This window comes from Sturnira hondurensis, unplaced genomic scaffold (genome assembly GCF_014824575.4).
Source record: "Sturnira hondurensis isolate 20B ecotype Veracruz unplaced genomic scaffold, ASM1482457v3 Scaffold0021143, whole genome shotgun sequence".
In the NCBI taxonomy this organism is placed as follows: Eukaryota; Metazoa; Chordata; class Mammalia; order Chiroptera; family Phyllostomidae; genus Sturnira; species Sturnira hondurensis.
Window position 1 is genome coordinate 27,014,716 of NW_028093774.1, and position 72,089 is coordinate 27,086,804.

The 72,089-nt window shown below is 43.9% G+C and overlaps 1 long non-coding RNA gene across 1 annotated transcript; it reads left to right on the forward strand.

Moving 5' to 3' along the window:
- The first annotated feature begins 17,100 nt into the window (after positions 1–17,100).
- Positions 17,101–51,739, forward strand: LOC118976803 (uncharacterized). Its single transcript, XR_005064348.1, has 3 exons — positions 17,101–17,236; positions 43,798–44,071; positions 51,144–51,739. It is a non-coding gene; the product is annotated as an uncharacterized LOC118976803 (long non-coding RNA).
- Positions 51,740–72,089: the final 20,350 nt, after the last annotated feature.

Here is a 72,089-nt window from a genome sequence, read left to right on the forward strand (position 1 = left end):
TCACTTATCTATTGTTTGAATTTTTATGCATATTTATTACTTTTACTCAGAAAAATATTAAAGGTATTTCTTAGAAGTCTTATTAAACTAGGATAAGTTCTTAGGAGCATCAGGCTTATCTCCCCAAACCAGCATTACATAGGAATATTATGAAATGAAAATGTATATTACCGAAAGTTCTGAGAGCACTGCTAGAAATGTAATTGGCAATTTCCTGTGCCGTCTGGAGCTGAGAATAAAGGGCCGAATATCTTTATACAAAGTGTCTTTCAGTCAGATAGATGAATGAGAGAATTTGAGACCTGGGCCAGCCAAGGTGTAAGTAAATTGCTAGAGAATTCCTGAGCCTCACTCCGTCTCTGAACCTCATGCACCCTCTCCACATCCTTCAACTTGACCTCACCCCTACTTCTCTACCCCAGAACGGCACTGCCAGTGTGGTAAAAGTGTATATGGGCTCATTGGGTTTTCACCCAATTTCTTGGTGCTTTGGTTCCATGTGGCTGCTGTAACAAATTACTGCACACTTGGCAGCTTAAAACAGCAGAAAATTATTCTTTCAGTTTTGATGGCTATAAGTCAAGGTGTCAGCAGGGCGGGGCTTCCTCCGAAATCCCTGGGGAAGACTCTTTCCCTGTCTCTTCCAGACTCAGATGGACGAGTTTTTCCTTGTGCGGCTGCAGATCTCTAGTCTCTGCCTGTGATTTCACGTGGTCATTTCCTCTTCTTGGGGCTGTGTTTTCTCTTCTGCCTCTTATCAGGGTGCTTATCACTGGACTTAGGGCTTCAAAAGGGGAGGGTGCACTAAGGGCTTGGGAAGTATGACCTGGAGGAGCATAAGGTTCATCTCCTTATCTCAGTGCCCTTACTCATCTGCTAAGACACCCCCCATTTTTTTCAAATAAGGCAACATTCACTCTTTTGCCATATAAGGTAATATTCACAAGGATTAGGTTGTAGATATCCCTTTTTTTAGGGTGTCATTCAACCTACTACACTGGTCATTTAAAAAGGAAAACTGAAATAAAATAAATGAAAAGGAAAGCTGGTCATTGGTCATTTTTTTAAAAAATTGAAAGTTTCATTGATTTTACTTTTTCCTGAGTGAAATGTCCCTTGGTTGAAACGTCTGCCAGTATTAAAATATCACTTATCTGACTCTAGAGCTCACCTCTGTGACCTCGAGTGCCACTCATCGACTTCGGCTGTTTTGTGTGAGCTTTGGCTAGGACAAAACTTACACAACTAAATGTGAAGTTTGGAAGCTCCTACTTCCTATCTAACAACTTCTTTTGTCTCTGAGGAAACAGAGACCCCCATCGTTGGGAAGAACATGGCCGTGGAGTCCAAACAGCTGCCCACCTGGGCCACCTTCACCAACGACCTTCACAACGACCCCTCCTGGGACTGCACTGGCATCGCCTGATGTCATTATTCTTTAGTTTCTTCCTTGATAAGGAGATGGTAATATTTCTGCCTCTAACTCATTAGAATTGTTATGAGTATAACGTTCTCTTGATGATAATATGATGATTTTTCAACATAATATTTGAAATTGCCTCTGAAATGTGTTTATGCCTCTACATTCATTAAAAGGGAACAAGAAAAGCAGGTAATTATGAACTCCGAGGGGTCCTAAGTAGGAGGAACTTACCGTGTTATAACCTGCAGCTACCTAGGGAGCGACTGTGAATGCACACAAATTATAATTTATAACTTTCAGAAAGGGAAGTGAGGAGGTAGCTATGAATAATAAGCCCAGTTTAGAGCAGACTTGGAAGATTCACAAGTTTAAAGAGTCCAGGCAGGTAATATAAACAAATAAAGCCAGGTAAGGGTAAGAAAAATAGCAACAGACGCGTAATGGAAAATGGCAGCTGAATGAAAATTGGGCTGCAATAGTAGGGAGCTGTGTGGATTGCAGGGAGCTGGGGACTGGGCAGCAGCGTTCGATTCACCTAAGGGAAACTGCTGCTCTTCAAAATAGAACCAGAGACGTTGAAATAAAGGACAAACTGACAGTAACCAGAGGGGAGGGGATAATGGGAAGAAAGACGGGGAAGGTCATCAAGGAACCTGTGTAAAGGACACATCGGGGTAGGATCGGGGTAGCCAAAGTGGGGTAGGATCAAGGGTGGGAGGTAGGGATGGGGGAGCAGGGGAGATTGGTGGGGGGAAATGGAGACAACTGTACTTCAATAACAATTTTTAAAATGCTGTAAAAAAGAAAAAGAAAAAGAAAAAACTGCTGCTCTTCAGTCGCCTGCTTGCTGATGACTGCCATTAAGATACAAACCCAGCAGGCTAGACCTTCCAAGGAAGAAATCTGGATTTTTACATGAAATATTCTTGTATCCCTAGGTGGTTAGGCCAGCCTATGCTGTGACAACAAACAGCCCTGAAATCCCAGCATCTTAACAAACATTTATTTCTCCCTCGTCGTGTCCTCTGGGAATCTAGACAGCTCTCCAGGGAACTTCCCTCCAGGCACCAACCCAGGGGCCCAGGCTCCACCATCTCAACACCAGGTCTCTATGTTCCCGGGGCCCAGTGTTACAGGCTGAATTATACCTCCCCCAAAAGACACATTGGAAGGTTAGTCCCCAGTGCCTGAGAATGTGACCTTATTAGGTATTTACAGAGGTCATAAATTAAAATGACCTCACCAGGTAGGCCCTGATCCAATACGACTGGTGTCCTAAAAAGGGAAAACTGGGGCCACAGAGGAAGACACAGAGGGAGAGGCTATGTGAAGAATTATGTTGCCGTGAGCCAAGGCGCTCCTGGAAGTGAGGAGAGAGGCCTGGAACTGGCCCTTCCCCAGCACCTGCAGAGGGAGCATGGCCTTGTCAACACCGTAATCTCCAGCTTCCAGCTTCCAGAACAGGGAGACAATAATTTCTGTAGTTTAAGCCACTCAGTTTGTGCTACTTTGTTACAGCAGCCTTAGGAAACGAGCAGCCTGAGAAACGCAGAGACTAGAGAACGCACATAGGAGCTTTTCCCTGCCTCGGCTTCAAAACTCGCTTCGTTTCTGCTCACAGACTGTTGACCAGAAGCAGCCCTGTAGCCCCACCAGTACCGAGGGGCTGCGAAGCATGACCCAGGAGAGGATAAGTGGATCTTTTTTTTAAAACTTTTTTAAGATTTTATTTATTTATTTTAGAGCGATGGGGAAGGGAGGGAGAAAGAAAGGGAGTGAAACATCAGTGTATGGTTGCCTCTAGCACACCCCATTCTGGGGATACAGCCTGCAACCCAGGCATGTGCCCTGACTGGGAATCAAACCAGCGATGCTTTGGTTCCCAGGCCTGCACTCAATCCACTGAGCTATACCAGCCAGGGCAGGATAAGTGGATCTTGATGAGCACTAGTAATATCTACTTTCTACTGCTGGCTTTAGAGTGTCGGTAGCTAATAGAGTTTGAAAGAAAAGAACACCAGACTGAACAAGCATTCATCAAGTGAGTTGAGCAAACCCTCCCTCGGTCTGGGCCTCACCAGTGGTTCCAGACGGGGCCTTGTCCTGAGGACAAGCCCGCAGGTGGTGGGAGTCTGTTTGTGGAGTAAGATTCCTGATTCTGAGGGAACGTGAACTTGCCCATGGGCAGGGGTAAGCACAGTTGGTACAGAGAAAGCGGTTGGTATCAAGTTGGAGGCCTGAGCTTGGGGAAAGGAACAGAAAACCTGAGACTTAGTGCAGCATGGGGCCTTGGAAAGGGGAAGATGCATGGACCAATGCCCACGAACAGTTTTTAGCTGGAGCTTTTCCCCCTATTCTACACTCCCCTATTCTCTTTTTCTTCCCCACTCTCCCTGGAAACCAGACCATCCACTTAGTCCATTTGAGCGAGAGGTGACATTGCTGTTGGTGATGACCCTGGGAAGCCACCCACCATTTATGTTATTATTTCTGGAAACATACCATCTAAATTTCAAACAGCCAGCTTAGAAAAATTATTTTTTAAAAACTGCTCATGGGTGTACATATACAAATTTACAGTCATGATTTATACTCAGTCTAGCAATAGCATTTTAAAATTATTTGTGTGCAATATACTTTACTCGTGTGCATATCATTTAAAAACAATATATCTAGATGCTTTCAACTGAATCTCTCTTCAACTATATATCATATTAACTTGGCTTATGGATCGCGCTCAAAATTATTCTTAAAGAACATGCTTGGTTGGTTTCACTGAGCTTTTTGAATATTCTAAAGAGCTAGAGAAAGAAATGAAACAAATTGTATGGCTCATGGGCCGTGGCACAAGCTAGAGAAATAAAATTGGGCTTCAGGCCAAATTCTAAAGGCAATTGGAGCTGCTTGTGTCAATTGGGCATAATTATTCCTTAGCTCCTGTTGACAGAAAGAAAAATTGGTTGTGATCTGCTTCCTGATGCTGGGGATTCAGGAAGAATATTTGGGCTCCAGATCATGGCAGATGGGTGCGCGTAGAAGCCACCGATTTGTCATTTGCAGGGAGCAGGGAATCCTCCAGTTTGAAGGAGTCCTTGTGAATTAGTTGCCTTGAGCAGTCTGTTCTGTGGCTGAAGGCAGCACCATGCTCTCAGTCAATGTTCACGGAATGAATAATGAATCTTACCCGGAGACCTTCCCTGCAAGAGTATCTGCCTTTTCTTTTCACCTGCCCACTGTCTGGCCCATTCTCCAGTGACCGTGGAAGAACAAGGTCTGCACAGAACAGAAGGCGCCACCCCTAGCTTTATTTATTCAGCAAACATTTATTGTACCTACTAGGCACTCGGGACTGTGCTGAATCCCAGATGTCTAGCTAATGACAGCCCAACCCGGAAAAAATGTGTTTGTCCTGAAAAGGGGGGAGATGTCTGAGTAGGCAAAGGCCTCCAGTGAAGCATGAGAGGTAACACGAGGACAAGGTGGAGAGAGGTGAGATCATGTTCATTTTCTCTTCTGACTTCAGGGGCCTGATTGGTCCGTGCAAAAGGTTCCTTTGCCATCCCTCCACCTGGACCCTGGATTGCATCCCCCCGTTTCCTTGGAATCTTTATACCATCAGTCTCCTACACTTGGCTATATTTTCAATCTATTATTTACTGGCATGTCCCCTCAGCATATAAGTATGTTCTAAGTCACAGGTGGCAAACACAAGGTCCATGGGCCGAATCCGGCCCTCCACCTTGTTTTATCTGGCCCAGCACCTTGTTTCTACCCAGCGGCAGTGCCGAGCTCTTGCTTAACTGTTCAGGAGTAATTACGTGTGTACAGTCCCACAATTACACTCAGCCCTTTGAAGGCAACAGCGTGACTGATGTGGCCCCCAGTGAAAATGAGTTTGACACCCCTGTTAAGTCATTTACCTGAACCAACTCAAGTCCATAATTTGCTTTTCAATCTCCTTTTAGTTCCTATTCTTTCCTTGTTATGTTTTTCATACAAACAAATTGTAAGAGTTGGTTTGCTCACCCCCTTCCTTACGCCCTCTTATCAGACACCCCCACCCCAGAGTGGCTTCCGCCTCTGGTGCTGTGATAGAACTGTTCTGGTGGCCGACACTGATGATGCCCGCATGCTACCCTACTGACCAGGCCTTTCCTGAGCCCCTCTGCTCCCCTGGCTTTTGTCACCCCAAATGCCCTTGATTTCTCAATTACTGCCCTGGTTCTTTTTCTCAGGCACCCTTGCAAGCAACTCTTATTCCACCCACTCTTTAAATGTTTGTTCCTGAGTTTGGATTTTGGCCATGTCTTCTTTTCACTCTACTTACTTTCCTCGGGTGAGTTCACTTACTCTCATGTTCTTACCCAGCCCCTATCCATGCTGGCAATTCCCGAATCTGTATTTCTAGCCTAGATTTCTTTCCTGAGCCAGACCTCGTACCTAGTACCTGTTTCATTTCTCCACTGATATGTCTCCCAGGGACCTCAAAACCAATGAAAAGGTGAACTCTTCACCTTTTGCCTACATATTGTTTTTCTTCCACCTCAGTGCATGGTATGATTATTTTTTACACAGCTGCCTAAGTCATACCACAGTTAACCAGCTACCTTGTCTCATCAATCATATCAACTTTTTATTTTTCAGATGCTTCCCCTTTACTTCATTCCTACTCCCACTAACTCAGTGCAGGCCTCATAATTCTTTGCTTGAATTGCTGCTCACCTCTCTACCACCACACTTGCCCACTGACATAGACTGAATTGTGTCATTTCTCCCCCCACCACCACACACACGCTCTAACGTATTCTGAAGCTCTAACCTCAATACATATGCTGAAGCTCTAACCTCAATACGGCTGCTTTGGAGATGGAACCTGTAAGTAAGTAATTGAGGTTAACTGAGGTCATAACCAGGGGTGCTGATCTGATAGGGCATGTCTTCATAAGAAGATGGAGACAGTAGGGATGTTCACACCGCAGAGAAGACACCATCAAAGGACACGGCAAGAAGGTGGCCATCTGCAAGTCAAGGAGAGAGATCCTCAGTACAAACCAGACCTGCTGCCACCTTGGCCTTGGACTTCCAACCACCAGAACTATGAGAAAATAAATTTCTGTTGTTTAAGCCACCCAGTCTCTGGTAAGTTCTTGTGGCAGCCCTCATAGGCTAATATAGCTGCTTAAGTGGCATCTTTCAAAAACAAATTTGATCATGTCGCCGTCCTGCTTAAATTTCTTCTTTGTGTAGATGGTCCTTCTACACTTGCCTCTTCCCCTCACTCAGTGCACTGGTCTTGCTAAATGACAAGAGTGTACCAGGCTCTCTCTGTACCTTTGCAAAGGTTCTTTCCTTGCCTGGGTCATCTTTTCTTGTCCAGACCATCCCCTTCCCTCATAATTTCTGTTTGCCTTTTTGTGACCTGACTCTTGCCTCTCCCTGGTCTGTAGGGTGTTGTTCCAGAGTTTCCACAGACCTAAACTGTCCCCTTCTCTAGACTAAACTCTTGAAGGACAGGACTGAGGTCTTATTTACCTTTCTGTTTTCAGCATCTGCATAACATTAGAGTGGGTATTCCAAAATGATTTTGAATGGATGGACAATCAGTAAAAGTCTTTACTCTCAGGCCTACAGAAGAAAATTTGACAAGTCATTGTGTTACCACAGTCTGGGAGTAGCCTCTTCGGGGGTCTGCTTTACATTATGATTTGTCGGACCTACTCATGCTAGCAGCCCAAAGACCAAGAAAAACATTGTTATTATTGTCACCATTGTTACAACAATAGCACTTTTCATTTATTGAGCCAATACTAAATACATAAAGTATGTTATGAGTATTAAAGGTCTCTGAGCCCAATTTCAAAGAGTGAGTGTGTGATTTTTGCCCACACCACCAACAATTCTCCAACACCAGCTCACTATCTTTCTGTTAAGCTTAATTCTGACACTATTCACCTAGAGATAGCGTGAAATTCCATAGGTTAAGGGCTCAGTCCCACAGAGACAGCCCTACTATACCTCAGATACCGAATGCAAGTATAATAGTCTCCCTTATCTGCAGGGGATATGTTCCAAGACCCCCCGTGGATACCTGGAACCAGGAATAGTTACACACTCTGTAAGTGTGTGTTAAGTGTCATTGAGTTGGCTCTGACACCCGGTGACTCCACAAATGCCCACAATATTCTATTCTCAGCAGCCCTGCTCAGCTCCTGTAGACACATGCCTATGGCCTCTTTTATGGAGTCAGTCCATCTCATAATTTGGTCTTCCTCTTTTCCTGCTGCCTTCTGTTTTCTTTTCAGCTTTACTGTCTTTCCAAAAACCCAGCCTTCTCATGGTGTGCCCAAAAGACAGCTTTAGATTTGTCATTTTCGCCTTTAGCAATGTTTTGGGCTTACTTTGCTCTGGGACTCATTCATCTGTCTGATAGTCCAGGGTATCCACAGAGCTCTCCTCCAACACCGTATTTTAAAGGGACCAGTGTTCTTTCCTATCAGCCTTCTTCACTATCTAACTCTTGCATCTAAACATAGTACTTGGGAACACAAGAGTGTGGATGGTCTTAGCCCTGGTCTCTACTGCACATCTTTGCTCTCGGTGATCTTTCCTAACTCTTCCAATACTGCCTTTCCAAGTCTCAGCCTTCTCTTGTTTCTTGGCCGCAGGGTCCATTCGAATTGACGACAGAGCTGAGGGAAGCAAAATCTTTAGTAATTTCCATGTCTTCCCTACTGATGTTAAAGTTGTGTATTACTTCTGTAGTCATGATTTTTGTCTTCTTGATATTCAAATGCCGTCCTGCTTTGGCCCTTTGCTTTTTTCAGTTTCATCAGAAGTTGTTTCAAATCACTGCTATTTCCTGCCAATAAGTTGACATCATCTGGCTATCTTAAGTTACTGATATTTCTTCCACCAATTTTCACTCCTCCTTCCTCTGAGTCTAGCCCAGTTTTTCATATATATTCTGCTTAGAGATTAAACGAATAGGGAGATACAATGCACTCTTATCTGACACCCTTGCCTAAAGGAAGCCTCCTGTCCACAATCCAGGTTTTGCATCAAAACATTCAGGTGCTGAGGCACTCCCATCTCTCTCAGAGCAACCCCAACCTTTTCATGGTCGACACAGACAAAGGCATTACCATAGTCTATGAAACATAGACTAACTTTCTTGGGAAATTCTTGGAGCACTTCAGAATCCAAAAAATGCTTGCAATTAGATCTCGAGTGCCTCTTCCTTTTCTGAATCCAGCCTGAACATGAGGCATTTCTTGCTCCGTATTAGGTAGAAATCTTTGCTGCGTCACCTTCAGCACCGCTTTGCTTGTGCAGGAAATGAGAGCCAAGGTGCTATAGTTACTGCTCTCCTTGTCTTTTTTTTAATAATCCTCCCCTGAGGACATTGTTTTTCCATTGTCTTTGGAGAGAGAGGAAGGGAAAGAGAGAAACATCGATATGTGAGAGAAGCAGCAGTTGGTTGCCTCCTGTACTTGTCCAGACTGGGGATTGAACCTGCAACCTTTTGGCTAAGGGAAAATGCTCTGACCAACTGGGTCTTCAAGAAAGGGCATTGTCAAGACTGGGATGTATATTAAACATTTCCAATCTGTAGGGCATTGTTCTGTGTTCCATATTTGTTGACATATTCTTGTTAAGAGAATGCCAGATTCTGTCTCAGGGCCTTGAACTAATTCTGTGAATACCTCCCCTGCCCCTGGGGGATGTACTTCTTCCCAGTACTCTCAGGGCAGCTTCCGCATGGCTGCCTAGAGTTGCAGGTCCTTCCTCACAGGAGTCTCCTTCAAAGGTGTCTGCCATCCTCTGTCTCTTCCGTATAGATTTTCAGTAGAGTGTTTCCACCTTCCTTTTATTTTCTCCTGATCAGATGATGTGCTTCTTTGTTGGTTGTTCAGCATTCTAGTTTGGGTTCAAATTTCTTTTTTATTTCTTGAATCTTCTGTAGAGATTTGTTGTTAAGATTTCTTCTGTCTTCTTACAGTGGCTATGGCAATGGCTCTACTTATCTCTTTGAGATAGTCTTTGAAAAACTGCATTCAGGATTCTAACTCTGTATTTGTTATCTCCCCCGCCCCCCGCCACTTGTTTTTTTTTTAAACAATTTTTAGTGTTTCTCTTGTCATCTACCCAATTTTTTCTCTTTTTTACTTCTGACATTGCCTTTCTGCATTCTTTTCTGATAATATTTCTAGTTTCAGTCCACAGATTTGATCTCAGTCAATTAAATTTAACATTGCAAATTTTTATGTGAAATTCTAATCCATTAGGAATGTGATTTATGTTATGTTTTGTCAATACTATTCTTTTAGTGCCCTTCCTCGGCTTTTCTGTAATGTTTGTGTAAACAGTCTGTAGTCGGTACCAATGCTCCTGATCTTGTTTTGGCAGAGAATACAACCACTTCTCCATCTTCTGCTTCCAACTGCTGTGTCACTTTGATTTCCCTGTTGGCCAGCTGGTGATGTCCATGTATGTAATCATCTGTTCAGATGTTTGAAGCATGTGTTTGTGGTGAACAAGCTATTGGCATCCAACTTGTTCTGAGAGTTGATCTCCTGCTTCATTGCTGACCCCTAGTCCAAATTTTCCAATGACATTTGATTCTGCTTTATTTCCTACTTTTGCTTTCCAATCATCTGTAACTTTCAGCATGACTTGTTTTGGTGTGTGATTAATTTCTTTGTGGATACTTGTGTAAAAACTTTCAATTTTATTTCTTCAGCTTTTGCAGTTGGAACATAGACTGAATAATGGTTATGTTAATAGGTTTCCCTGGAAGTCTGATTGATATTATTCCATCCGACTCTGCATTGTGCGCCTAAATGTCTGTGCTGCATCTTGCCTCAGTATATATTGTACTATGTTTTTTCCTATACATAAATACTCTTCTGGCTTCTCTTTGGAATATCTACATTGCCAGTAGCACTACTCTTGTGCTTTGGGGGCATTATTAAATACAATGAGGTTACTTGAACACAATCACAGTGATATTGCAATAGCAGATGTCATGCCCGAAACGGCTGCTAAGTGTCTGATGGGTAGTGAATGCCGTGTGCGTGCACTGGACCCAGGGAACATTCACGTCTTGGGTGAGACAGAGCAGGGAGGCATGAGGTTTCTTCACACTGTTCAGAATGATGTGTAATTTCAAACATATGAATTGTTTATTTCTGAAATTCTCCATTTCATATTTTTGGACCACAGTTGACCACAGAAAGGAGCATTGAGGGTAAGAGGGGCTGATGCTGTACAGTCCCATTTGCAGGAGGGCAAGGCTTCTGTCCAACTTGGCTACAGACCGGAGGTGCCAATGACTCTCTCCGCGGGTTTGATTAATTTGCTAGAGTAGCTCACAGAACTCAGGGAAATACTTACCTGTACAAGTGTATCGAAGGCTGTGATAAAGGTGAACAGCCGGATGAAGAGACGCAGAGGGAGAAGCACCTAGGGGCTGGGAGAGCCCTCAGCACAGGGGCCGCTGGCCCTCCGGAGTTGGGGAGTGTCACCCTCCCTGGGCGTGGACGTGTCCACCCACCTGGAAGTTCCCCTAAACTTGTGCTGTGGGAATCTGAATGGACGCTCCCTCACTAGGCCTGATCAATTATCAACCCCATTTCTAAACTCCTCTCCCGACTCTGGAGAAGTCGGGAGCAGAGCTGAAAACCCAAACTTCTAACTGTGAGTGGGTCCTTCTGGAGCCCCTCGGAGCCCACCCAGAGTGGCCTCATTGGAACAGAAGTGCTCCTACAGCTCTTATCACCTAGGACATCACAAGGGTTTCAGGAGCTCTGAGCCAGGAACTGGGGGTGGAAACCAGAAGGTGTTTTTTCTATCATCTCACGATTATACAGAAAACATCTTATTTAATTCTCACAAAGGAACATCTACACTGAAGTAACTTCTACACTGAAAAGCAGCTGAGGCTTAGGGAAGAAACGGAACACAAACTCAGCTAATATTCTATTTGCCACCCTGTATTTACCAGACTTCTTGCTGTTGCTTCTAGTCTAGATGGGACTGTACGACTGTTTCTGGCCTATGAGCTATGAGCAGAAGGGACCTGTGTGAATCCTGGGGTGAAGCATGATTCTCTAGCATCTGGTTTCATGCTGAGATAAAGCCTCGAAGACTCATTTTGAAATGGCAGAGTGTCTGTCAGCCTGGAGCCCTGAATGACTAGGAGGAGCAGAACCCAAGCTGGCCTGCAGTGGATATATAGTGTGACTGAGTAATAAAGGCTCTTTTTTTTAAATTTATTTAATTATTGTTCAAGTACAGTTTTCTGTCTTTTACACCCATCCCAGCCCCCACGCCCTGGCAGTGCTCCGCACCTCCCTCCCATTTCCCACCCCCGCTTTAGTTTTTGTCCATGTGTCCTTTATACTTGTTCCTGTGAATCCTTCCCCTTTTCCCCTGAAATTCTCTCCCCTCTCTCCTCTGGTCCCTGTCAGCCTGTTCTGTATTTCAGTGTCTTTGGTCATATTTTGCTTGCTTGTTTGTTTTGTTGTTTAGATTCCTGTTAAAGGTGAGATCATATGGTATTTGTCTTTCACCGCCTGGCTTATTTCACTTAGCATAATACTCTCCAGTTCCATCCATGATGTTGCAAAGGGTAGGAGCTCCTTCTTTCTTTCTGCAGCATAGAATTCCATTGTGTAAATGTACCATAGTTTTTTGATCCATTCATTTACTGAGGGGCACCTAGGTTGCTTCCAACTCTTGGCTATTGTAAATTGTGCTGCTATGAACATTGGGGTGCATAGATTCTTTGGGATTGGTGTTTTAGGGTTCTTAGGATACAATCCCAGCAGTGGAATTGTTGGGTCAAAAGGCATATTCATTTTTAGTTTTCTTAGAAAATCCCATACTGTTTTCCACAGTGGTTGTACCAGTCTGCAATCCCACCAACAGTGAACTAGGGTCCCCTTTTCCCCACAACCTCTCCAGCACTTGTTTGTTTCTTTGTTTATGATAGCCATTCTGACTGATGTAAAGTGGCATCTCATTGTGGTTTTAATTTGCATCTCTCTGATAGCTAGTGATATTGAGCATCTTTTCATGTGCCTCTGGATCCTCTGTATGTCCTCCTTGCAGAAGTGTCTGTTCAAGTCCTTTCCCCATTTTTAAATCGGGTTGCTTGTCTTCTTTGAGTGGAGTTGAGTGAGTTCTTTGTATATTTTGGAGATTAAACCTTTGTCTGAGGTGTCATTGGCAAATATGTTTTCCCAAACAGTTGGTTCTCTTTTTATCTTAATACTGTTTTCTTTAGCCATGCAGAAGCTTTTTATTTTTATGAGATCCCATTTGTTTACTCTTTCCTTTATATCCCTTGCTCTGGGGGACATATCAGTAAAAATGTTGCTGCATGAAATATTTGAGATTTTTCTGCCAGTGTTCTCCTCTAGGATTTTAATGGTGTCGCGGCTTATTTTTAAGTCTTTTATCCACCTTGAATTTATTTTGGTGTATGGTGTAAGTTGGTGCTCAAGTTTCTTTTTTTGCACGTAGCTGTCCAGTTCTCCCAACACCATTTGTTGAAGAGGCTCTTTTTACTCCATTTTATGTTACTGCCCCCTTTGTCGAATATTAGTTGCCCATAGAGACTTGGGTTTATTTCAGGGTTCTCTGTTCTGTTCCATTGGTCTATGTGCCTGTTTTTATGCCAAAAGCTTGTTGTTTTAAAGCAATGAGATTCTGAGGTTGTGACGTTAAAGACCTTTATCTGTCTCTGCCCGGGGAGCCCCGGGGCCTGCTCCAGCAGTCCCATCCGCGACATAAAGAGAACGTGCAAAGCAAAAGGGAGACCTCTTACTTCTCAACCATCCAATCATGTCTGCCAACACCGAGTAAGAATGTTGAATGCCAACTGCTCAACCAGATCTTATTGAATTACTAAGTGTATACGATGTAGCAGTTTCTGGAAGACCTTAAATATCTATGTTGAAAAGACAAAAAGAATGAAACTATAATCAGCAAAAATACATACAAATGCAGGCAGTAATTATGTGAGTACATCGTAGAGGCGTTATCAACCAAATTATATTAATTATGATAAATTAATGATATTAATCAGGAATATGGGGTGTAGACCTTGAACTGTCATGTCAAAGCTGGAAAGGTTTATTGAAGAGTTTTTTCATCTTAGCATTATTAACACTTTGGGCCAGATAATTCTGTGTTGAGGGGGCTGACCTGTGCATCATAGGACGTTTAGGATGTTAGCGGCTTTCCTGACCTCCACTTACTGGCTGCCAGTGGCGTCACCACCGGACTCCAACGTGGCAATCAACATTTCCCTAAGTCCCCTGGGGGGCAGAATGAGCCCTCAGTTGGGAACCACTGGCCTACCGAATGTATAATCAGATGAGGATAATCTTCTCTCACATACATATTTCTACTAGGAGCTAGACAAGAAGAGCTGGGGGGAAAGGCAGTTGTTTACATGGCAGGTTTAAGGGCCACTGGGAATGTGAGCCCAGGAACAGCAGCTCCCCGCCAGGTACCTTTCCTGGAGACCTCCTTGCCGTGTGTCAAAGCTCAGAGGCCTTGCTTTCCTTTTTAATGCCCCGTATCCTTGGGAAGCTTACACAGTAGGCTCTAAGGCATTGATACATCAGCAAAGGGAGGGTCTGAGAATAAATTGAACCCAGAGGCTGAAAAAAGTAGCAAGGCACTTCACACTGAAGCGGCAGCAGGACCCAGGTGCAGAGCTGGGAGCAGGCAGGGACGGGGGCTTTAGAATGGTGTTGGGGCAGGCTAGTCCAGGAGGAGGGCTGTGGTGCTTTCAGGGGAGGAAGGAGGGTGAGAGAGGACTTTGAAATGCGTAAGGCGCGAGTACAGAGCTGAGTCAGATGCAGACTTGGAGGAGCTCTGAGGATACTGGGCTCTGGGCTGAGGGCACCAAGAAAAGCCCACCCTGGCATGCGTACCGGGGCCTAATGACCTCTGTGACGGTGGCCTGATTCTGTGGTCTCATTTCACTGCTCTCCCTCCCATGCTTGGGGCTCAGCCACTGTGGCCTTCTTCCAGCTTTTGAGATGTGTGTTCCTGCATGTTTACATGCTGCTCTACCTGCCTGAATGCCCCTGCCTGCAATTCGTATCTAACCCCTCTTCCTAGTTAACTGTTATTCACGCTTCACAAAGCACTCAACTTGTTACTTCTTCTGAGATACTCCTGTTCTTTGTAACACATTTCTTAGCATCCTGTTCTGTGTAACTCATATCTTAGTTTATAATATGATTAATGGGATTTCTTTATTATTATATGCCTCCAAAACTTAAAGCTTTAATGATATCAGAAAGTATTAGTTTTGCTTATTATGGTCAGGCCTGGAATATAGTATATGCTCAATAAGTAATTTTTGGATGACTTCACGAAGGTCAGGATTTTCCTTTCTGATAATTGTGCCGGTTGTACAGGGTCAGGTGACACTGAAGGTCCCATGTGGTCAGTGGCAGATCCCTTTCTCAAGGGATCTGGACCATGAAAGTTAGCTCCAAATCCAGTTCCTTCTAGATAGGTCCTTGTTTTGGGGGTTGGCAAATATTAGAGAAGAAGTGCCAGGAGAAACCTCTGTGAGTTATTTTGTTATTGAGTCAGACTTCATGAGGATCAAGGCTGAGACACAATCAACAAAATTTGTTTTTGAACATGCTGACTATATGCCAAGCATTGTGCTAGGGACTGATGTTACCGTGTTTAACTAAATGGAAATGAAGTTTACAGACTAGATTTCTAAAATCATGTATCCATTCTAACAAGGAGAATATTCAGAAATAAAATAACCAAGGGAAACTCTGATTCAATGACAATTTAAACGAAAGTACTAAACTCAACAATAAAAACTCATCAAAAGGAAAGAAAGTTTTGTCTGAATACAGGCAGGAGAAGAAAGCTTTAAAACATTTCCATTATTTTATTTATTCACGAGTGGAGGTTATTTTTCCTGACAGGAATTAACAATAAAAATATCTTTCTTTAAACAGTTTTTTTTTCCTGTACAATCACACACACACACATACACACACACACACACACACACACACACATGTATGGGTGTCCATGTTATATAGGGANCAATAAAAACTCATCAAAAGGAAAGAAAGTTTTGTCTGAATACAGGCAGGAGAAGAAAGCTTTAAAACATTTCCATTATTTTATTTATTCACGAGTGGAGGTTATTTTTCCTGACAGGAATTAACAATAAAAATATCTTTCTTTAAACAGTTTTTTTTCCTGTACAATCACACACACACACACACACACACACACACACACACGTATGTGTGTCCATGGTATATAGGGAATGAGGTGGATTTTGTTCTTCTGTATCTGTGTCAGATGTGAGCACATTTCTACAAACCCTTCAGAATTCTGGTGATGGACCAAAATATTTGAAGTGGAACAATCTTGGAAATTCAAGGTCATAGAGTAGCCATGTTTACTTCTGAGCCCTTCTGGTTGTTCTGTGACTTCCTCCTCTCTCACATCTGTTCTCGTCTTAGATATGCATATATGAGAAACCTGGTTCTGATGCCCACTCTGGATGGCCTTACTCTGGATGGTCTCATACCAATCCTCTTATCCCCAGCTCCTTCTCATCTCCCTCCCTACCCAGATGACATGCTGGGGACTAGGACATTAAAGATCAGCCATAAGGCCTGCCTTGTGTGGTAGTCCAGGTTCAGCCAAAAGCAGATGTCAAGACAGGATTTTATTTTTAAAAATGTCAGAGGAAATAGGAGGAAGCTGAGAGTGTACGAGAGAGCCTGTAGATCAGAATGCAAGTCTGACTTCGAAGGAAGGGTAGAGGAAAGAACGGTTGAATAAAAGCATCCTAGACTGCTGAGCAGGCTACGGAAATTTCTAAGGAAAGTTTGGCAAGGCTCTGGGGAAATCCTTCAGCCAAAGTCACCCATCAAGTGAGTTCTGCTTTGATGTGGGACTGCCTTTTCTGTGCTTAGTGATTGCCTAGAAGCAGCTTGTGGGAAGAGTAGCCTTGGAGCCAGGGCAGCGCTGAATTTCTGTGGGCGGCAGGGCCAGCAGCAGCTTGAGGCTCTCGGTCAGTTACACTCCCTGCAGTTGGGAGAGCGTCAGGCCCATTCTCATGGCTGCCACAGCTTGTGATTTATTCAGAAGTTGGTCTGGAAAACATGCTTCCTCTATGCAACAGATGGGAATGTTTTCAAGATTCTGAGAAAACATTTGGTAGGACAGATCCTCATCTCAAATCACTGTAATTTTTTTTCCAGAATACTAACTGTCTTCTATGCAGATGAAGTCATAGAAGGAATGATATTTGAGGAACGGGGTGAATTTAGTTTTTTGTAACTGATGTTAGCAATTTTGTAAACCCAAAAATAGACACAAGGTCTGATGATGGGCCCACGCCTTTGAGTAGAAACAATACTAGAAAATCAAGGCCATAGTGTACTCATGTGTTTCTCTTAGCCCTTCCTGATTTTTCTCTTGCTTTTGTCCTCTTATCCCCTGAAACCTGTTTTCTCATTAGACTGAAAAAAAAAAAAACCTTTGGACCTAGCTCGACTCTTTCATTCTTCACTCCACCCTCTTTCTAGTACAGTACGTTAGAAAGCTACAAAAGCTGCGTGTCCCAGACTCAGAGATGCACATTTTGTTCTTCCAATTAGGTGTACTCAGGCTGAGATTGGGAAGAAAGGAGGCAGAGGCCATTTTACTACAGCTGCTGTTTCTGGCAAGCTGGGTTCACAACATGCAAGATTTGGAAGAGCGGGGTTGACTGAATCAGAATTCCTGGCTAGTCACCAGTGTGTGAGTATGAGGGGTAGTGGTGGCCATGGCCACAGCAGCAGACTCCTGATCTATGGCTTGTCATGGTGGAGTAGCCTTGAAATCAATATTTGAGCGGCAGCTCTCTGACTGATGTTTCTTCAGTCTTTCCAATGTCTTTTAAGCCTCCAGTGGCCCCCAATATTAAGCTCTCTGCTGGAATTACCTGGGGTAGTTTCTGTTTTCTACACTGAATTCTGATTGTGTAGTAACTAAATCTTCCCCCACAGGACGACTGTTTTTTTATTAACTCATTTGTGTGTTGGTTGGTTCAGTCAATAAGCATTCATGTATTCAGGTATTGAGTTGGCCTGGTGCTTAGCACTGTGCAAGGCACTGAGGATTCTCTTGTGAACCAGACACAGGTTCTGCCCTTAAAGAACTTAGAGTCAGAAGCCAGGCTTTGCAGTGGGGCTGGCAGGCAGTGTAGAGAATTATTAATGACTAAAATGTCCAGGGTAGAATGCCTAATATGGGAAAAAGAGACTAACACTCGTAAGACACCCACTATGTGTCAGATATTATGATGGGATTTTGTATACTTTATTATATTTAATCCTTACAATAATCCAGTGAAGCATTACTGCCATTTTGCAGATTTGCAAACTAAGCTTTTTGTCTTGACCAAAGATCTGATTCAGGACCTGCCTGACAGCAAAGTCTTGGAAAGCCTGACCCCATATTTCGGAAAGCAAACATGAATAGCTTTGGGCAACTGCCAGGTCCCCTGGGGAATTGCATGAAGGACAAGACCTTGTGCTTCATCATGTTCTCAGTGTCTCTGCAGCCCAGACTTGGTTGATCCATTCCACCTTATTTTTATTTTGATTTCCATTATTTTCCTTTCTTTCAGGTTTTCTTTAGCCTGCCCAACAAATGCCTTTCCTCTGACGTTCATTCTGCTTTTGATTTCCTTTCATCGCTTTTCTCTTTCCCTCACTCTGGGCCTCTTGCCTTCCTGCCTCCCCACCTCTATCTCTCTTTCAACTTCTTGAATTATAACTTCGCTGTGTCCTTTCTCTCTCTGGGCTCCCTCAGGCTGTCTGTCTCTCTGTGTCATTCATTCTCTGTCTGTTTCATTTCCCAAAGAGAGACCCTAGTTTATAACAGTTGGGCCTCTGGAGTCCTCGTTCCATGTTCAGGTTGAGGGGACAGATGATTTTACCTTCCCTATCGGTTCGCCCTTCTGATGGGATTGCTAAGGAATTCTTAGTTGCCTCATACTTAGTGACAACGCTCCTTTGTCAGTGTGCAAGAGTTTTGACTTCCCATCTTTGTCATCATTGAGTTCTGTTTGTGCTAACCGGTTGCTCATGCTCTCAGCAAAACTCAGCTTAGTGAAGCTGTTCTTTCTTCTTTCTCTGCCTAGCTCTGTAGGGACATAAGGGCTTAGCAAGTGTGCCAGCTGCATTAGTATGACATGGAACATGAAAATCCCTGACAGATTTTTCAAAAAATTATTATTAAACACTAATTTAAAAGAATATATGCACTCCTATGCTCATTGCAGCATTGTTTACAGTAGCCAAGGTTTGGAAGCAGCCCAAGTGTCCATCAGTAGATGAGTGGATAAGAAGCTGTGATACATTGACACAACAGAATACTGCTTATCTGCAAAAAGGAAGGAAATCTTACTCTTCAACAGCATGAATGGACCTAGAGAACATTATGCTAAGTGAAATCAGCCAGTCAGAGAAAGAAAAGTACCATATGATTTCACTCAAATGTCGAATCTAATAAACAAAATAAATGAATAACCAAAAATATAAACACACTGACAGCTGTCACAGAGGAGGGAGTTTGGGGGGCTGGGTGGAAAAGGTGAAGAGATTAAGCAACACACACACACACACACACACACACACAAAGTCATAGATACAGACAGAGGTAGAGTGATTACCAGAAATGCTAGAGGGAGGTAGAAGAGGAAATGGGGGTGGTAAATGGTGATGGAAGAAGGTTTGACTCGGGGTAGTGAACACACAATACGATATATAGATGGTGTATTATAGAATTGAACACTGGAAACGTATATAAATTTATTTAAAATGTCACCCCAATAAATTCAACGAAAAAATTACTATTGACCTGAGTACAAATTGAATGGGGAATGAAAGATTCTAAATTGATCTTGCTCCCAATTAATCTTCTCTTGTGCTATGATCACGAAGTAATTGCAGGTCCTTTTGCTGGAACCTCGTTTCTCTGCCGATGGGCAACAGGCCTGCTCGGGCACCTTCGGGAGGAGGAGTGATGGTTTTGAGGGTAAAAGGATTGTGTTTAAAAAGGTCACCCTTAGAAAAAGAAAGAAACCCCATCACACTTGTTTTGTTACGGTAATTTTAGCTCTGGAAAAGATCTACATTTTCTTTTGTTTACTTTGAACTAAAAGGGAAGAATCAGTGAAATTTTACTCTGTCAGTTTTACTCTTTATTTTTATTTTCATTGATTGTCAGACTTTATCCCAATACTCTGTTTCCCAAGACTAGCAGAATCATCGCCTTCCAAATTTCCAACTCTCCTTCCTGAATTTTCATCAGTAGAGATGCTGATTACTGTTTTGTATTTTGTGGTAAGCACCCTAATCTTTTCAAAGAATGCAATCATCATAATGGATTATATCACTCAAGATCTCATTTCTTCTCCATTTAGTAAAAACTGAAATGGGTGGAGTAGGTTATGTTTTTCTACATAAATTACCTTTTCTTGGCCCTTGGGTGAGAAGGGCCTTTCCCACCCCCATGTGGAATGGTTGCTGAAAGGTTAATAGGGTCCAAGACTGAACTAGTGAGCAAGCTATCCAGTTCAAAGACTCACTGTACTTTGTGATAGTGACTTGGAGTTCAGGCTTTGGAGCCACACTGTTTAAAAATTACCTATATACTGGAATCGGTCGAGGAGGACAATTGCGGTGGTAGTGTGGCTGAAACCAATGAGGTCTGTCTAGAAGGTACCCAGCCATGTAATGTGAAAAATAGGGACATTTATTGAAGAAGATGCAAGATACAAGAAGCATTGTACACAGGACAATGACACCTCAGTCTCCTTCAAAGTAGGCACTTTGGGTCCTCACATTGTTCTCCCAGTCACCATCAGCAGCCCCGTCCTATTTTTTTGAATCTCATTGCTAGTCTGAAATCTCTTCCTTTTCAAAAGTGATTTTAGTTTTTGGAAAAGCCAGAAGTTGCAGGGCACCAAATATGAGCTGTAGAGGGGCTGAGTCACCTGGGTGATTTGATGTTTTTCCAAAAAACTCTGTATGAGATGTGATGCATGAGCAGGCATATTATAGTGATGAAGCTGCCATTAACCAGTTGCCCATAACTGCAGCCTTCTGAATTATCCGAATAGTTTTTGTGGAGGATTATTCAAGTTTAATGCACAATTTGATGCACCTTTATTACTGTACTCACTCAGTCATTTTGAATGTGACAGCCACATAGTACACATGCTCACTCGACGGCATCAACCACCCCCACTGACTAGTGCAGTGAAGTCGTCATTGTTCACACATGTGCATTCTAGTCCACTCTCCTTGCCCTTCCGGTTACATCAATGTTGCACAAACCGTTCTGGTTTTATTAACAATAGCTGGACTTTCCCCACACTGACTGTACATTATGCAAGGACTCATTGAGTAACAGGTTAGAAAAGAGAAGTGTCTGGAGTAGGAAATGGGGGAGGCCGACCAAAGATAGTGCTTATTGCAGTGTGGAATTCCGCTTTTAACTTAGAACATAGGACATTAGATGTGACAGTAATCAGAAGAATCCTTTACTCTGTTTAGCACTTATGCTTAGTGCTTTATATGTATTTCTTGTTTATTTTAACCATTAGAACAGCTTCAGAGGTAGGCATAATTATCTGTATTTAACAGGTGAGAAAACTGAGGCTCAGAGACGTTAGGAATCTAATGAAGGTTAGGCAGCGAGTAAAGGCCCGAGCAGAATTCAAACCGAGGTGTCTCTGCCTCTAAAGGCCAGGTCCTGAGCACAGCACATGTATGTCTCAAACAGGAGACACGGTGAGCACACAACTACTTGGTTGGGCAGGAAAACAAACACCCTCTGTTTTAGGCACGGCTGTGTCTTTATACCTTCCCATTTGATGCAGTGAGAGACGGCATTACCTTTTATTTCTGTGCATTAGCAAGGTGAATACATCCCACTCATCTCAATTTACAGAGCAAATGCCGTGGCGTGGGTTCAATGGAAATTTTCTCCCTGGTGTTCCAATCTATTGCTGATGTGACAAGGACAGAATTGTCAGAGCAGCTCCTAATTAAATAGTTCAGAGCTTCATTAGGAAGATGTGGCTGGATGCAGGACTCACCAGGCAAGTGTTGGCATCACTGTTGACACTAATTGGTCCCTTGGCTAGCAGCCTCGGCACAACAGAGGGCCTGGACACCGAGGGGAGGGCAGGGCCATGAGACTTGCTGAAACTACATAGGCGGCAGACTCAGAGACCATCACCATGGGCTGGGAACGCGATTCCCGTAAGCACTAGGATTGAACTTGTCACTTTGGCTTCTCTCTTTCAAAGTCAGTGGCTTTCTAGACCCAGGGCCCTTCAATTGTGGTTGACACTCAGAGACCAAAGAAACACAATATAGTACAAAGTTTCCGGTGTCTGTTGCAGAAGGAGGACTAAGCTAGTTAGTTCATCTTCCTCCTTTTGAGATATGAAAAGTAGCCAGGAGACCAGGCCATGAGACTTTCTATAGGAAAGGAAATAAAAATGAGTTGTTGCCCTTGTACCTTACTTACAAAAGACAGGAGCACCCATACGTTCAGTCCTGGCTTCCATGACAGGAGTCCTGTGTTGGATTCTCACTGTATCGCAGGGTCTTTCTGACTCAGGGACTCAGAGACTCTGGGGCTCGGGGACTCAGGGACTCAGGGGCTAGCATTTTATTTCATGCCCAGGATCGTGCTGGTCACCCTGAAACTAGAATATATTTTTTAAAGATTTTATTTATTTATCTTTAGACGGGAAGGAAAGGAATATCAATGTGTGGTTCCCTCTCGTGAGTCCCCTGCTGGGAACTGGCCTGCAACCCAGGCATGTACCCTGACTGGGAATCGAACCGCGATCATGTGGTTCGCAGGCCTGTGCTCAATCCACTGAGCTACACCAGTCAGGGCAGAATATTCTAACATAAATAACAGATCTTTAACATCGATTCAGAAATCTGTTAAATATCAAGATTCTGGGTTTACCACTGATAGGTCTTTCCACTTGGCTCCCTGTGACTCTGCATGGAAAAAATAATATTTTGATTTTACAAGGAGCAGTTACTATTTTCTCAGTTTTATAGGGGAATTTTATAGCGAACAGAAGGACTTATGCAACGTCTTAACATTTGGTAAGAGGCACAGAGATGACCTGTGACTATTATTTGGGCCCTAAACACAGTATTTTCTGCTGTATGACTTTTATAACATTTTCTCCTTTATAACACTGTTTTCTCCTTTCCCCTTGTTCTCCCATGACATCACTACGGTAGACGGTACACACTTTCAGCATTCCCTTGTTACCAAATAAATTTTGCTTGAGTTTTCTTCTTGCGTTTTATATAGCTGATATCGACACACATACCCTATAAAATCATAAGTGATGAAAACAATTGAACAGTGGTTGAACTTATCCCTGGGCATCACACCATTTGACTTCTTGCAGAGAGCATTCGAGAAGCTTGTGTTTATTCCCCCTTCCCTGTGATGCTGAGTAAATGAAGGAAGGCGCTGTAGCTGCCGTTTTGACCCTCAACCTGCAAAGGGTCTGGAATAGATTCAGTTTCAGGATTGAGGTGGATCCTACGAAATCCCATATGTAGGATTTCTATAATCCTGAGCATACTGAGCATATGCATACTGAACATATGTGGGATTATAGAAACACTGGGACGGTTCCTTTACAAACTGTTCATCTATAAGGTAGTTACTGGATAATGCATTTTTAATAGTGTTTATTTCGTCTTTAATCACCTTGTACATCTTTCACTCATACCCGCCTCCCAGCCCCGGGAGTAGAATTCCAACAAAGGAGAGGAAGCATGTTGGTTTTTTATTTTTACATTATTTGGGGGGGGACACTTGAAGCAATACTTTTAAAATATTTTATTTGTTTACTTTTTTTTTTAGAGAGAGGGAAATGGAGGGAGAAAGAAAGAGAGAGAAACATTGACATGTGAGAGATACAGAGATAAGTTACCTCTTGCACACCCCCACCTGGGGACCCGGCCTGCAACCCAGGCATGTGCCCTGACTGGGAATCAAACTGATGACCTTTCAGTTCACAGGCTGGCCCTCAATCCACTGAGCCACACCAGCCAGGGCTGAAGCAATGCTTTAAATCTTTGGAATCACAGACAGTAGTAAAAACTTTTTTTGGTGTGTGTAGCCCTTTCTTCTATGAATGTAGTAAGTTGTTATATTTCTGAGGAGGACATTGCGACTCTCCCCCAAACTAGTCTGGGTCATTCAAATTCTGACATGCCAGGCATTCTGGCTTCCCACCCGGCTCCCGACGGCCTAACCCCGTTTCCTTGAGTACTGTTTTATGCCAGGACTGTCTTGTCTTATAGCCACTGGGGCGGCTGGCGTTGTCATGGTTCCTCCCGAAACTTGCCTATTGGTTGAGTGGAGACTCTTCCTCCCAGTGGCTCAGCTCGGGGTGCGGCCTCATCTCCGGGGGCCGCCTCGGGACACGCTTCCTCGGCTTTGGAATTGGCTGGCTGAGTCAATGAGCACCACTGGGTGAGATTTCACTATGTTCTGACTCTGAGAGAAGCAGCATCAAGTGAATTTGCTCTCAGAAGGAAAAGGATTCGTTCACTCAATGAACGCACTGACATTTTAATAACTTGTCAGCCAGGCACCAGGAGCCTCTGAACTATAGACTTCTCCTCACTGTATTCTCAAGGAGCACCATCTTTGAGTCTCAGGCTAAAGTAACTGTCGATTTTCTAAAGGCAATGTTTTTCTTCCAATTTGTGGCAAAGGACAGCAACTTTGACCTCCAGGAGTGCCATCTTGGGTAGGCAAGGATATCTTTCCCTGGCCACCCTGGGACCCACTATCCCGCATGGTGGGTGGGCTACAGAAATTGCTCTGAGCTTCTGCTCTCAATGTAGATGCAGGTGGGCTGTCATAAATGAGACTCTGTAGCTCAGGAAAAGAAAATGTTTCCTGTTTTAAACAGAAAAATAATGTGCTTTATTATTTGAATAGCCATTAATTGTTCTCGAGATTTCTTTTTAGCCTCAAATAATAGTTATTTTTAAAGGTTCTTTTTATTTATTCATCTAAGATATTTATATATATTTCTAGTGTTTAATAATAATAACAAAAATTCATAAAGCCCTTACTTTGTGTCAGGACTCTGTTATGAATCTTACAAGCCATATATTCTACAAGTCTCTCAAAATTCTACGAAGAAGGTATTATTACCAACCTCATTAATAAATTAGGAAAGAGAATTTTAGGAGGTTAAGGAAGATTAAGAGCAAAGAGCTAAAAAATGTTATGGGGAATATTGAAAGAGACAATTCTTGCCTTGAAAGTCTAGAATACTAGAATGAGAAGGAACCACAGAGCTATCTTCTGTACAACGATCTCATTGTATAGAAAAGTCCTGAGAGGTTTAATCACTGGCCCAGGGACCCACGGTAATTAGAGGCAGGGGCTGAATGGAGCCAACAACTCCTGTGTCTCATCCCAGCGTGCTTTCCACCCCATGCTCCTTCCTCCAAGAGCTGGGAATATTGTAGTGGTACCACCTCTTGCCTCTAACCCCCAACATGGTAACAGTGAAAGCAGGAATTGCTTCATATACTGTGGCGGATCCTGGCCAGCAAGATCTGTGTATGTTGTTGCTGCTCATGAACAAATACACACGGACAACAGAAGTCCTGTGGAGAAAAAGGCATGGCTACTTTCTGAGGGAGAACAGGTGAGAGGGCCAGAGAGCCCAAGAGCCCAGTCCCTGCCTGGCCTGGCTTTTATTGCTTCTCTGGGTATATCACATGGAGGGGAGTCCTCATTTACTATGCACAGGTTCACTGTAGGGGACTACCTTTTACAGATAACAAAGGAAAGAATGTTGCTAATTACTTCAAAGGGAAGGATGTTGTAGACCAAGGGGAAAAGTGGTTGATCTGGCCACACTCCATACTTGGGAGGTTTAGCACAGACTTTAGGAAGCTACAGCAAACCCTTGCTGCCTCAATTCAGGATGACCGAGTTTTAGCAAAAGCAAGTCTCAAAGCAGTCTAGGTACAATGCAAGCCTGATTCCCCACAGGAAAACCTCTCCATGAGCGTGGTCCTATGTGCCACACGCAGCCCACTGGTTTTCCATGTGAGGGCTGAGCTCCATTTACACGCCATGTGAAGTGGTTCTCTACAATATAGAAGTGAGGGGTGCAGATGAAAAGTTCCATTGGTACTGAGAGAGAGAAATCTTTGGGGGATGCTGATATTCCAGGAAGACTTAGTAGAGAAGGGGTCTCTTTAGCTCACACACCAAAGCAGGTAGAAGAGCTGAATATTCAGGGAGTGAGGAGAACAGGTATTCTGAGGACCAGTCTAAAAAAAAAAAGCTTTGAGTTTCAGGCAGGCATAAAGAGGAGGTCTGCCTGATGGGCAGGGGAGTCATATAAGGGCATAATGGGAGACAGAGGAGGCAGGTTTTCCTGAGCTTCATAGGCCAGGGTGGTACCAGGGTCAGGATGAAAGCAGAGAGAACAGACTCCGAAAATAATTTGGACATAAAATGATGAGGTGCTTGGTCAGAGCGGTGGCCATGGGAGGATGGAGAGGGGACCTTTTTGTGTAGTGACAAGGCATTTCAGGGAGAAATGTACATTTGAGGAAAGAGGCAGATGTTGAGGAGAGTGGTGTGAGGTGGGAATGAGGAGCTGTCTTTGGGAAGCAGGAAAGATGCAGTTCAACTTTGGGGTCAGGGCCACGTGCAAGGCCACAGGCCTGAATGCGGTTGATTTGCACTCTATTGATTTTCCTGAGCAGACCATTTTCACTCCATTGATTTTCTCGGCTTATTGACCTGTGTTTTGCAGTTGGTTAGAGGTCACTTTGTTCCCTTTTGATTCATTTTTTGCCTCCTGCTACTTTCTCTTGTTAGTGTGTGCTCTAATCACCACTGCCAGCTATTGGCCAAATATGACATTTCCACCACTGATAGGTTTTATCATTTGGAGATAAGTTGAGGGTATAATCAAGAAGTTGAACTCAGAGTACAGTTTGGACTTAGATCAGCCATCCTGAGAAAGGTGTCACTATGGATAGCACAGAGAGACTGGGATCACAGGAAGGTGATGCTGTCCACATGTGTAATGTCCTTGGTGGACCATTAGGGGGCAGGTGGGAGAGTGAGCAGAGTTGCCGGCTCACACTGCTTTCTCACTCCCACAGTTACAGCTGAGCCACGTGTGTTGAAAACAGCTGTGAGGTGGACCCAGACAAAGTTACTTCATTATCCTGGGCTCCGTTTTGTCCTCTGTAAAGTGAAAAGTTGGCATCGATGCGTCATTCCCACATGTGGCTCCTCCTGCTTATTAAAATCCCATCACCCCTTCCCTCCCCGTTCAGATGCAGTGGTTCTAGCCTGGAGCCCCGGAGTCTGTGTGTCTGACACTCCAGGTGACACTCTAGGTGACTCTAACAACCTAGTCTGAGGCCTGGTGTTGTCGGTCTCTGGTCTGTGTGCCTCCAGGATCCTTCTAGTTTTATTCATTTGTCTTTTTTCCTTGGGTTCAAGAGGTCTTCAGGATGCACTGTCTCTCTTTTTCAGGGAGAACCTCCTAATTGTTCACTCTTCCCCATAAAAGGCACTTTTTCCCCTTATGTAAAACCTGCTTTTCTCCATCAATAGAAATGTAATATACTGTATCACCCATCCCAGTACTACATATATTTTAAGTCACATTTCTGTTGTGGAATGACAGTGTTTCGGTTAAAGAATTCCGAGCACCAACAAGCAGGCAGAGGAAGCAACCCCGGCGGTCAGGAGCGGGGCAGGCGCGGCCTGTGAGTGTGTGCAGGCGGCCCTGTGTTTGGGCTGCATTTTGTTCTCCCTGACCTTGCCAAAGAGGAGACAGGAAACCACGGCAGATTTCATCGCTTCCTACCTATAGATGTTATGTCTCTTGACAGGTTCCAAATTTAAATAAATGGTCTCTAAACAGCACGTGCATTTTAGCCTGATGGAGAACTCCCCCAGAGAATGTCTTTCCTAGGAATGAAAATAATGGATAATAATGGCCGGAACCACTGAGCACCTGCTGTGGTCCATACGCCCTGGGCTTTTGTGCATCACCTTCGTTCACTCCTCACGAAGCCGGCTCAGACAGGCGTTGTCTCCACTTGACAGGTGAACAAACGAAATTTAGAGAGTTTAAGTAATACACTCATAACCACCCAGCTGGTGAACAGGGGACAAGAATTGGGCCTCTCTTTCTAGGTCTTTAAGGCCCGAGGGCCGAGTTATCACACTGTACCGCTTGCACTGGGTGACCTGAGAGAGGAAAGGGAGGAACCAGAGCCTGCACAAGCAGCAGGGGGCCCTGCATCTGGATTCCCAGACATCAGTCATTATTCCACAGCCTTTCTATGCATATACATCGCAAGTCAAAGCAAAGCCTTGGTGTTTCCTGATGGGTGGGAAAGACTGTGACCACTGAATTGGTTTTTTTTTTTTGTTTTTTTGCTGTGTGTGTTAACTTCAGAATGAAGTGTAAAGCTTTCCTGTGTCTTAATCACCCCGGGCAACACATGCTTTGAAACCAGCATAGCCCAGAAGCCCACTGAGCTTCCGAACCTGGTGTTCTGAGGTTTCTAGTTAAACTGTGTCTGGGATCCTTCTATTACAGTGTTTAGTGTAATTCTGTTATGCTTAGGGGACATGTTTTGTATGATTTCTATTCCTTTAAATTTGTCGAGGGTAGTGTACTGGTCCAGAACATGGCTTGTCTCGTGAACAGCCTATGTTCATCTTGAAAACAACATTTCCTGCTTCTGTTAGGTGAAGCGTCCCATCAATTAGTGTTAGTTGGGTGATCGTGCTGTTTCGTGCTGATGTTCTATCTTTTTGTTCTTGGAATTCCTGATGAAGGAGCATTGAAGCCCCCAAGTATAATTATAGATTTGTCATTTTCCCTTTAGTTTGACTGCTTTTTTGTTATGATTGGTCTTGCTTTTTTAATATCATTAGACAATATCTGCATTTCAATCTATCAGTTTAGACCATGTATAATTAGTGTTGCTATTAATATGGTTGCTTTAAAATCTACCATCAATTGTACCAACACTGTTTTCTATTTTTCCATTTGTTTTAAAAGTTTTTCCTATTTTTTACCTTGTTAGAATAATAAAAAATATATGATTCCACTTTATCAACACCAATGCCTTATTATGCATGCCTTTCCTTTTAAAATTTTTTTGTGATTGCCAATAGGTGTGCAATGTACAAGTTGTAGTTAATCAGAGTACATTTTCAAATAATATTATACCTCTGTGTGTGATGTCAGGACCCTATGAGTCTAGTCTCAATTCTTCCCTTTCATCCTTTGTACATTGTTACATTTTTATTTACATATGATATAAACATAATACATTGCTACTATTTTTACTCTAAAACCAGCTATTTTTAGAGTCATTAAAATAAGAAAAAATATTTTACCTTTATTTATTCCATTTTTTAAAAATAATTTTTTATTTAATTCTTGTTCAAGTACAGTTTTCTGTCTTTTATTCCATTTTAATGCTTGTCATTTCTTTGTGCGATCTAAGGTTATCTCTGGCCAAGTATTGCTTTTGCTTGAGAATTTCCCCTTAATATTCATTACACTGAAGGTCTGCTGGCAATGCATTCTTTGGGTCTTTGTTGGTTGAGAAAGTATGTCTACTTCATTTTTGGAAGATATTTTTTTCTGCATATTGAATTCTGGTTAACAGTTTTTCTTTTTAGCACTTTAAATGTGTTACTCCTTTGTCTTCAGGCCTGCTTGGCTCCTGACAAGAAGTCCCCTGTAATTGCCGTCTTTGTCCCTTTGTATGTAATGTATCTTTTGTCCTCTGGCTCTCTTAAAGATTTTAAAAATTATGCTGTGTTTTCAGCATTTTTAATAATATGCTAATTTGGGGGGGGAATTTGTAGCTTGATAATATTGTTTTCTTCTTCTTTTCCATATGCCTTGTCATTTTTTAAAAAGCTGGACATTTTATTGCTTCTCACGCCTTTGGCTGAGATCAAGGGTAGTAGCTGTTCTTATAAGTTTAAAAGGCTGGACATTTTGTACAGTGTTGTGGTGACTGTAAATATTTTTTGTGCCGTGGTTAGCCTCAGTGCACTACAGTAGAATTTAAAATTTCTCTGGCTTTGCCTGGGTTTAGGGTGAAGGCTGTTTTGTCAGGTTTTTCTTAATGTTTTCTCCGTTCTCAGGTTTCAGAACTCTCTTTGAGTTGTGCCTCCATGAGAGTCTCTCTGAGCACTCTCCCAAGTCAGCAATATTTGATTGTTACTTGTTACTGGCTGCTTGCTAGCCTGGCCGCGGGAAGTGGTGGGGAGTGGAGAGGTGTTCTCTGTCGTCCTGGCTATTTAGACGTCACCAGAGAGGCGCTCTGCCCCTGGGTGATCTCAGGGCTTCCGCCCCCTCCCAGAGGTGGTTCTGGCTCAGGAGGCATTACTGCCCCACCCCCGGGGAGTAGAGGGTTCTTGTTTCTGTTCTTTTCTCCCTCGCCCTAAGGCCACAGTGTGTGCTGTTCTTCTCCATTTTAAAGCGTTTGTTCATCTGGGGAGACAGAGCGCTAGGGTCTGGGTTGGGTTGCTTGTGTTTCCTGCAGCAGCCGCTGTTTTCTCCCCCCAGGACTGTCGAGTGAGGGATGGTTTCTCGGGCCTCTTGTCAGAATTTTTTAAGTGCCCAGTTAGGTCCATAAAGAAGAGGATGCAAGTGCGTGTGGATTTCTTGTGTACTCACTGGCCCCCAGGGGTTCTGAACACTCTCACTAGCTTGTACTTGGCCTCTACCAATTTGTTAACAATTTTAGCTGAATTCTCCAATGTCCAATAGTATCCCTCCTAGGTAAGCAAGAGCTTGTGACTTATCATCTCTCCTCGAAAGCACCCGTCTTTCCATAGGTTTTGGGTTAGCTGGTTGTCCTGTTACGTCAACTCTGATGGTTTCAGTGAAGTTTGGGATGTGCTGTTTGCCCTTTAAAATAGTTAAGTGTAAGTGAGGTTCTTCCCCGATTTCTCTGTCTCAAGTGGAAACTGGGTGTCTCGCCACGTGCTTGTAAGTCTCCCTGTTCTTGCTCACGTTTGCTGTGCTTGCAGTTCCCTCCCCTTCCCTCTGCCTGGCCTGCTCCTACTTGTCTCCGTGACCTCATGTTCTCATCTTCTCGGAAGACAGGGCAGGTTTACACAGTGACTGACCCATCAAATTCCTCTCAGAGACAGAAATCAGGATTTATTATCAGAAGATCTAAAACTTGGGTCTCACTGTTATTGTTGGCAAATCCTTGGTCATATTTGAGACTTGTTTCCTTATTTCTAAAGTAGGAATGCCAATGTCTGCCCCACTTCCTTTGCCAGGTAAAATAATGCGTAGCCATCTCTGACACACTTTTCAAGTTCAGCTCCAGCCCATCAACTCAGAAACAGGCCTGTCCTGAAGACCTCGCTCTTCCCAACAACTGAAGAAGCTAGCGGCCCAGGGGCCACTAACTTGGTCTCGGGTCAGAGTGGAACCACAGGGGGACAAACCCTGCTCTCAGCCAGCAGCCCGGAAGTAGAAAAGGTTAAAGCGAAAGGCTTGCCTAGTTCTAGAAATCCCACGTTTTCTTTTTTTTACTTACGAAGTTTGTTGCCAAATACTAAGGAAAATAAATTGATTTCCATCTTTGCTGATGTGTTAAAATTGCGGCAGCACCTCATATTACCAAACAAATTTTACTGTATAAATTGGAACATAATTGGTACTTCAGGCAGGTCGCAAATCTACTTTGGCAGGAGCGTATCACTCACGGTACACTGATTATAAAAATTAGTTAATTCAAGACAAATACTATATTCTCTGATTCCTGGCACAAATTCCTCCAAATCCTCCATGTGTTGCTGATGCTGAGCTAAAGGATAGCTATCCATCAGGTCAGTTTATTTTCTGCAGACTTGATTTAGATGGTACTTATGCTTGTGCATCCACCAAGAAGAGATAGATCTCATTTGTTAAATCTGCCAGGCAGGGACCTGAATAATGGGATTTAGTAATATTGCACTAATCTGCTGCTTTTATTTACTACTCCCTGACTTACTGGTGTAAATCTTCTCATGGAGAACACCTCCTAATTCATTCAGTTAGACTCCTCTTAGGGAGCAGGGTGGCTCTTGGTAAGGTACATCCTCATGAGAACTAGCATTTCTGAGTGTGTCTGTGCCTTGCATGATGTGGGTGTTCTACCCAGTTCTCCCTGAACAGCTCTGTAATGATCATGAGTGCACGTGTGTCGGAGAGGGGTAAGTGCAACAGAAGAGGCTTTGGTGTTTTTTCATTTCCAATAGCCACTATCTGTAGCTCACCCCCTTCTCTCCGTTCTGCCCAGACTGTGTCTCAGGCTCCTTCCCTCAGGCTGCTAGGGCCTGCTTGGCCACAAGGATTGCCTTGGCATTTACATTCCCTAGGAACATCCCTTGTCCAATGACTGTTGGATTCAGGGGCACGAAAGCCTAGTTCCCTTCATGCAGGGCAAATTATACTCCAGAGTTCTCCTGCAGAAGGTAGGGAAGGGGGCTTCTGTTTGTAGACAGAAGCCACTCTCTACAAACTGGGCCCGAAATTGCACCGATGCTCTGCTTCTTCCCCTTTCACGCCTGTGTTCCCCACATTCTTAATCCTGGGAGCACTTCCTGAACAAATAGTGTGTACAGGCATCCTCATCTCAGGACCAGCTTCTGGGGGATTGGATCTAGGACACTCAGAGTGCTAAATATAGGGTAGACACTTCAAGTTCACTATCTCTTTTAAATCCTCTTGATAAACCCTCTGAGTTAAGTATTATTATTATCCCCATTTTATATATGAGGATATGAAACTCAAAGAGGGTTAAGGGACTTGGCCACCAGTGTTCCAGTTTGTGCTGCGTTAGAAAAACCACCCCAAACTTAGTGGCTTGAAACAATTGTTTATTTTGCACATGAACCTGGAACTTGGGTGAGAGTTGGTGGAACCAGCTCGTTCAGCTATATGTGGAGCCAGCTGGGTCAGCTCCACTGGGTCTGGGTCGTTCTTTTCCAGCAGGGCTCACTCACACAGCTGGTAAGGGTGCTACAGTGTGACTTCGCTCTACAATGTGGCGTCTCTGTTGGGTAGCTTGGACTTCCCCACAGCGTGGTGGCTGGGCTCTAGGATCAAGCATCTTAAGAGACAGAAAGTGGAAGGTGCCAGCCTCGAAAGCCTGGGCCTGGAAACTGGCATAGCCTCCTTTCTACTGTATTGTGTAGATCAAGCAGTCACAGAATCCAAAATATACGTATATGTATACGCATGTGCAAATGTATACCTGTATCATCGTGTATATACAATATTTGTATCTAGCTGTATATCTCTACCTGTTGATGGCAAGTTTGGGACCATTTTTCTAAAGTGCCGTACTAGTAAGCTAGTGTGAGGTTAAGACAGGATAAAATCCAGGCCTGAGTAAATCCACAGTCTATCCTTTTGCTTCTCAGTGTCCTTAGGGCACCTCATTGTTTTCTTCTTATTGGCTGAGCTCTTCTTTGGGGCGATGCTCTGCCTTTCATAGAACACGCACCTTGAAGAAGTCATCTGGCACCTTTTAAAATGGATAATCTATGCTGACCCATAAGATCTAATATGCTGTATCTCATCTGTGGCTAGAAGAGAAGATAAATACACTTTAAATTGAAAATTGTAACCCAATTTGGAGTGTAAAAAATATTTAATAGTAAAGATTTGCCTTATTGATTTGTACTGAATAATCAATCATTGGAGATGGATTAATTGTACTTGGTAGCAGAAAGGCATGTGTTAATATAACATGTTTGCATCCTCAGGATGGACAAAGAAAGCACGGGGATGGCTTATATCAGGGATCAATAAATGCTAAGTAAATATATAGGAAAAGGAGCAGCAGGCCTTGGATGAATCAAAGGCAGACAGCTGGATGCAGACAGTCATTTATGGAGAGAGGAGAAATGGGAATTTTGAGCAGTATTATACTTTGGGTCAGCACAGGGGCCCATTCCCTGAGTCTGGGGTGCCAGGCAGGTGTCTGTTACAAGATCAATAACAAGCAGGTAAAATTAGGCCTCCTCGTCAGAAAGAGACTAGAGATTGCATTGGTTTGCTACCAGGCCATTAAGAATTGGCCTTTATTAAGGCTTCTTGAATTCACCAAGTCCAGGAACAGCATTGGGGTTGGAGCCTAAGGTCTGGCTGAACTTACAGATAAGAGCTTGCAAAGGGCAGCTGGAGGGACAGGGATGGCAAAGGGGCCTGTGAAGGTCATTCATTATCTCGGGGCTCTCTAGGGAGAGCAGTTCTGACTGACACCCAGAGACTGAGACAGATTTTGGGCTTCAGACTCCAAACAGGCCTTGTTTTTAAAAAATAGCTCCATGACTTTTTTTGTGTGATGTCAAGCAAGTTTCTATATTAAACTTCTCACCCATAGTTTAGCAATCAGTAAAATGGAGACAATAACAGGTATTTTACAGTGTTGTGGAGAATATTACCAAAAATGCATATAAAGTTCTTGATATGTTGCAAGAAATATATATATATGTATACATATATATATATGTGTGTATATATCCCCAAACTAGAATTTAGTTATAGAAAATGTGTATTTATTCTTACATGTTAAACTTCAGTCATCTTCAAAGTACTCTCCATTTGATGCAATATATCTATCAAGATGTTTTTTCACCCCAGCTGGTATAGCTCCTCAGTGGATTGGACTTGTGAAACAAAGGGTCACTGGTTCAATTCCCAGTTAGAGCACATGCCTGGGTTGTAGGCCAGGTCCCCAGTAGGGTACACATGAGAGGCAACCACACATTGATGTTTCTCTTCCTCTCTTTCTCCTTCCCTTCCCCTCTCTCTAAAAATAAATAAATACATAAAATATTTTTTAAAAAGATGTTTTTTCACTACTCAAAACAGTTTTTGAACTTGTTGGTTTTGATGCCTTTTAGTGCTTCTGCCATTTTTTGTTTCACCTCTTCTACATCAGCAAAACATTTCCGTTTGAGGACATTTTATATCCAGTGAAACAAAAAAAGGTTGCTCAGGGGTGAGATTGAATGAATAAGGCAGGCAGGGCACAGGGGTCATGCTGTTTTTAGTAAAAAACTGCAGAGCACTCAGAACAGTGTAGGCAGGTGAGCTGCTAAATCACCCATCAGGAAACGGGCAAATGTGTTGCGTCTTTAAAAAACACTCACTGAGGCCAAATGCAGCCTCTCACAACAACACTAGCTGGTACACTGATACAGAGGGTTCCTAGAACACCCACCTAGCAGGGAAACCTGTATTACAAGGAGTTCACCCTCCAGAAAATAATTCAGTATTTTTCATACACACACACACACACACTATATATATATATTAGTAACTATATATATATATATATATATATATATATATATATATTGTCACGCAAGGTCAGGAACAGAGAGAGGGCAATTTTCCTGGGAGTGAAATGGGTGGGGTGGAAATCGAGGGGACCAAGCCAAGCCCTGTAACTAAGGTGGGTGCTCAGTTTACCTTTTGGAGCAGATTTTGTACTCTGAGACCCCTATTTACAGTAACTTGTCCTTGTTCTCTAGTTAACAGGACCTGGGTAGTATAAGCTGAATTCCTTACTATAGATGATGTTTCTTTATTTTTTTAAAATTTTATTTATTTATCTTTAGAGGGGAAGGGAAGGAGAGAGGGAGAGAAGTATCAATGTATGGTTGCCTCTCGTGTGTCTCCTGCCAGGAACCGGGAACTGGCCTGCAACCCAGGCATGTGCCCTTGACTGGGAATCGAACCGCGATCGTGTGGTTTGCAGGCCTGCACTCAGTCCACTGAGCTATACCAGCCAGGGCTAGATGATGTTTCTTTTGAAACATTAGTCTCTAAACTTTGGGATTGAAACCATAGAATTATAGAGCTGTAAAGAACTAGATGTAAGATCATTGTGGACATCTGAGGCCTGTGAAGGGGAAATAACTTATTCAAGTTCACTCAGCTAGTCATTGGGAGTGGAAGGATTGTGACCTGTCTCTTCTCGTTATTACCACTAATACCAAAACTGCTCCAAGGATTAAAGCTCCAATATTATAATAACAACTCTTATTATTCACAATATTTACCATCAATCAGACTCCGTTTAAAGTGCTTTAAATTTAGATGTCATCTAATCTCCATAGCCATATGAGACAAGTGCTATTATAATCTCCATTTATAGATGAGGAAGCTGAGGAACCTCGGCCGAGGAATTTGCCAAAACTCATGGTGCCAGGAAGTGGTAATGCCAGAGTGTGGCTCCAGGGACCCTACTTTTGACCCTTTGGCACCCTGCCTCCTATGCACTTCAGTGGCAGGGACGATAATGACCACATAAGGTGGCAGATGACCAGTGGGTGGCCAGCCCTGGTATAGATGGCCTTCCCACTCTCCTTTTTTTGTTGTTTCTGAGTCCTGCTGGCCTGCGAAGTTATCTTCCACCCCTCTGTAAAAAATTGTGACACTCTTTTGTTGCTACTTATCTGAGGATCTTGTTCAAGTTCCAGTTTAGATCCTCCAGGATGTGCATTGCTACTGTTTTATACACTAACACAGGTTTCCTTTTATTCCATGCAAGATTATTATAGCTAAAGCTTTTGAGGTCAGTCAGGACATACCAGTATCTTCCAATAAAGAGGAAAGTTGAGAGAAATAAGAATCACCAGTCCAAGCTTTTCTTCTGGGTCCTATGTTTGGGAAAAATATTGTGAAATATCTTTTTAGCAAGCTGGAGAAGTGACTTTCTGAACTGGTAAGAAAAGATTGTGTTAGGTGCAAAAAAAAAAGTTGGGGGAAAATGAACTTGATCATGACAGGAAAAGATGACCAAGCACAGACATGAAAGCCAGGTAATCAATAGGTAATCGATTTCCTAGCTTTGCTTACAGCTGGAAGGGATCCTGTGAATGACCTCTGGCCAATTAGATGCAAGGAGAAGTCTGCTTGGGGTACCTGAAAATATCTTCACTTTTCTGATAGAAAGTGTAGGCTGGAGAGGAGAACTTACTGCTTCCTTCTGTCCTCGAATTGTCCATGCTGCCTGGGTGTGGCTGTCATCCTGTGGCAGTGACGAGGCGAGTATACAGGGGAAACCCTCACATGCTGCAGTGGGCAGAGCAGACTCGGGATCTCAGTCCTCAGTAACAGCGCTGAGCTGCTGAAACACCAGCGATGGCTTTCTTGTCATAGGAGACAAATAAAACCCTAACTGTTCACCCAAAAAACCACACTGATATTTTTTATGTTGAAAGGTTAAGAAATTAGCAAAGCTTAGTTAAGCAGAAGCAGAAGCTGAAAACTGATGTAAGAGGCTGTGATGAGCTAGGGGGAGAACCTGAAGAATTCAGTCAGTTGAACAGCTAGATAGATTTCACGTTGAACTTGCTTTTGTTTCTCCAACTACAAACTGAAAGTATCACATGGGTCATTCCTTACTCTTCCAGGGACCAGTAAAAAACTTGGCAAGACAAGCTCTGCAAGTGTGATCTCTGGATTTGCCTCAGTGCACACTGGGACATCTCTACTGCTTTGCTAAGAGGCAGATCCAGGCTGAATTTTCATAAACTGGCTTTGGACAGCACCACCTTCGGCTTAGCTCCTTCACTGCATAGCCCCACCCGCGCTGGTATTTATTGGATGCGCCTGTCACCCACTATATGGTGAGCTCTTAGGGGAGCAACTCATTGTATTTGCAGCCCAGCAGGTTAGCATGGGGCCTGGCCCACAGTGGTGCTTGCATCAGTCAGGGCCTCAGCAGAAAGGAGCCAGTGCATCTGTTGATGAAAGAATGTCCAGCTTACAAAAAAGCCTTAGAAGTGTTTACTTTAGCCAAACTGATGACAATTGCTGGGAAGCAAGATCTCAGTGTATTGAGAAAATGCTCCTGAGAATGGCGGTTTTACTTTTTTTATACATTACAATCAATGGAGGAGATGTCAGTGGTAGATTAAGGAAGTGGGAGAAAGCAAAAGGAAGAAGTCTCTGAAATTGAATAAAAAATAAAATGGAGATCACATTGGTGGGTGTAAAATAGTTAATAATGAACATTTATAGCACATAGAGATGGTGTAAAGGAACAAGATAACCATGAGGGGCTCTGTGGTCTCGGGAGGTTGTACCCTGGAAAAGGGTCTGGTCTTGGGAGGGGTCTGGAAAAGGAGACTGACATTCCAAAGGGATGTTATCTTAGAGGCAAAAAGGCACTAGACAGGCTCGCTTAAGGTAAAGATTGACTTTGGCCGAAGAAGCTACAGGCCTAGGGTGTCACTACCCACCACGACCTACTTTTAGTTAGGAATTTTTATGTTCAGATCATCCTGTGCTTGCTTTCAGTCTCTGAGTTTGTAAGGCCCACCACACAGGCCTCCCCTGAGCTTGCCAGGTTTAGCGTGTGGCCCCTTTTCCTCTACGACTCAAAAAGAGTTAACTCAAAGTTTACTGAAGTGATTATTTACAAAGGTGTGAGTAGCATGTAAGTAACCAGAGGTATAGTACAGCACCTGTGTAGCAACAGTGTTGTGCCCTTACCACCCAAGTCTGAAGGGATGGCCAGGGCGGGGGCGGGGGGCTGCTGTAACCCAGAGACCCAGAGGGCTGTGTGACTAGGGGGGCCTCTTTATTCAAGGGCTGCAAGCTGCCCTGAGCAACCCATGAGAGAGGGGGCAGGGAAATCAACTCTCTGATCTGACCCTTAGCACTCCTTCATCTCCTGCTGGCACTCCCCGGTGACGGTCCCCAGTTGGTTGCCAGATGCAAGGGCACCCTGTCGTTGTGGCCCTCACAGTTTGGTCTCCTGGGGCTCAGAGCAGAGTGCACGAGGGCGAGAGTAGCTAAGGACACCACAGAGGGAGACCTTCAGCACGAACTCAATAATAAATACCTGCTGAATGAGTGGATACTGTGTTCACAGAGTATGTTCCCTCAGGTGGGAGCCTTAGGCTGTTCCCGTTTCTACCTTCTTTCATCCCTTCCCCCTCCTTTGCTCCCTCCCTTTCTCTGTTCGCATGTTCCCATTCAATAACTGTCTGTTACTTGCTCTGTGCTATAGGCCTAGTCACTGTGCAGAGCACCAAGATATCTAGAGCAATAGGGCACCATTGTTAAAAATAACGCATTGGGGAAAGGTTGTGATAGTATTGTGGTAACGTGTGGTTAGGGAACACAGAAATGTTCATTTTCTGTGCTGCCCTAGCCACACTTCCCTGCAAGATTCCCAAAGGAAATATCTGTATGGAAAAGAAGCGATAAAAAGAAAGACATCACTATCAGCCAGGACCAGGAAGCTGGGCTGGGCCGTAGGAAAGGCCCTGTCTTGTCTCACTGGGAAGCCCCAAATAGCTTAAGCCACAGCTGAAAGGCTTAGCTTTCTAACCTCGATTCTTGGGCATAATCATCCTGACTCAAGTGAAAGTTGCATTTGCCTTAATTCTTTCTACCCTCTTATCAGCCTATTCCTTGCTTAGAATTTTTCTTTCCTTACTGCTGATAAATTTTAGTGCTGCTTCTAGGTCATCCTGCTTCTTCCAGACTAAGATCATTTGTAGGAAGAATAAAAGATTTTCTGTATTTATGGTGTGATTTTAGGAAGGATGGCGAGACCTAATCTGACCAACCAAAATGTCCTTCACCTCTTGGTTGATACATGAAACTCGGCCTGCGTTGCTCATTTCCTTGCCTTGACTTTGTTAAGAAGGCAGTGCCAGCCAGGAAGAAGACAAGGAGGCGCTGAAGGACAAAAAGATAAGAATGAGACTATGGGAGAACCATGAGTTGAGATGATGATTTTGCTGAGAGTTGGCCCTCCTTCTGGTTGGACTGAAGGTCTATTTAGGAACCCTGCTTACTCAAGAGAGAAATTATTCCTCCTTCCCTCCCTTCTTTTCTTTTTACAGTTCTCTGTCTTTAAACACAGGTATAGATTTATACAAACAGCACGACAATCTAGATACATACCAGTTCCATCACCCCCCCAATTCCTTTGTGCTATCCTTTAGCACAGTCATGCTTTCCCACAACCCCTACCCCTGGGACTCACTGATCTATTCTCCATCACTATTATTGTGTCTTTTCGAGAGTTACAAATAATGGATCCATGCAGAGTGTAATCTTTTGAAAGTAGCTTCTTTCACGCAGCACAATGCCTTTGAGATTCACCCACATCGTTGTGTGCTGTACCGTCAGCTTCCGATCGCTCCTGTATCGGATCTGCCTTTGTGTGGGACCAGTCAACACAATTCCTGCAGTAGAGAAACTGGAGTTTCATACCACACATTGTCCAGCTCTTATTAAAAGCCTGTGTTTTAGTCAGACTCACTTATTTTCAAGAAATAAAGACCCACTCAGCCTTACAAAGAAAATAAGGGTTTATTAAGAGAATCCAGGGCTCTCCAGGAATCCAGAATTAAGACTGTCATCATAGCTAGGTCTGGAAAAGGGAGATGGTTTTGGATCCGGGGCAGCTTTGGGGGTAAGTATACGGTCGCAATCGCTCTTTCAGGAGGTGTGTGGTCTCTCAGTTGTGGGGTTTCTCATTCTGTGTGTGGATGTGCTCTGTTCTTACCCTTTAGTGGCTTGCTGTTCCCTGTCACATACGACACCTACATCTTCTTCCACTATCTCAGCAATTGGCCATCATGCTCTTCCCCAGCCTTGCCCTTGGAACCATTTCTGATGCCAACTTGGACTTTGGATTAACATTTTGGGGGAACAATCTGATGGGCTGAGCTTATCCTTCAAGCCAAGCTTCGCAGATGGGTTGCCACCTGATGAAATGTCTGCTCTGTTTTAACCACCTGTGTCCAGGGCAGATGGGGTCTTGGTGGTTTGGTGGAGTAGATTTCTTAGAGGGGGAGAGTTGGAAGATGGGTCAGGCCATGGTCAGCTGCTCTGGTGTTTTCCACAAAGAAAGTATTCTTTGTGTAGGGCTGTTGAAAGGTCCGTCCGTTTCTTCAGATACTCTGCTCTTCATCCTCTGATGAGCCAGCCGTAGGAAAGATGTGGTCAGGCTGTCCTGCTTGGCCTCCAGCAGACTGCTTTCATGAGCAATGCTTTGTTCTCCTGCTGGCTTTTACGGAGAGAGATGGCAAAGCCCTGTGACTGCATTTCTGTTGTTGGAGACACCATCCTTGCATTGCATCTGACCTGAAGCTTCATGGGAGAAATGGATTTTGGGGGAAAAACTTAAGGACACAGTTTACTTCCCTCAAGGAATTGGCACACTTCCTTCTTCTTGAACACAGAAAGCTGGGTAACTCATCAAGCTCCTTGTGTGTTGGTGCCCAGGAAACCCTGTGCTCAGTAACTGAGGTTCAGCTTAGCAGCTGCCGAGCTCCTGATAATCTCCATCTCTGTGTTTCTGGTCTTGTCTTCACATATTCATATTTTTCTTGACCTCGACTTTTAAACATATATTCATATCCTGTGATACATCTCATAATATTTCAAAGAATGAGGATTGGTATAAAAAATAAATAGACAAATAAGAAACAAAACCATGCTAGAGAGATCAATGGGCTATAGAGTTTAGCTCCTGGATCTAGGCTGCTGTCTTGACTGACTGTCCAATTTGGTCTCTTCAAGTGACAAATGTCCCCTTAGCTAACAATAACAATCATACTTTTCAAGGTGAGAAAAACCTTGGCAATTACCAAATAGCATGTATTGGGCCTTATACCAAGAGTTCTAAGGACTTATTCACATCATCTCATTTAATCTTCACATGCCAATAGGAGATTGATATTAGAGCAAGTTACTTAAAACTCATCAACACCACACACACAAAAAGTGGTAACTAGGTGAGGTAATAGATATGCTAATTAGCTTGGTTCTGGTGATATTTCACTATATCTGTATCTATATCTACATATATACACACGCATACATAAATAACCGAGTTGTAAACACTGAATAAAAACGTTTTAAAAAATTGAGTTACACTTTAATAAAGCTGGAGAAACAAAAACAAAACACTCACTAAGCACCAGCTTTCTCTTTTGTTAAAAGGAGATAGTCATACCTTTCCCCTAAAAGTATAATAAAGGTTAAATGAGATAAAAGATATATAATAGCTAACACTGTGTGGCACACAGTAGGTGCTCAAAAATATTAGCAGCCTTTCCTACTCTGTCCAAACTTGCACTGCCAACAGACTCTTTTGCCATCTTTGGTGAACTTGCCATCTTACAGGGTGACGTCAACACTGTTTTTATCTAAACTAAGTATGTCTTTAGTGTGTTAGTTCTCTCATCCGCAAGTGCCTAACTTATCTGACTATGGACAAGGCAGGACTGATGCTTAACACGATCCCTTGTCCTGTCGTCACAAGCATAGAAAAATAATTCTTGGGAGTGATATTGATGATCAAGATGAGATTTTACCTGTGGGAATTGGGTGGGGCCCCTGTTATATCTGGGAGTAAGTTTAGGAAAGGTTTGCTTTCTGGGAAATGTGGAGCTGCCCCCAGTGTACCATTTGGCCTTCTTCAGATAGGTGGGAGTCGGGAGGGATTTGTCACCGAGCACGCTGGAGTCACTGCTGCTGACCTGACCTTCCTGAGGGGTGCACCTGAGCTCCTCCAACAGGGGCCGCTCTTTGTGCTGTGGGGCAGTTGGGAGCTGTCGGGCATAGCTGTGCCTTTATAATCTTCAATGTAATCTATCATGGGGTCCATAAGCATTTAGCCAGAGAGACTGCTCCTCAGTTCCAGGGACACAGAACAGGTGAATAGCAGGTCAACTTTTAAAAGCCACAGGGGCTGCTTAACACAGTAACACCTGACAGAGCACGCTTGCCGGCACATCCTGAATGGACACTGTGATCCTCTGTGTAAGGAGCTCAGCAAAGGGAGCCAGTTATAACCTGGGGTCACTCTCATCTCACCCCCACCTGCAGGCTCATGAAGGAAACGCTGGTACCTTCTTTCTCTCTCTCTCTTTTTTATTATTGTTCAAGTACAGTTGTCTCTATTCCCCGCCCCCCAATTCTTCCCCTGCCATGCTCATCCTCACCCACCCCCCCCACCTTCAATCTTACCCCCTTTTGGCTTTGTCCATGTGTCCTTTACACATGTTCCTTGATGGCCCTTCCCCTTTTTCCCTCCCGTTATTCCTTGCCCCATCCCCTCTGGTTACAGTCAGTTTGTTCTTCATTTCTATGTCCCTGGTTATAATTTGCTTGCTTGTTTTGTTGATTAGGTTACACTTATAGGTGAGATAACATGTTATTTGTCTTTTACCTCCTGGCTTATTTCACTTAGCATAATGCTCTCCAGATCCATCCATGCTGTCACAAAGCGTAGGAACTCCTTTCTTTCTGCTTCATAGTATTCTGTTGTCTAAGTGTACTATAGTTTTTTTTATTCACTTGTTTACTGATGGGCATTTGAAACACTGGTATTTTCACTGAGAGACCAAAAGTGTATATTTGTGTAGAACCCATGAGAAAGAAAGATTCACATTCCTTTAATAATAGACTGTATCTTCTAGGAACAATATTTTCTTACTATTAATAATTTCCCAGACATTATTCCAAGCCAAGCTGTCCTGAGACCAGGCTAATGGGGAGAATCAGGATGCCACATCTCAAGTTTTTACCTGGATGACTTAGAATAAAGGTTTCTGTCAAATGTTTAGTGACCTCCATCTCAGACATTGAATGACTAAAGATCTGAAAGGCGGGGGGGGGGAGGAGAGGAGGAGAGCTGCATTTTCTAGCCACTCACCTGGACTTCAAACTTTGAACTACACAGAAAGTCAGAGTTTGTATTTGCAAGAGGCTCCAGGAGAGGGTCACAATGCAAAATATTACATGGGAGGCTCCAGGGGCCTGGAACTCCTTTCCAGCCTCGTGGAAGCTCCTGTCTTACCTGCTTGACTTGAACTAGAAGGGGCAAGACCCTTTGGGGGGAGAGTGGTTTTGAGCAACAGACTAGAAGCTGTGGTCTTCAACATTCCCTCCCCAAGCCTCCATTTCTTTATGACGGTTGGTCAGTTCATCCGGGCAGCCAGCCTCGGGAAAACAGATAGAACCCCCGTTTCACTAACCATAGGTTCCCGTTTGAGGACTTGTGACACATTTAGGGTAATCGCCTTCCTGCAAGGACGAGGCAGAGGAGCCGGAGATGTGGTTAACGGTGGCCCTGCCCTCCCAGACCTGGACACTCGCCCAGAATCTCCAGGGCCTTTCCTGTCACCCCGACTAGACTTCCCTCACCCTTTGTGTCTCCCCATTTCAGGAAAGCAGATGTCACGAGCTTGGCAGAACATGCGAGTCCACCCCACACTCCGATGCCTCCCTTCCTTCAGGACTCACCTCCAGCGCCAGCCAGCAGCCTCCCCAAGAAGGACAATGCTGATCAAGTGGGACAGGGAAGGAGGGGATGACAACTGGCCCAGCGGACAATACGCCAGAGGGGAAATTGAACGTCAAGCCACAGCCAAAATGAACCACAACAAGCAGCAAGTGTATACATTTGGAGAATATAGTAACACTCTGCTATCATGTGTCGTGTGAGTCTATAATTTAAATATGAGTTTCTATCATTTTTTTATTGTGTCCCATAGTAAGAAATAAGTTTTATATTACGATGCGGCACCCACACACGATTTTAGAAAACAATGTTCGTGCTTACTTTGTGGAATGCGTACTGGCATTTTTTCCTGCCCTATTCCTGCTCCATTATTTTTCTCCCTTAGCCGACCTGAGTCTATTCAAGTACTTTCTGTTCTATTTCACTTTAAGAAGAAAAAAGGAGGGAGTGGTAGCTATCTACAAAATTAATTTCACGATCCACTAATAAATCGTAACTGCAGTTTAAAAACAGCGGTTTGCTAAACTTCATGGATGTACAGACTTCTGGATGCACAGGCTTTTGGAACTGTGGGCCAGCCATTTCTAGCGTGACCTCATTTTCCAAGTGAAGACACTGAGCCCTAAAGAAGTGATTCATCCTGGGTCACACAGCTGGCGGTCGGTAGGAACTGAGTTTTGTACAAGTTCACGTGGCGGTGATGTAAGGGGGAGTGGGACACAGAGACCGCGCCGGAATTCGTAAACCTGTTCTGTTCAGAACTCTGTGACCTTGAGCAAATCACTTAAATAATTTCATTTCAGTTTCTTATAAAATGGGCTTTTGTGAAGACCAAGTAGGAGGGGCTTTGCAAGTGGTGAAGTCCAAAGATAAAAGGTTACTGGTTTCCCTGTCTTTCTGCATTAGCCTGTTTTGCGGGGGCAGGTGTTTTTGTATTCCTGGACCCCCGGATTTGGGACAGAAGGGAGAAATCTGCAGTCATCAGTTTCTCTCTCTTCATCAGACTCCAAATCCCCTACTTTAATCTCTCCTCGCTCCTGTTATTCCTTTGTGATTTGTTTTTTCCTCTTGATTTTATCTTATCATTTATTTACTTTTCATAATGGTCTGTTTTGGTTTTTGGGTCATTTAAAATTATTCAGAGTCATTGAATGGTCAGAAATAAGCAGTCCATACAGGGATGATAAATATATTCAAAAGTGTGTGTTTAGGTCTGCAGCAGCCAACAGGCCTGCCTCTCTCTCAGGGTGGGCTGAAAAAGGGTCAGCCTGGCCATCTGGAAATCCATCTGTTCCACCTGTGTCTTAAGACAATGATGACGTTCTGCAAACAGAATTAGTAGGATTGAGTAAGATATGAGAATCTTGTCGTTCGCTGGTTCTGGGAAAACCATTTCGCCCCTGGGGCTGTCGGAGCAGGAGATTTTCTCTGATCTGAATGTAAGCCGTTGTGAATAGGGGCAGAGTATTGCTCACAGGGGGCCCAGAAGGAGGTTCCGTTGACGTCAACTGCCTGTGAGGCTCTTCTGCTTTGATATTCAGGTTCCCCAGGGATGAGTAACTCAGGAGAACTGAGGAGGGGGAGGAGCATATTGTGGGCCCTCCTGGCAGCTTCAAAGGCCGGTTTATCCTGACTAAGTGCTTTCAGGAGAAGAGTTGAGCTTGATCTGGCCTCATGACTACCCTGGGGCCATTTCTCTGCTTGGGACTGAAAGGGGTTCAAGGGACTAAAGTTCACTTATCTAAGGACCTTGATATATCTTAGAACCCCAGGAAAAGTTTACCTGGAAAATATTTAAATAAATTCGTCTGCTTATCCCTCCTGTTTCATATTGGAAAGACATAGACATAGCAACAGTAAGGCTCATTTTGTTTTTTCTTCCATCAACATAAATTCTGCTCAAAATATCTGGTTCAGTTTCTTTAGTAGTTTATGCAGTTTCAGCTCAGTGATTTTCTGCAGAACCAGCCTTTTACAAGAAACTAGAATTTTCCCGGGGAGAAAATTGCCTTCTCTGTCACTGTGGTCTATATTTAGTGCATAACCACCTGTGTGACATGACCTGAGTTTCCACATATAAAGTGAAGATGCTGCACGGAGACCAGATATTTTTCTGTGGTGATCAATAGCGGCCATTTGGGAGCGAGGCTGCCTTGGGTTTAATCCCTACTTTTCCACTTACTAGTGGTATGACCTTGAGAAAACTATTTAACCCATCTGTGTTTCAATCTTTTGATCTACAAATTGATGACGGTAATAATAGTACCTACATCATAAAATCGATATGAGTTAATGCAGTGCCGTGTTATAGTAACTGCTATATGAGACCTAGTGTTTTTCCCACTTGGATGATGGATGTCCCCCACAATTTTTAAAGGGGGCAATAAGATGAAATAATGCCAGTTTACATTGGAGTAGCTATTTATTGCTCGTTAGACTTACTTTCATACATTATCCTCTAGATGAGGAAATTGAAGCTAAATAGTTTAAGGGGCTTATTTGAAGACATCCTTTTGAAGGGGAGCAACTGAGTCTAGAGCTGAGCCTTCTGACTGCGAGTTTCTGGCACTTTCCTCACAGGATGACATCATTTGGTATTAGTATTTTCCTCTTAAGTGGTTCTCCTCTTGGTACCTCTCAGTATGTTAAGAGAGAACCACCGTTCTCCAAAGTACTGGATGCCACCAGGATCCCCAAAGCATCCGTGGCTTTTTCTAGCTTTTCTTCTTCACGATTTCCCACGTCTCTTATATGCCACAGCCAAACTAATCACCCTGCACTACTTTTTCAAAACGTCATTTGCGTTGGCTCTATTCCAAAACAACTCTACAAACAGGGACGGCACTCCTACCCACACGGTGATAGGCACTGAAGGGACGTGTGAAGAACTAACTCCTGGTTCCTGCTTTGTGCTTGTGATGAGTGATAGACCAGGGCAGGGAACGGGAAAGGAGTACCAACAACTGCTATATATGTGTACAGAGGAGGGAGATATTAATTTCTCAGAATGGAAAAACAATTCTAGTTAAGAATTATTAAGAAAAGTAAAGCACAAGACTTAGGAGGAGGTACTCGGACTGTACTTAGTTTCTGAAACTGTCCTCAAATCTCTGTGCCTAGGTAAATTTCATTTCTGGGAGCTGAGAGAGGCGCGATTGAAAACTGTCAGGTAACTGGGTAACATTTAGGGCGTGGTGGCAATTTGGAAAAGTCTTGAGAGATTTAAGATAGATGTCTGAATTTTTTATAAAAGATATAGAGGTCTATATTCTATTATCTAGTAATCTTGATATCTATATTTAGACATAGAATTTATGAATTTATTAATAAGTAGATAGAATGGACCTAGTTCACTATGAGCAAATCATCCAAGATTGGTCTTGCATTCTTTAGTAGGATCATTGCAGTTAAAGATCAATGGGAGATAAAGATTCGGTTTATACGAATTTCAGCTAGAATTCCCATCAGTCTGAATGCAATGCTTATGGAGAAGTTAGAGCATTGTAGCCTGGGTGATTGTATGCTTTGGTAGATTAAAGTTGTTAAGTGAATTTCTATAAGCTTGGAGGAAGGTTTATAAAAATGTATTCCAGGACCTTGCATTGCTCCCACTGCCCACCCCTCCAACCCTTAAAAAATAATGATTTTGGTGGAAGACTTCATGCTCAAGTTTATGGTTGATATGAATTTGGGTGCTAAGTTAATATCTTTAAAGCACTGAATTCTTAAAATTCTCGGTAGTTTTCTAAACTTGAAGTTGGAATTAAAAAAGACAAATGAGATATTGTCTTATGATAATTTTCATCTGAATATGTTTATCCTCTTTGGAAAAGATAGAAGCCAAGGAATTTCTAATTATATTTTGGCTCATAAGTGATCTGTAATAAAAGCTAGCTTCGTACCAGTCAGCACAACTCAGCCAGAAGGATGTTCTTGCTTATTAAATTTAGAAAAGATGTGGTCGAATAGAAGTTAAAACCTGAGTCCTCTGCCTGAGTTCCAGGCGGTAATAAGTCAATGAATGGTATCTTCCTCCACTCCTGCCCAATCCATGCCCTGCTCCCTACTTCTGAAGTAGTAGCCTTAGTGAACAGGACCTGTGAGAAGCCTGTTGTGCTCTGATGAACAGAAGTTTGAACATTCAGCATGAACATCTGAGCCCTGAGTACTAACTGGAAGCATCAGGAGATGTCTGAAAGCCCAAGCCTACTTCATTGGCTACTCCAGAATGGAAATCTAGGGGCCTGCTAAGCTGAACCATGGAGTGATTAGAATCATGGCACTGTAAGCTAACTCCATCCAGAGGAGAAGAATACTGGAGCATCTCCTACTCTTGGGCCAGGGGTGTAGGAATACTGGGTGGCTCCATGTTCTGATAAATGGACTACTTTTTTAAAAAATAAATGCCCGGTGCTAAAGAGTGTTTAATTCAGTTGAGTAATGCCAGAGACTGTGTTCTGAGTCAGCAAGGACCCATATCTGGAAATGCTGAAACAGAAGCTGCATGGCCCCTTGCTAGTGATGTCCCTGAGGAAGTTTCTAAGCAAGGCACAAGGCAGGAAGGCTTTAGGAGGAGGGGCATTGGAACACCCCTTTAGGTACCAAAAATATGCAAACTCCCAACTTGTCACTGATTGCCTCCACTCTCTGGTTAAGAGCTTGGACTTTAGCATCAGAAATATCTGGGGTTTAGTCTCAGCTCTGCTGCTTAATCTCAAAACATTGAACAAGTTAGTTCGCCTTTCTGTGCCTCAGTTTCCTAATCCGTAAAGTGAGAAAGGGGATAATGTTATAATGTCAATAGTTGGTTCCTCAAATACTGCTTTAAGAGTTTGTTAATCAAGCACAGATTTATCAGACTTAATCAAGTTTATTAGACTCACTGCAGTAAGGGAGAGATCACCACTCGGCACAGACTAAAGTATCTCAGGAGGAGGAAGTCAAGGGATGGTGTTTACAGGTTTTTAGGGCTGCATGACTTTAAGCTGGGTCTTGAAAGGAGGGAGAATTTGGGACTGGGCAGTTTATGACAATGGCTTTGGATTGGCGGACACTGAGGCAAAGGTCTTGAAGTGAGTTATTTCCGGTGTTTCACAGTCTGATCTTCTAGGAGTAACTATTTTTAGCAACAAGAGGCTCAACTGTGTCTGCCTGGTCCTAGTATTGTTTCCAGGGAAAGGAAAGTATGTTGGTTTCAGTTACTGCTTACTTCACAAGGCTGTTATGAAGATTAAATAAAATAGCAGACACACGTACGTGAAGCGCCCAGCAGATATGCAGCAAATGTTGCTCTGTAGTAACAATTATCGTCCACTCCTTGACATTCCCTATATTACTCGTGGCCAAAGGAAACCCCATTTTTATATGTCAATATCTTTGGAGTTTCTTCTCCTAACTTATGCTTTTCTAGAGAAATATAAAACTTAAAAACTGCTCAATGTCCTTTCTTCTAGCCTGTCTTCCTAGACCTCTCTTAGTAGGGAGGGATTTTTGTCTTCTGAACCACATGTCTTAGTTTGGAATTCTCTTTTATGACAGACACTCAGTGCGTTCTACTTTCTACCTATGATAGTTATGTGCATACAGACACTGTTTCTCCTGTCAGACCCTAAGATCATGCTTTTTCTGCCAGGCGGTCTCCCTGAGTGCTCAGCCCGCAGCCTGGGCCAGGGAGTGCTTCTCTGAGTGCTTGCTGATATAATAAACATACTTCATTACTGGCCAAACATAAAATTGAAGACCTTAAATAAGAATGGATGCTTAAGGCAAAGCCTGGGTCTTTTCATGTATTTTGCACACAATAAGTGTGTGCCTAGAGCTGTCTGCAAATGTCACTAATGATGCTAGGCTGATAATACGGAAGAGGGATGTATGTGGAAATAGCCAGTGGGCAGAGAATGTCATGTAGAAAGTGGTGGTAAGAGAATCCAATAAGCTAGTAGTTAAGGTCAGAGATATGGGCAAAAAAGACCATTTCAAACATGAATCATTGGCTATAACTCATGGCTAAAGATCTAACAGAAAAGAGCAACCAACAAATTTATCAAATAATCCTGTTTCCCGTAGGTCATGGTCAGTGGTTGTTGGGGTTACCACCTTTATCGGCCTCTCCCTTCTTAAAATCCATCTGCCAGATTCTACACTGTTTTTGAAGGTAACCTTGGAAATAGAGACCTAATTTTTGAAGTTAGAAATAGATTATGTTAATTTAATATTTATTAAAGCTCTTATACATAATTTATTAAATATTTTAATGAAAAAACCGTCACATTGCTTTATAGTAATAGCTACCACTTCATAAATGGGGTGCTTCATCATACGTGAACTCATGTAATCCTCACAATAACCCTATTAGGTTCAGTATTTTTACCTGTTTTTTTACCTGGGGGAAACCAGGGTTTGAGGCATTAAGTTACTTGCCCAGCTTCTCTTAGCCACTACACGGTAGAACCAAAATTTGAACTTCAAGTGGCTTCACCCCAAAGTCATATTTTTAACCACAAAAATAATTGAACAAGGCTTGCATGTAGAAGTGAGATTTTTTTTTTACTATGTGAAACTGATTGTGAGGGATTAGGGGAGACATTGTGGAAGAGATAGCATGTGAATATTATATGAAAAAGTTATATAAGTTTTTCTAAGAAGCTTGCATGGTTTAATTATATATTCACAGACTCATATATGTATATATACACTCAACTAATTATAAATCTGAAGAAAGATTCACATTTCTATCAGATTTGCTAATGGGCCTTATCACATCAGGTCACCCACTCTTGCATGTATGCTGTGGTTATAAGAGATACGCGTTTGTTGATAACGAAGAGGGAACGGACTGAACAGTTGAGGGATACCGAAAACCCAAAGCTTATTACTTTAATGACTTACATAATAAAGTAACCGGTATAAAGTGAACAGGGGGCTCTTAGACCCTTGAGTGGGCTCTGGAGTTTACACATAGTTTTTGAAAAAGTTATTTTACTTTTTCTACCAACAAGTCAAGCAAAGCCAATATGTTCAGATAGAAGCATACGAAAGTAGTCAAGGGTGCAGAAACTAAGCACTGACTTTGCATTTCAAGTTAAAACAGGTTACGTTTACCTTTTCAAATAGTTCTCCTGTCTCTGGAAACACTGAGTGTCTCTGCTCAGTCACCTGCGGTTTTTGCCTCTTCCTCACAAATTGACTGGGACTCTCACCAAATTAACACCGTTTCGACTGATGACCTTCCTGATGTTTCTTCCACCTTTCTCTTCTTCCTTTTTTAACAGGCATGTCCGACAGGTGCTGCTGCCACCCAGATGTGCTTTTCAAGGCTACGTCCCGCTGTCTGGTCTTCCACAAACCCGCCAAGAGACTCCTCTCCAGCAACATGTTTGCACATCTGCGTCCTGAAGGTCTGGCTTGTGCATGCTGTTACCGAGTAGTTCTCTTACTGCAGTCCTTGCTGTCCCTGCTCGTTCATCTCATAGACTTTTGCAACAGGAAGAGGGCTTAGAGGTTAACCTGGTTTCCTTTTCCATTGCATTGATTTGGAAACTGAGGTCCAGGCAGGCCTAGTGAGTCCCAAAGCATGATCCTGGGACCAGCAGCATCTACCTTCTCTGGAAACTTTTTGGAAGTGCAAATAACCAGGCCTCTCCCCACACCTAAGGAATCTGAAACTCTGGGGCTGGGGCCTAGCAATCTGCACTTTAGCTAGCCCTGCAGAGGATTGATTTATGCTGTAGTTCAAGAAACACTGGCTAAGTCCTGGCCTTTGTGGCTCAGTTGGTTGGGTGTCCTCCTGCAAACCAAAGGTCACAGGTTCCAACCCGGGTCAGAGAACATGCCTAGGTTGCTGGTTCAGTCCCCGGTCCCCAGTGCGTAGGGGTATGTAGAAAAGGCAACCAATCAATGTTTCTCTCACACCAACATTTCCGTCCCTCCCTTTCTCCATCCCTTCCCCTCTCTCTCTTAAAAAAAAAAAGTAAAGGAAGACAAAAGAAACACTGGCTAACAGTCATGAGAATGTAGAGTACAGCACAGGGAATATGGTCAATAATATCGTAATAATTGTGTACAACGCCAGGGGGGTATTAGACTTACCCAGATGATCACCTGGTAAGTTATGTAAATGTCTAATCACTATGTTGTACACCTGAAACTAATATAATATTGTATGTCAGCTGTAATTGAAGAAGACAACGACACTGGTTTGAGACATTTTGCCAAGCCCCGATTTCCTGACACCCAGTGTAAGAAGCCTTTCTGCTCTGTTGCTCTGCTTCTGTCCCTTCCGGAGCTTGTACTCGTGGCATTTTCCCCCTTGGAGTTCTTTTGCAAGCTGGCATATATTCACTTCGTTTTAATGAGGTCCAGTCGAGCTGCCCCCGCCACTCCTACCCCCAGCTTGCTGGAAGATCAGTAGCTATCGCCTAATTATATTAATTTCGTATCTGGGGATTTTAACATCGGCTTCTTCAAACTGAAGTTTAATTTGACCAGGAATTCTTGCCCTGAGCAGAGATGTGGTTAGTTCTCCTGGCTCACAGGTTTCTCTTTGCTTTTCAAGCAGAGTTCAGCAGCTGAGCAGATGCATTTTTTTTTCTTTTGCTCCTCTGTGTAGATGAGAAAGGCTCACGCCCTTTCATGAGCAACTTTCTTTTTCTAGTGACATTTTTTATCTTATTCTGACAAAACCACACATCAAGATAATCCCTTTCAACTTCATTCTCAAAGAGCCAGCTTCTGTGTCTCTCCCTGACCCCCTCCCCATGTTAAAAGAACAAGGCCTCGGAAAGTTCTGAGGCTCTCCCTCTGCCTCAGCAGACCCCAGGCGGGACAGATGCCCTGGTCTGACCCTCCTCCGCTGCTCTTCAGGGATATCCTCCGTGTGGCTGAGCTTCCACGGGCATCCACTCTGTCTGATCTCCCTTCTCTCCACTCTGTTTCATCTGGGTTTCCATCCTTGGGCTAGAAGCCTGTTGTGGTTACCAGGCCCCAGCAGGAAACTCGGTGTTGTATGGCTTTTTTTTTTTTTCATGGAAAAACTTTGCATCAGATCTGAAAGACGCTTATGAACTCAACTAGCCTTCTGCCAGGTTCCCGGTTTGTTCTGGGCCCAGGAAACTCTGAGAACATTGGAGCGTTTTCTCATTCTTCTCTTCCTCCTCCTTTCCAGGAGAGCTTTCAGTCTGGACCTTATCTGGGTAGTTAGCCCAGGCCACACCAAATCTGGGTTCTAAGGGGGAGTCTGAAATGAGGTATATTTTGGGGGTGGGGGGCCTGAACCCAGGCTGCCCGCCCAAGGTCCCCTCACTGTGAAGCTGGCCCTGGGAACTGACCAAAACCTGAGGAGCCACAGGGAGAGAGAGGTGAAGGTCACAGAAAATTTCTCCTGGGTGTTTGAGTGCACGACCTTTGTTTACTTGAGGTTAGATTTTCTGGACTGAAAACTGTAAATGTGAATATTTATTTGATGCCTTTGGGCTTGGGTTTAAATGAGTACACCTTTGCGTGGTTATCCTGTTTACATAAGAAGCTGTTGTGGAGTCCCCTTGATATATAAAAAACAACGAAGATAATAATAAAAACTACCCTTATGGAGTATTTGCGGGGAGTCCCCACAGAAGGCATTTTACAGACATCGCCACTAATTCTTCTAGCCACCTGGCAAGGGGAGGGACTGTTAGTTTCATTGGCCCGGTGAGGAAACAGAGACGGAGTTTAAGCAGTGCTCAAAGTAAAACTCGTACTAAGTGAGGAAATTTAGTGATAGTTTTCTTTTTCCCGTGAGGGGTTTAGTATAGTGGTTGAGTACATCGACTCTGAAGCCAGATGGCCAAGTTCGAATCCCAGCTCTGCCACTTGGTATTTTAAGACCTGGCTATACTTTATCTCCCTGTACCTCAGTTTCCCCACCTGTAAGGTGGGCATGATAATGTCATCTACTTCATAAGACTGACGCAAGATTCGAAGAAGTAGAATACATTAAGTATTTTAAAAGCGTCTGGCATAAAGGGATCACTATATTGTATGTTGGCTATTAAGAGATTGCAAGTCTAAAAAAAGCACTGTTTCACGTTATTTGCCAAATGATCTAATCCTTTAAAGTAGGTTTTCCACGTGTCTAATACTCATTTTTCTTTTCAGGGCTTGGTAATACAACAGTTCAGTGTTTTGTGTGCCAGTCTAGAAGGGGATATAAAATTTTCACTTAGAACAAATAAACCATTTACCACTCCTTTGGCCCCTCTCCTCTCCCAGCCCTTTCAGAGTCCTCTCCAGACACCCTGCACCTTCGTAACTCCCGGGGCTGCAAAGGACAAAGCAGCCAGTGCTGAGTGCCATTTGCGGTACAAAGAGACTGCCAGGAAGGAGGGAAGTGGCTTAATTAGTAAGAGATAGTCGAGGTAAAGCTTTACAAAAGAGCTAACTGCTGTGCTAAAGAGAAATATGATGAAAGCCACCATTCCCAGAGCCAGAATGATGCATATATTCCCTTAGCCTTTGCCTGCCACATCACATCCTCTTCGGTGCCGGCCAAAGCTGGGGTTTCTAGCAGGAAACCTCGGTGCAACAGAACAGTGCAGCAACTTGGGAGCGCATGCTATCAGAACAACCCTGGCCAATGAACAGCTTTGGCCGACTATGGGAAACTGTAAGTGAAGAAAACAGGGATCCATTTCCCAGGGGTATTATTTGAGAAACAGACACCGAAGTATTCAATCCCAGACACAATCAGAGATTTCTAAAGCTAAGCCTGGAGAGAGAGCACTAAGGGACACAACCTTAACTGAGAGGGGAATTTGGATGGTGAGATACACACAGCTAAACAGAGGCAGCCACAGCTCAGCCAGGCTGGGGCGTGACCAGGTTCCTGGGTAGAACGGAAGGATAGTGTGAACAATAGAATCAGAGATCTCACTTCTAATGTGGGCATTGCCATTCGCCAGCTTTGTGATAGTGGGTGACTCTACGGCTGTGGGCTGTAGGTTGTTAAGGTCTTACATGCATGTCTTGGTACCCTCACATATACATTAAGTTCCACCCAAGGGCTTTAAGGAAGAGACAGAGAATCATCTCTAAGAAATGGTAAAGGCTCTTTCCAGAGACTGGTTGGAGATGACTTAATTGAAATTTCTGCTTTCATTTAATTCTCATATCCTACCCAGCAGTGGGTAAGAAATCTTATCCTGGTTTTATATATGATCATCAGTAAGACTTCCATCCTGTTTCTAGGATTAATTATCTGGAAGTTTTGGAAAAGTTCTTTGACCAAACTCAGTGTGTGCACTCTATTCAAGCACTCTGCATGTCATTACAATTCTTGAGGGTGAGTGAAATGTGTTAAGATTCTTGAGAGTGCATGACATTTGAAATAATATGTAAACTGAGCAAATTTTGTTATTCATTCAAACATTTAATGAGGCCTGACTATGTTCCAGGCACTGCACTAGGCGCTCAGGAGGTGGCAGTGACCAAGGCAAACCCGGCCATGACAGCCAAAAATCTATACATGTGACCACCCGTTCCATAGGCATTTACAAAAGGAAAGGGTAAGTTTCTTGGTAGAAGGAGTGTGGGAAGCATCTCAGAGGCTCAATGTCTCTCATCTCATTGATCTGCTTTTCTACACATCTCAGCCCCTTATATTTGGTATGCTTATGTCATTAATTTTGATCAAAGGCATGCGAGTAGAAGTGATGTGTCACTTTTATCCAAGGCATGCTTGCTCCATGCGCACTCTCACCTTGTCCGGATGACTTCAGAGGCCACATATTCGGGAGAACAGAGCTCCGAGATGGACGAGGGGGGCCTAGTCTGCTTCGGACTGTGATGTGAATGAGAAATAAACATTTTTAAAAGGTTTTATTATTTATTTTTAAAGAGGGAGGGGGAGGGAGAAAGAGAGGGAGAGAAACATTGATATGTGGTTGTCTCTCGAGTGCCCCCAACTGGAGACCTGGCCCTCAACCCAGGCATGTGCCCGGACTGAGAATCAAACTGGTGACCCTTTGGTTTGCAGTCTGGTGCTCAGACCACTGTGCCACACCAGCCAGGGCATATATAAACTTTTAACGTCAATGTCAGGAAAGATGAAGAAAGACTATGGTGATTTCAGATTAGAAGGAGGCAACTAAATGCAACATCTGCCCTTAGAATGGATGATGTTCTGGAAGCAGAAAAATGCTACAAAGGACATAGTTAGATTAACAAAATTAGGACATGCATATTAGATTCAATTTTTAAAAGTCTTGTATTAATGTAAACATGTGAATATGACAATTGTACTATGGTTGTATCAGAGACCTCTCTATTCTAAGGACGTGCCCACTGAAGTATTTTGGGGTAAAGGGCCATTATGTGTGTAACTTACCCTCAAATACTGGTGAATGTAGGAGTAAAAATGTGAACAGTAGGTAAATCTGAGTAAAAGGTATGTGGATGTTCCTTGTACGATTTTTAGTTTTATGACTTTTCTTAAGTTTGAAATTATGTCCACATTAAATGGTGAGACATGATGTAAGTCCCGAAGTATTGGAGTTCACTGTTGCCACAGCATAGCCCATACTTTCTGGATGGGACTGGGAATTTGTGCAGGCTAACAAGTTAATTTAGTGCATGAGGGAAGAATTCCTAGAGGAAGATGGTTTGGAAAATGACTAGGAATTGGCCAAATGAAGAGGGGTGAGTATTCCAAGCAGAGGAACTACCTATATGAAAGCCAGTAGTGAGGGACAGTGCAGTGTATTAATGGATAGAAAGAATTCGGGGAAAAGGGAATGGACTCACATGAACAAGTATAAAGGACACATGGACAATAACTAAGGGTCGGGGGTGGAAAGGGGAGGGAGGTGGGTAGCATGGGGCGGGGGGCGGGCAGGGTTGGGAATATAAGACAGAAACCTGTACTTGAACAAGAATTAAATAAAAATTATATAAAAAAAAGAAAGAAAGAATTCGGCATGGCTGGGCCAAAGGGTCTGGGGAGGGAAGAGGTGAGAAACGAAGCTGGAGATGTATACAGGGCCAGGTCCCCAAGGGCCATCTATGCATGTTAAGGCATTTGGGCTTTATACGCAGGGCAAGAGAAAACCATGAAGGGTTTTAAGCATTTTTAAAATTGGTTGATAGGGAAGAAGGCTATCTCAGAAAAGGTCAGTGGGGTAATGGCCATAGCGGTAGAGAGGTGTGAGAGAGTTGAGATTTGAGATCCAGAAGGAGATGAAGTCTGTTGTTTTGCGTTATCAATGAGGGAGAAATGGGAGGAGGAGTCATTCCCTAATTCTGGCTGGGGAATCTCGTAGATGTTGCTACCACTCCCCAAACTAAGAAACCCAGGAACAGGGTCAGGTTTGTCGAGGGAAAAGAATTTCGATTCAGCCATTTGGGTTGAGAGGTCCAGCAGAGAAATGGCCAGGAGGCAGTTAGATGCATGAGCAGGGAGCTCACAAAAGAGGTCAAGGCCACAGAGAGAGGTGTGCAGGCACCTGTGTGGGAATGGGGAATTCACCAGGAAGAGGGCATAATGGAGAAGAGGACCCCAGGCAGAAACTGCAGGGACAGTAGGAATGTGAATGGGTAAAGGGTTTGAAAACAAGCCGGGCTCCACAGTACCAGTACAGAGAGGCTATTGTCACTCTTGTGACTCAGTTTCTCCCTTTGAAAATTGGTCCTATCTTCTTGGGACAGTTAAACTCTGTTCATCAATACTCAGGCAATAGCTTAGATTCAGGCTTCAAAATAGTGTGATTTTATTTATAAGGGAGTTCTGCATGTTTAGTGATTAAAGTATTTTCTGCAGTTAGTGAATGGTCTGTTGACATTCCATTTTACAGGAGGGGGTCATAGGGCTGGAGAAGTTCTCAATGCTTTATTTCCTGCTTCTCAGGGATTTGGCTGACAAGAATGAAATGGGATGCCAAGATATTGGCTTTCAGACTTAGTGTAATTCCAAATTAATCATTCAGAGGTCAGGACATGTTACATATGCCCTTTTAATATTCTTTTCTGGGTTGTAATCCATTGGTTCAATTAGCCAATGCTCTACTTTTCCATGATGAGCCTTTTGGATGGTACATGGATAGACAAATTTTCAGTCCATTGATCACCATCTTTCAACTCCTGACTCCTACTGAGCTGCACGACCAGGTCCGTGTGGCACAACTCCTGGAAGCATCACTCAGTCTTCCTCCCGAGGCTGGGCGGAGTGCCCGGGCAAACTGCCAGCCTGCCACCCTCCGGGGAAGTTTCCTGTGGTCTCTCCCACTAGCTCCTGAGCACCTTGGGGTCAGGAGTGGGTCTGACTTGTTCGTCTTTCAACCTTGGCTCATAGAAGATGCTCGCCCTTAGGGTTTTCCCAGCTTAGCAGAATTAGTTGAAACGGGCACTTCTTATTGAATGGGCTTAGTTCTTAATTGGTCAGAACAACCATCTCCAAAGTGGGGTGCACACATCTCAGAAATTTTACAAGATGATTCATGGAGGATAAAAGACATATTACAATTTGTATGTAAGAATATAACTATTCTTTATCCCTTCACTTAATCTATTTTGAATATGTTTTATAGTATAATAATATAATACATTATATATGTGTGTATGTTTCATTATATTTGCAGTTGTATATGTTAGGCATTATGTTCAAAATTTTAATTTTGAATAGAGATGTAGGTTGTGGGTGTGATTCCTTTGTGGTGGGTCTCTTATTGACTAATTCAAGGCTGCAGAGTGCTTCAGGAGCCCACCTCTGGGCATATATCCAAAGGAAATGGAATCGTTATCCTGAAGACATACCTGCACCCCAATGCTCACTGCAGCATTATTTACAAGAGCCAAGACATGGAAAGAACCTAAGCCTCCACGGAGGGATGAAAGGATGAAGAAAATGTGACACACACACACTGGAGTAATATTTGGTCGTAAAAAAGAATGAAATCCTGCCACTTGCAACAACATGGATGAAACTTGAGGGCATTCTACTAAAGAAAATAAATCAGAGAAGACATACTGTATGATCTCACTTAAATGCAGGATTTTTAAAAAAAGGAAGTAGGGGAAGATGGGCATGTGTATAACCTTCCTTGTAAGATGAACAAGTTCTGGGGACCTGATATACAGCAAGGTGACCACAGGTCACAGTACTGTGTTGTATACCGGGAAGATGCTAAGAGAGTACATCTGAGAAGTTTGCACCACACAAAAAGAAGAAGAAGAAGAAGAAGTTAACTGTGTGAGGTGATGAATGTGTTTACCAACCTTATTGTAATCATTTCACAATATATACATATATAAAATCATCAGGTTGAATACGTTAGACTTATACAATGTTAGATGTCAATTATATCTCCATAAAGCTGGGGAAAAAGAAGCCTGCAGGCTCATTCCCTTAATCAGCCTCCTTTCAGGCAACTGTTGGCTTTCAGAGTTGGCCGTTCAATCCAAACCCATCTTCTCTCTCTTTTTTTAATTTATTTATCTTTAGAGGGGAAGGGGAGAGGGAGAGAAATGTCAATGTATGGTTGCATCTCGTGCGTCCCCTGCCAGGAACTGCATCCGCTGGTGGGAATTGGCCTGCACCCAGGCACGTGCCCCAACTGAGAATCAAACCTCGATCCTCTGGTTCTGAGGCCTGCGCTCAATCCACTGAGCTACACCAGCCAGGGCCCATCTTCTCTTTTGGTTTCTCCTTTCTCTACCCACACCACGCTGGGCAGTATTTGTCTTTTGGCACAGTGTAATTTGGCCTTGCTAGCAATGTGTTGGTTTTATCTTATAGGACATAGGTGGCTAGCCATTATTTATAAAACTAGCATACAGAAGGCACCTACTCAATGGTGATGGTGGTAGTAATATAGTGAGGGTTACGTAGACACCTTCTGCTCACATTGTATCCTGTAGGACTGCTGCGTTTCTTTCTTTGGATCAGTGCCTTTGCACTAGTACTTGAGAGGTGGTTATGTGTATCATGGAGATGAGTGTCCAGGTAAGCCAGCAAACTTCATGAGCTGTTATTGATACGGTGGCTGAAAATTAACATTTCATGAGAAAGTAAAAGAGAAAGAGAAAGGAGGGGAAAGAGGCAGGAAATGAAAAATTTGGAAGGTGTAGGTCTCCAGGAATCCTGACCGCTGCTTTTCACTTTACAGATCATTTAAATCTCAAAACTCCATCCCCACTACCCGCCCCTCCCCCCCACCACAAGTATTTTCCTCATGCTACAGACGAGATAACTGGGGCCCAGAGAGGTCAAGTAACTTGCCCAAGATCACATACTTAGTGAATGACAGAGCAAGGGTTCAAACCCAGGTCTGAGTGACACTGAAACCCACCCTCTGAACCCACAATCCCACCCTGCAGGACTTGTGGTTCTGAATAGGTAGCTTAATCACATAGTCAGGAAGCCTTAGAGAGATAGCTGCAGGCCTCTCTTGCCACATGAAATCAGAAAAACTAGAACGTGGTGCCCCCTGTGACCACCCTGTGGCCACTGGGGAGTTAAAGGCAACTGTTAGGATTTGCCTCAAGCAGGTGAAGCCTTCAGTAATTACTTCCCAGCTGTCAGTGGGGTAACTGCAGCCGGGCACTCCTCTCTCTGTCTCCTTTCAGAATGTTCTTTCTTGCTCAGAAATACATAGTGTGGCTCTATTTGGATTGTTGAAGTTACAGCACCTGGTATTTTGTGTGCATCTTCTCTGAAATCTATCTATCTGTCATCTCCCTCTCTCCCTCTCTATCTAATCTAATTGTTCTCCCTGCAGCAAGATCCCTCTTTCTGTCTGTACCCATCCCCCGACTCCTTTAAATTTTAAAGCATTTCTTTGGCACAGTCTCCACTTTTCAGACTCTGTCAGCATCGGTGAAATTCGGGTTTCAGAAGTGTGCTCTGGTTCCAACAGGATTTTGAGGACTTTTAAATTTGTCAGCCAGTCCCTTTAAGCAATGTGCTACCCGTTCAATAATTAAAGGAAAAAAACCCAAAGCAACTAACAACCTTCCCTTCCTCTTCTTCTTTTTTTCCCCCACACCGGTTCCAGCATTTTCGGTCAACACTACGGCTGGATAAATTAGAAAACAAAATCTCTGTGGGTGATCAGGCAAAACTTATTAATCATATAACCCCGGCTGACAGCATGGCCTTAATACAAACATTTGTGCTTCCGTCACTGGCACTCGTCTGATCACCGCCAAATAGTGACAGATGTGAAAGGCAATCCCATTAAGTATTAATCAGGCTTGAAAGACGCAGCCACGCAGAGGCATACTAACCAGTAGGCATTTCCAGCCTGCTTTCTGCACTCACAGCACCTTATGCCAGTCTATTATTGAAAATGTCTTTTTCTTCATAAAATTCCACTTTCGGCATGCCTGCAAGTCTCAAATGGCCATCGGTGGGTGGGTGACCCTGGGTGACACAGCTCCTATTAGATTAAACCCTGGGCTCCAGGCTTCCCTGACCACGTTCGCTTCCCTTATTTCAGCTTCTCTCTTGCCGCTGGGGTGTGAGCAAGTGCTCGACTTTTGGTCTGGCAGGTAATGAGGACTTTGGGGCATGAGAAGAGTGAAGCAGTCCCTAAAGAAGGCCTCTTGGAGTGAAGGGCACGCAGGCTGGGCCTGGAGGGAAGGGAGTGAGCACCGCGGGCGAGGGACCCAAGCCTGGTGGGAATGGGGTTGGCCACGTCTGTTTGGCTGGGGAGAGAATAGCAGGAAATAGCGTTGCCAAGTCAGATGAGTTGGCAAAGACAAGACACTAAGAAAGAGATTCTTACTGTTTTAATGAAAACTTCTATCGCCCTGGGAAGGCGGTCCCAGGGGGAGGGGAATGAGGTGGGCACTTAGGCTACTGGGAGGAGCAACCCAGGATGACGGTCCAGTATTGCTGAGAGAGTGCAGACGGAGGACTCAGAGAGCCAGTCCCAACACGGGCGCTGCCTGAGCTGCTCAGATCTGACCCACCGCAGAGGAGCCCCCGAGGCTCTGGGACTGTCCAGAGTTCCTGGTTCTTAATGTTAAAGAAAGAATAGACAAAGTTCCTGGAAAGAGAATTGAGCTGGCAGCTCAGTCAGGGCCTCATGGACCTCGTCTGGCTGGGGGTCAGCTTTTCAGCTTTGGGGTTTCAGAAACATGAGTTTGTCTGTTTGGCGTGAGAAGGCCAGGCTAAGGGAACTGACTCACACTCACCAAATTCGTGTGAGCCTGATGTATAAGTGGAAACCCCCTGTTACTTTTTTATAATGAGGATGTATAATTATTGGAATGGGGTAGGGATAAGTGTGTATTTGTGTCTGTGTAAATATTGAATTGGCAGGCTGCATCCTTCTCTTTTTATGGGCAAATCCATGTTGTAATTTTAAAAGTTGTTTGTTAAGTACAAGCCCATATAAAGGACCCATTATCTCTGGACATTGCTGAAAGCACACCAGCAAATTCTATTGCTTGGCCTCTCTCTGCCTAGACTCCTTGAAGACCACTTCCTCTTCTATTTTACATACCTTTCTGTATATTTAATTAGGTTCCAAGTAATCTCTTGGCGATTAAAACTTCTCCAGTTAGTGATTTCTTAGTGGGTGGGGCAGGACGCAGGGGTCTGCACGGGAGCTACCTGGGAGAGGAAACCCGGGAGATAATTATCCCTTCATGACTCCTTGCCAAGCAACCACTCGAAGCTCCCAACACCCCCCTCTATCTTTGTTAAGGGGGAAAATCACGGAATCGTAGAATTTTCAGAGCTGGAAGAGGCTTTTAAAATAATCCAGCTTCTTGGGTTGGGATAAAAAGCTTCTCTTTTGGCCACTTGAACTGACTTTTCACCCATAAATCATCTTTCCCTTATTCTTTTATCTGAGGGATAGATGTTCCTTTATCAAGACCATCTACTCTCCCTGCTATATGCTCGGTCCCATTTCTTTTGTTATGACCATGTAATTTATTCTCTAAACTAGGACACTACTGAGAGTGAAAGGAGCAATTATTAGTAATGAAGTCAGGACAATGGGCCATGGGAGGGCTGTCCTGCAAAAACTTGCACGTGAGTTCCTCACCATTGCAGCTCCTCCTCCACACCGTTAAACCTTGATTCTTCCATAGCTTTTGTTTCTGCTGCTTTTTCCATTTCTCCTTTTCATCTGCTTAGAAACCAAATCCCTCACCCACATTTAGTGTGAGCCATCTTCATGATAATCTTTAGGGGTTTGGGATATGGTTCGCCCCTTAGACAAGACTCATCTCCCGCCTTGGAGAAGAGTGAGTGGGGAGGGAATGAAGGCAGAAGCTCTTTCCTCCAACGCTCCCCAAATGCAGATACTTCTCTGGTAAAAATGCTGAGTAAGGAGTTCAAGGTAAGAATGCTGAGATACAGAGAAAAATAGTTTCACTCTGGCAATCTTCGCTCTTTCCCCAGCTTCCTCGCCACGCAGTCACTCTTGCCTCTTGGCTTCCACCCCTACTCGAAATCCCTCCCTTCACCCTCCCTCTCTCTCTGCCTCAGGCCTTGTCCCTCACAGCCACCCCTCCTTCCTGAAATGCTCGCCTTTGCCTCCAGCGTCAGTGCACTCGCCCTGGAGGCCCTGCGTGGTGCGCCCTTTCCTCTTGTGGGACTGCAGGCCCACTGCGCTCCTCTGCTTGCTCCCAGCGTGGGGCAGGCAGCCGAGCCTACAGTGACAACTCAATAACTATCTGTTGGTTGGAATGAAAATCTGGGTCTGTAAGTGGAGCTTTGAGGTTCTGTTCCAGCTCTCTCCTTATTCTTCCCAGGAAGGCTGACTATTTGGGGCATTGTCATCCCTCTACCTGGAGGAAGAAACTACAAACATGCTTGGGGCATCTTTTGTTCACATGGTGAGAGTCAGATTTCCATCAGTTGACTAAATTCCAAAATGTAGTGCCTCATGGGAGACAAAGTGCCAGGATCCAGGGGTAATGGGGCACCCTGATCTCAGGGGTGGGTGCAATCAAAAGTTACATCTCAGCTTCTCTCAGTTTTCAGGTTTTGGCCCCTCCTGTCTTGGAAAGGTCAAAAGCACCCCACAAAGCCACTGACAGTATAATGAGACAGCCACTAGGGGCTGCCTGATGACTTCTTTGTAGATGTTGACTGGAGCTGGTTCTGCAGAACGAGGAAGGAGGTTGGAGACATCTTTACAGAGGAATTGTTAAATTTGTTTCAGGAGTCAACTCTGGGGACTTGTCTATTAACAAGGCTGGAAACATTTCCTGACCCCTTTCCGGAAATCTCCGAAGTTTCAAGAAGAATTCAGTTCATTTCCCCAGAATTGCTTCTTGTTCATTGTTTTAATGTCAACCTCATCTTGATTTCTTACTCACAGCCTGACTCGCAATAAGGAAGAAAATATTGATTATATTTCCTAAGAAGCTGCTTCAGGACTCTCTCCAGAGCATCGAACACAGAGCTTTTGGACAGGGCCAATAGTTCAGAAAACCCTTCGGGCTTGTAGATATTTAGTTGCATAGAATCTTCTACCTTGTGACCTGAAATAGAACATGTGCTTCTTGCCCACTGACAGCTTCAGACCCAGCCCCTACTGTGTTCCAGGCCCAGGTTCACTTCTTTTTACTGTAACCACACACTTTTCTCACAGCTTTGGTGCCCTTGTGCTTCTAGCAGCCTGCTCCTGCTTCCCTTCTCTGAAGACTGCCTCTGTCCCCACACATAGCTGTCAGGGCCTGAACTTCAAGGTCCCTGGGGTGACCTTTATCCAATGACTAACAGGTGTGGAGTAGGAAAGACCAGCTCCCTGGCCTTGGGTTGGGACAAGCTCGGGCGTTATTTCTGTTCCAGAGTTCTGAGAGATTGGGAGGAAGGAACTCCCCATGGGGCTTTGCGTGCAACTGCACCCTGGCTTGGTTTCTTCCCCTTCCAGTCCTGCTTTCCCCACTCACTGCCTTACCTGTTCCTTCCAGGAGCATTGCCTATGGAATCACTGGCCTGTGACTCCTCATCTCAGGCTCTCCTTCTGGGAAACCTGACCCAAAGCAATGTTGTCTCATTGAATTCTCGCAGACACTCTATGAGAATTAAGTTTTTCTAAAATTTGCTTTCCTAATTCATAAACAAAAGCTGAGATTCCTAGAATTTAAATGATTTCCTCAAAACCACACCACTAATAAATAAGGTATAGAGCTGGCATTTAAATCCAGAACTTCTGACTCTGAATCTTGGATCTGGTTAATTTATTTGTAAGTACCTTGGTTTGGAGGAAGACAGGTTTGCATGAAAAAGCAAACAAACTCTTCTCTGCCTGAAATGCAACGATATGCATCTGAATGAAATTAAGTTTAATTCTCTATTTTCTCTCCAGATAAGTTTAATGCTGTGAGCTTCGTGTGGCTGGGAGCTACGTTTGGGTAGCTCGCTCTCACTGGCCGTCAATGACATGTAACAAAATCTATCTGCACACAGCCCACTGCTCCCTCGCACATGCCCCAAGACCTTGGCAAGCCTCCTTCGTGCCAGTCAGCAGCCCCTAGTAATGTAAAGAGCAATGGCAGCTATGGCTCCCATCGCAGAGGCCCTCATTAAAGTCTGTGCTTGGCAGAACAGCTGGTCCCCTGCTCCCAGACTCCGACGCGCGGTGGAGAGCTCCGTGCATGGGCACAACGAATGCACACAGCTTGTTAATGGCACTGTCAGAAGGTATGGCTCCCTTCCAGGTGTTTCCAGAGAACTTTGGGCTATTTATTACACACTCAGACATTTATTCACTCATACTGAAGCTCTCATATTCTTTCTTTGTGGGAGTATTTTCTGTTGTTGTTGTTTTGGGGAGGGAGTGTTATTAATAAGCAGAATTTTCAAAGTTTTTTCTAGCTGGTCACTATAAAGAGTGAGCTGCTCATTTAGGTGGTAGGGGAGATTCCAAGAAATGTGAGACCATCTCTTGCTCTTCAGAGAATCCCTGTGATTTAATTATTATGAGGGGGTAATAACCGTGGTGGTGATGATTGTAATATTCATCCATGAACTGCTGCTTTGCAGTCGGTAGAGTAGTTTCACCTTTATTAACTCATTCTTCACGTGGTACTTTCCCTGTACCTCAGCAGGTTGTCTCATGCTCATCTATTGTCAATAAACAGAGAAGCTAGTCTACGGCCATACCACCCCGAATGGGCCTGACCTTGTCTCATTGGGGATGCTAAGCAGGGTGGGGCCCGGTTAGTACTTGGATGGGAGACAGAGAAGCTTATTCCACAACCGTGGAGTAAAACTCGGATCTAATTGAAGTTTTCAGGACTGTCACCTGTGAATGTTGCAAACCTCCAATTTAAAAAAAACAACAACTATATAAATAGCTATCTGTCTTTCCCCATATCTACTTTTATCTCAGACATGGTGTTGGAATCAGTAAAAGCCAATACATCTTCTATGGATACCAGTTTCCTCAATATCTACTTAAATGGACGGCTGGAGGAATCATATTTCTAAGTTCAGAAATGTGCACCTGTACCCAGAACATCAAAAGTCAGGAAGAGAAGGTTTTGCTTCATAGATACTTGGTAGTGAAGATAATGATTTTTTAAACAGTGTTGTGGCCTAACTACATTACAGTGATAATAACAATAATGGTAAAGATGTACTGGATTGCTATTAGGTGCCATAAACTTCACTAAGCCCTGTGGACCCATGAGGCACAGGGTGAGGTCCACGTCCTCAGGTAGTTTATACTCAAGTTGGGAAGACCCACTCAGGCTAAGTGGCAGATGCTTGGTATGGAGAAAAAGCCTAGTGGATGGAGAAATTGCTCTGATCTGGTACAGTCAGAAATGACTTAGAGAAGAGATAGGATGATTTAAAGACCTCAAATGAAGGATGGTATTGAAATAAAGGAAGGGGTATAGGAAGAATGCGTCAGGCATGGGTAGCAGAAGAACCTAGTATTTAGAGCCGGGGCCGCACGAGTCACATTTAGGAGACAACCGGCGGAAGAGTGGGACTGGAGTGGAGTGTTGCCGTCAGAGAGAGCAGATTCATGAGCCTAGGAATCCAGGTAAAGCTTAAATGTCAAACCAGGTGGTTAGATCGATGATGACAGCAATCATATACTGTATGATAATTAATATGGTAAATACAATAGTAATGATAATTGGTGCCAGTATTGTGTCTACTATTTATCTGGTCCTACAGTAGATGTTTAGTGTGCTATCTCACTTAGTTGTTCTTTAAATTAGTAAGTATTCATTTTCCTCCGTAATCCTCAAAGCAACCCAATGATGTACCTGCTATCATTGCCATTTTAAAGGTGGAAAACTGAGGCTTGGCAGGGCTTAATAACTTATGCAGAGTCACACAGTTAATTAACAGCAGAACCAAGATCTGGCCCCAAGGCTGGTTGACAAAGCCCGCGTTTTTTCGTATGATGCTACACTGCAGGTCCCTGGGTCTTTTTCAAGGCAGGAATAATGGAAGTTGTGTGGGGAGGTCAGAGCAGAGAGTCTGGGGGTGGGGTTACTGTTACAACAGGCCAGATAGTGAAGTGGTGACTGGTGTCAGGAGAAAAATGAGAAAGGGGTTCATGGTGAAATTGAGGTGAATGGAAAGGTGAAGATGAATTCCGAAACAGGGGAGGAGTAAGAAGGCTCGGGACTTCGCGTTGTGGTGGAGACAGAGAGGGGGCACTCAGGGATGTTTCCCGAGATTCAAGCCTGGAACTCGAATGTGTGCGACATGTGTTAATGATAATCAAGAGCCCATGATGTCTTAAAAATACTAGAGTATATGCCTGTAAAAAGTAAGGTCCCTCCAAGTAGTTACCTTAGGAAGATCTGGTCTTGTTTTGGCCATGCTGTCTTTGCCAAAAAGTACTGGGAACACTTCCTTTAGGACTGGCTTCAGCTGTGTGGGAGAGGGCTCCTAACTTCAGCCAGGAACGTCACTTCTCTGCCCGAACCCCACTTGATTTTCCAAAATTGGCTCCCAGTCACTTACCTGTTCAAAAATAATAACAATAAGGAATTCTATCAGTCAGGGTTCTCCGGAAAACAGGACCAGTAGGATATATACACATATATTTTAGGATTATATCCCAGGAAGGCCAGTCTAAAGGCCTGAGACCAGTGGAGCTGATGGTATAAACCCCAGGCTGAGGGCAGGAGAAGGCCAATGTCCCAGCTCGTGCAGACAGGCAGAAGGGGCTGAATTCTTGTCTCCTCTGCCTTTTGCCTTATGCAGTCCCTCCCATATGAGGATGATGCCCACCCGTATCGGAGAGGGCCGTCTGTTTTACTGAGGCCACTGATTTAATTCCACGGACACACCCAGAAATGAAATTTAGCCAGATATCTGGGCACCCTCTGACCCAGTCAAGTTACCACATAAAATTAATTGTCCCGCGATGAACCTCTGCCACTCTTGGGGGTGTTTTCAGGCTCTTCTCAGTCCCAGGGAGACAGCTGGGACGGCTCTCCAGGCAGGCCTGGGTTTGAATCCTGACTCAGCCAGATCCTCGGCTGACCCCTGTGCCTCAGGTCTGTCGGCTATAAAATGGATACTATCATTCTTCCCCAGAATATGGTAGTTTTGATTTGGATGCCCTCGGTAGCAAATAACAGAAAAGTCGTCTCAAATGGACTTAAACATTGTGGAAATTTATTTGCTCGCATAGAGAGAAGTCCAGAGTGGGACTTCTAAAGTGGGCTTCAGGTGGAATGGAATCAGTGGGGCCAAGTTTAAGTTCTCTCCAGGTCCCATATCTCTGTCCTCTTCTGACTTTCAGCTTTGTGGTTAAGCTGGCACCCTTTGAATTTGCAAGAAGGTCGTTCATTAACAGTAACTGAGGCAGTATGCTTCCTCATGTCCTGTTCAGGAAATGGAAAAACCCTCCTCCAACAGTTGAATATAGGTACTTCTTTTCCATCTGTTAGGACCCTCTTAGGACACGTGCCTGCCCATGGACAAATAGCCAGCAGTGAAATGCCACGGATGAATTGGCTTAGCATGGGGTGGTCTGGGTGTTGGGAAGGATTAAACAGTATAACTCATGGCCATTTCCACCCATAGCTAACACTCAGTAAAAGTTAGTTGGCTGTCCTAATAATGGAGAGAGTACTATTTGGGACAATTATGTGTGCCTGCCCGACTCTATGTGGAATGTTCTTTATCTTTAATGTTTACCTTTACTCCCTCCTTTAGTCTATGGGCACAATCTCCCTTCCCATCAGAACCAATTACAGGGCCTACACAAACTGGGATAGTAGTCCTGCTTATTTGTGCACGAAAAGCAGCTTCATTTTTAAGTACAAAGATAGAAATGAGGACATATGACCAGGAAAGGAATGCTGAGTGGGGGCTGGGAAAAAGGAGGAACTGGGAATCAGGAGCAGAGATACCGAAGCGATGGTGACTTTTCTTTTGCTCTGTTCCACTCCTGGTGCCGTCTCTGCCTCCAGAACGGCGCGCCATGGGGAGGTGCCGAGAGAAGGTGGCTCTTCCCAGCAGTCAGAGGGAAGTGTTAAACACCTCATCCATCCAGGCATACTTAGGACCTCATTTCATCTTTATTGTATTTGGCAACTCGCTGGGAAAGACCAGAACTGAAGCTTTCACACCTATTTAGCACCTGGTTAAGCATCACTTGGCACCTGCCAAATGGGTTTCTACCATTCAGGGGGAATTTGCACTGATTACTGTACTAATTAAGCAGAAGTCATTGCTACTCACAATCATTAGGCTAAATCAGTTTCTGGGGAAAAGTCTTGATAAGCAGCTGCCCAAATGAAATGGATTCAGAGGCACCCCGCGCACACAGACTCACGCGTTGGCAGCTGCTCATGCACCGTCCGCCAGTACCAGCTGCATTCTTCCGACCAGGTTCTGGATGGTAACTGAGCCCAGGGACAGTTGGCAGCCTCAAAACTAGGCGACATGGGTTGCGGAGTTTTAAAAGGTGAGATGCTCATACTTAATTGAGGTTTATACTAAGTACCAAATGTAAGGGCAAGTCCTGAATTAAGTAGACCTATCGTATGTGCTTTGGCTTATAATTCTCTTTCCTTTTATTTCCTTTGTATAAATGTTTTGGGAGCAGGCAATCCTCTGCCTCAATGACTTCCGACCTTGCCCTGTAGGTTACTTAGAATATTTTACGGACTCATTTGGCAATTGAAGTGTAGTAGATTGTCTGAACTATGAATCTTAGGGTTTACAGGAACCTGGCATTTGCTGGCCGATAATTCTGAGAGGTGGGGGTGTGTAGTAGAGAGGGTATGTGGTGATAGCGTTGATATTCAGCACATCGGGAATGCTTGTGAGCGACTGAGGACCTGCCCTGTGGGCAGCAGACTCATAAGAGACCAGGGACTCCTCAGGTAACCACAGCAGGCAGTAGTTCTGATGTAAGTGCTTTTAATCAAGGCATCAACTGCACCTGTAGACGTGCCATTCTATCTTTTAAAAAATATTATGGCTACTGCTTTTTACAGAGTGTTCTAGAGGTCAGTGAAATGTTGAACCTGGTAGATACTATAATTTGGGGAAGGAACTGACCTGTATATATTTCGGAACAAAATTTGCTACTTTGAGATAGGCTTGAGGCATCGTGTTGGCTACTTCCAAGATTATCATGAGGTCAGTACATTTTCCTGATATCACACATGCCAATACTTGTCTGTCCTCACCAGAGTTTCCTGGAACCCTAAGTGAGGCTGTTTTTTCGGTTGGGAGGTGGAGAGCTCCGTGCCATTGAAAATTGTTCTGATGATTTGAGCAACTGCATCTCCCTTTCTGGAAGGTCAGAGAGAAGAATTCAATTTGAAGCCCATGGAAAATTTCAAACACGGGTGCAATGTCATGGCTGTGAAAACCTGTCCACCCCAGTGTTTCCCAACGGCCGATTTGTGCCAGGCAGTTTTCAGTGAGGGAAAAATTTGGCTTCAGTAAAAATATGGACAATCCCTTGGAGTTTGTTCTGATGGGAAGCTATTGCCAGAAGTCTTGAGGGAGCAGAGCTAGGAACACCAGCTTGGAGAGAAACTTCTGCAGGAGGCTCTCAAAGGAGGCTGTTTGCAAGTTTAGTGGGGAGGCCAAGCCGGACAAGAGAGATGACTACAAGGACACAAGCCCTTTCAGAAACACATAGAAACCCTGGGGTTTAATGAAGTTGGGGAGGGATTCTCAACTCATTTAATAAGGGAAGGGTGGCCTGGGAATGCTTGGTAATTTGGGGCACACAGGTAGCAGACATTCCGGTGACATTTAAGTTCCGTTCTGCTAGGCACTCCCGTCATTTAGTGCAGTACTTGTTACCTGCTACGAGTATGTTAAAAAGCTATTATGCATATCAAAGAAGAACAGACACAAAGCTGTCCGGTACATACTAAAATGCTTCACAAAAGTTAGCTAATACAGCTGATTATAAGATTTTAAGGACTTACCAAGTTCATTTCCTGGGAGGAGGAGGAGGGAAGGGATGCAGATGGGAGATGACGGGAGCAGGGAGAGAGCACGGAGATGGGGAGCAAGGGGAGCTGAAGACGATGGCACTCCCCAGTTGGAGCTGAGAGGGACTGCCCCCTTTGATTTTGAAAGAGAAGAACATTTCATCTTTTGAGTCACCCTTTGTTTTAGACCTGGTCTCGCCTGAATCCCTGTGTCCAGTTGAAGGAATGGCGGATCCTGTCTGCCTTTTCCCTCTTTGTTTTAAGTGACAAGTATGGATGTCCCAGCAGCTTGCTATTGCCCCAGCCTCTCCTGCCGCCCAACCCAGCCACTTCACGGAGAGCTGGCTGAGTACACTCAACAGATCAACCGCCCCTGGGCTTCAAAGCCCCGTCCCTAGCAAAGCCCCCAGGGAGCACAAAGCCATCAGCAGGCTTCCTTCCTCTTGTTCTTAGTCACAAAGCTGTTCCCTGACTGTAAAGCAGGAGGCTGAGCCCAGAGATCTCCACTGCTGATTGCTCACTTGGATAACCTGAAAAAACCCATAAGGAGGACTGGATGGAACAGCCATAGCTTTTATTGCTCACGTTACAGGGAGCAACGACTGCGGCAGATCAGCGAAGCAGGACTGCACCCCCGAGTCTAAGCCTTGTTTTAAGGGGTCCCAGACACAGAGGGCATGTGTCTTGCCTGTGACTCTAAACTACATTACCTCAGTGTGTACAGGCAGAGGGGGCGAAAGGTCAAGAAGCAGTCACACAGGAGCTGCTCCCAGAAGGAGATAGGAGGGGATTACAATTCATTTCCAAACAGTACACATTCCTTCTGGCCAGGGGCCCTCTGG